Source organism: Lycium ferocissimum, chromosome 2 (genome assembly GCF_029784015.1).
Source record: "Lycium ferocissimum isolate CSIRO_LF1 chromosome 2, AGI_CSIRO_Lferr_CH_V1, whole genome shotgun sequence".
NCBI classification, from domain to species: domain Eukaryota; kingdom Viridiplantae; phylum Streptophyta; class Magnoliopsida; order Solanales; family Solanaceae; genus Lycium; species Lycium ferocissimum.
In genome coordinates, this window is record NC_081343.1 from 32,316,605 (window position 1) to 32,388,693 (window position 72,089).

The 72,089-nt window shown below is 37.9% G+C and overlaps 1 pseudogene; it reads right to left on the minus strand.

Moving 5' to 3' along the window:
• Positions 1-40,663: 40,663 nt before the first annotated feature.
• Positions 40,664-49,813, minus strand: LOC132047519 (uncharacterized; annotated as a pseudogene).
• Positions 49,814-72,089: the final 22,276 nt, after the last annotated feature.

Sequence of the window (72,089 nt, forward strand, 5' to 3'; positions counted from 1 at the left end):
ACAACTGAACCATCCGAAAGTGTTAGGCATTGAAACTAAAGGCAAGCATATGATATCTGCACTTGTAAATCATGAACTTCTTTGTGAGCGCGGGTGCATTCTATTCTCATCCATCCTTGTCCCGGTTCTTATCGTAAAATTGTGTGTGGGACATTCTCTAATCTAAGTGAGGGCATAATGGTGAATACTCACACGCATAAATGCTTCTGATAATGTGATTTCACTGATTGAAGCGTCATGGTCAATTCTAATAAGTTATTATGAAAGAACCTTTGGGAATGAGGAAAGAGGGGGTTGATTTGCAAAATGCACATGCCGGTAGTGATGAGCAAGCACCATTGTAGTCACTTTTACTTTACTTTTAGCATAGTTGTAGTTTTATTTTGTGGTTGTTTTGTCTGACTTGCTTGAGGACAAGCAAAGATCCTAAGTTGAGGGTGTTGATGTGCCGCGGATTTGTGGCACATTTGATGCCTTTTTACTATGAATTTTGGTTGTTTTCAAGTAAGTCTGGTTCTTGTTAATATGTTTTTGTTGTGTTTTAGGAAATCAATGGCCCAAAAGCAAAAACAAAGGACAAAGGAAAAATTGGCTAGAAATGAAGAATCGAAGTCCCGTCGATCAACCGACGGACCGTCCTTCGAAGCGTCGATAAGCTCGATTTTCCAGCGATGGCCTTAGTTGAAGACGACAAAGGACGGAGCCATCGATGAAGGATCGAACTGATCGACGCTTCGTCGTTTGTGTCGTCAATCAAGCTCTGTCAACAAGAAGAGAGAAAGACGGAATACTCGACGGAGCGTCGAACTGGTCAACGGCACCGTTGAATGGATCACATCGCTGAAGATATAAAGGACCGAGGAATTGACGGATCGTCGAACGATCGATGGTCCGTCGATCTTGCTATCAGGGGCAATTTTGTCAGTCACTGCTGTGCATTTTTGGAGCCTATTTAAAGAACATTTTAGGTTATTTTTGGCAGCCAGTTTTTTATTGTGCACGTGAACAAGGTTCCATTGGTGGGTGAGCATTGATTACTCCACCTTTGTAGCTTAGTGAAGACAATAAGATTCCATTTTCCATCATTTTTATCACACTTTGTAAGCTTTATGTCTCATTTATTGCTTACTACTTTTGAGACCATTATGTGTTTAATCAAAGTTGTGAACCCAAATGATGGGTGTTATGTAATGGGTTTCTAACATTGTATATATATAATGGGTTGTGATGTGTTTTATTATTTATCACATTCATTGTTAGTTAGTGGTTGCAAACACTTGCTTATGCACAAATCCTAGTTTATTTGGAAAGATGAACTAGGGTGTGATTTGAAATAATATAACAAGGACTCGGGGCGCTAACCCTCGTTTAATGAACTCACTTAGGGATAAGATGAGTTCTACTTGGCATATTTAATCGATCTTACTTGCAACTTTTCTACATTTGGGAAAATCATGAAAAGAAATACTTTCTAACTATTGGAAAATATTAGGAAGTGCATTAGAGATTAAGTGCATACAAAATCCCGTCCCATTAGAAATATATCATATTAATACCCATAGCATAACATCCAATCACCGCGGGGACACAACTTTGGTTCTTCCAATCCAAACAAATTTGAAATACTTCAAAATAGTGAACACAAACCAAATCTCTCCTCTATACTATTCGGAATAAAATTAAAGCATCTAGAGATTAGTTACATAAATAATTAGTACCTTTTTGTCTCTATATTCCCTGTGGGATTCGACCCCAACCTTGTTTGGATTACTATATTTGACAACGTCCGCTTTACACCATTAATAGGTGTAATTTGAGGTATCAAAAGGCCTGGCGGCCTCCTACAGTGGTGGCAAGGGTGGTATAGCTGGAGTAGGAGCAGATGCCCCATCAGTGGAAAGGGGAAGTCAAATTCGATGTAGTAGAGATGAACTGCCCAAATGACGGGGCTGCTACGTCAATCTTCCTTTTCTTCTGCACATTATCGGGCCCTCTCTTCTTCAATGGATGAATTGGTCCAGTGGGCTCCTTTTATTTGTCACCCGGCCTCATGGGCATCCTATCACTGGAGCACAAATAAGTGATCAACGATGGGAAGAATAGACTCTTAGTCTTTTCAAGCACCACCTCCAGTATTTCTTGCATAATAAGCCTCCCCACGTCCGTCGGAAACCCTTCCATCACAGCACAAATTAGTTTAGCCCTCTCAAGGGGCACCTCTGAATCATTTTTAAAAGGCAGCACCCTGGATGTCACAATATCTAGCCAAGTTTTGGCCTCAGCAGTGAACTCTGTGGAGTCAATCTTTCTTTGCATAATAGTCAACCACTTTGGTTGCTCCCCACCGTGAAAGTGGTTCACAAACCATTGTTGCTTCATTTGTTCGTACCTCTGCACCATCTCACTGTTATCACCATCCTGTAGATCGTAGTAGGCATTCATTTGAGAAGCATTGCACAGGACATCCACGCCTCTAACTTTGACAGTCACCCAATTTGTAATGTCCTCCTCTGTAGCATTTGCATAGAATTCCCTCATAAGGGTATAATTTTCCTTGATCGGTTCATCCGCAAAGCGTATCCATCCGCTTGTTACCAGCCTTTCATAGAACTCGGGCATCATTTCTTCCAAATTTTTTATTAAGATGCCCCTTTCTTCGACGAAGCTCTTTCCCAACAGTCTATCATAGAGCTTAGAACATTTTGCTGACTGAAAGGTTGTGGTATCGTAGTATTCAATCTGGGGCACTTGGGCAACATTGTATGTTGTAGCCATTTTTCAGGCTTAAGTACCTACAAAATGAACACACATGTCGAACATAAGTATGGATACCTGAAACAATGTATAATGAGGCAATTAGGCCAAAGAACTGGGTCACAAAAGTTTCGGGCAACTCTGTGCGAGCATTCTGTTTTTCCACTACCTATTTTCCTTCAGCGCGTTCGCGTAACACAGGGGCGCAATCGTGCTGATTTTATTTTTTCTTTCTACGCGTTCGTGCTAGGGACCTACGCGATCGCGCTAAACAAAGATTTCAGCATTCTCAGGGGAATATTGTCGAACGGTTAGGGGCTGTGAAATTTTTCACCCATTTTCATGGTGGTTTAGCAGTTATTTCTTGCCCCAATTTGTCACAATCAACTCCAAACACTCTCATCTCACTTACACAACAACTAACAACAATGATTTCACCCAAGATTCAACAATTTCACCCAATTCTAGTGTTTAAACAAGAGAAACTAAACATAGTTTCTTCCACAAATTTTCACACCACAAGAAGATAAAAACAACTCTATGAACAAGAGAGTGAGAGAATCACATATCTTGTAGTTGCAAGTTGACGAATCTCTAAAGAATTGAAGTTGAGTTTGAGAGAAAAGTGAGAGAAATGGGGGTTATTTTTTTATTTTAGTCGTTTTGTTACCCCTTTTGCTTCTGTTTTTAAACGTTTGGTTACCTGGGGCCTCCGCGCTGGCGCATTCGCGTGGTCATCTAGCGCGTTCACGCTGACCAATTTTTTTTTTTTATTTTGTTCAGTGCGTTCGCGCAGAGGTGTTTGAGACCTCTTTTTTCCAGATCGCAGTTTTCAGGAGTATGGTCTGAAAATTGTTGCCCTGCTTAAATAGACTCCTAAAATTTCTGAAACTCTATAGGATAGTCAAAAACAATAAAATATACTATTCTAAAAATTCATAAATGATGAGTTGCCTCCCACCAAGCGCTTTATTGAACGTCGCGGCACGACGGTTACCAACTTTACCTCTTTTCTCGCCATTTGGAGCTTATGAATTGGGCACCCAACTTGGATTCAAGTTTTTGACCACGAGCGGCAGGGGGTGGTAAGTAGATGAACAAGCCAAGCATAATATTTTTCATCTTACACTTCTTGGCTTTCAAGCGAGAAATATCGTTCTGCCTTCTTGAGTTTTCAAATTGCAGGATTTATAGCGTTTGAACTTCTTGAATTTCGACATCCTCTTTTTCCTCGGATTGGAGTCAACAACAACCATATTTTTCAGAACAAAGGTTGACTCCGATTTATTTTTTTCTTTGGTCTCCCCCATAAACTCATCTTCATGATTGACCCCCAACAGAGGGATTACTTTTTCAACTTGAGCATTGGAGAGTTCATATTGATTTTGATCTGGATCAAATGCCCATGGTAGATTTTCTTCTTCTGTCATCAAACCAAGTCGGAGACTAGTTTCCAAGTATTCTTCCAAGGTTTTTTTATTTTCGTTACCCTCACCTAGCAGGCACTCCGTCATGAGTTTGAACTCACCAATTTGGCAATGCTCACAATAAAAATCACTACTAAACAAGTTTTGATAGAAAGATGCCCTTTTTTTTCTAAAAATAAAATAAAACATAGAAAACAACTATACAAATATTCACAGGTTCAGTTCGAAGCAAGTTAGCTTATTTCCTAAATTAGACAAAATACGCTAATTGTTCCTCGGCAACGACGCCAATATTTGATACGCTCAAATTACATCTTATAATGGCATAACGCGGACGTTGACAAATATAGTAACCCAACAAGGTTGGGTTCGAATCCCACAAAGAACAATATGTAGGTGTTTAAGCAGATTAGGAATTATCACCAACAATAGCTAGGCTGAATGCATCAATGGTGGTTTTTATATATGGTTTTGATAAAATGTAAAAATATTAAATCTAATCTAGAAAGCAAGTAAATTGATCATGGCCACAAGAATTGAATAAAGGAAGCTACTTCTCAAGTAACAATTCAATATATTTCACGAATTACAGATAATGGTAATATTATGTTCATTAGCCCCGGGTAATGACTCTAAATTAACTTCTCTCGAAGATTAACTAGACTACCTAATTGAATATCCCTAAAGCAATTAGAAGCATTAAGAACACCCAACTATGGCCATAAGTGATATTGCCTATTCCTAGGTCAATTTCCATTAGATGGGGGTTAACGCCCCAAATTCATGTTAATTATTGTATCCCAACCCCGTTCTTCCTCTTCCAAGTTTCAAACAAAGTAAATGGGAAAGTCCTAGTGTTAGCTACTCCCTTGAGAAACATTGAAGAACAAGAATAATTAAAATAACAATAACTTACTTGATCAAAAATAATGTCGATCAATAAATTAGCACAACAAGAGTTTTAATCTCAATTGTCACCAAGAAATTCCCATAAACAAGGTTTGAATAAAAGAAAGAAAATATACGTAGGAACCCTAGCCTCCAAACTTGTGTTTTATGCCAAAGATAATTTTACTATGCTCCCAGTTGGCTTTTTAAATGAACTGGAATAGAAAAAATCGTCAAAATCCAAGTTCTGCTTGGAATGGGCCTGAAGGCCTTCACCACGAACGCGCCACGTGGCAATGAGAATGCGTGGATGATGTCAGCACCACTGCTCTTCTTCAGCGCGATCGCGTGACACACTCGCACAAACGCGTAGAGTCACTAACGCGCGTGGGCGCAAACGCGTAACATACCTGTGCGAACGCTCAGGCTAAATTTCCAATAAAATTCCTAAATCTCTAGTTTTTCCAGTGATCAACTCTTTTTCGCTTGTTTTCCACACTCAGGCTCTAGGGACCTCGTATTACTAGAAACATAATAAAAACACGTAAAAATAACACAAAATTTCTTGAAACACAAGTAAAAACCGCCATTGAAAGCATTAAATGTGACGTAAATATGCGGCACATCATCCCCTCCCTAAGAAATAATATCCTTTATTCGTGCTAAAAAGCTAGCAGAGAAGGGTTGTCTAGCTTATTTGGCACATATTCGTGACACCGGTGCAGATACCCCATCTCTTGATTCACTTCTAGTGGTACGCGAGTTTGCGAATATGTTCCTCGCGGACTTGTCTGGTACGCTACCGGATCGCGACATTAATTTCAGGATTGATTTAGACCCAGGGACTCGTCCTATCTCTATCCCACCTTATAGAATGGCGCTAGCAGAACTCAGGGAATTGAAAGAGCAATTGCAAGATCTTCTGAGTAAAGGGTTTATTCGCCCGAGTGCCTCTCCGTGGGGTGCTCCTGCGCTGTTTGTTAAGAAAAAGGATGGGTCTAATGCGCATGCGTATTGTTTACCGTCAACTGAATAAGGTAACTGTCCGAAACAAGTATCCCATTCCCCGTATTGATGACTTGTTCGATCAGTTACATAGAGCTTCTGTGTTCTCTAAAATTGATTTAAGGTCAGGGTACCATCAGTTAAAGATTCGGGTAGAGGATGTTCCTAAAACCGCTATTCGGACTAGGTATGGGCACTATGAGTTCTTGGTTATGTCTTTTGGGCTTACAAATGCCCCAGCTGCGTTCATAGATTTGATGAATAGTGTGTTTATGCCCTATTTAGACTCATTTGTGATAGTGTTCATTGATGATATCCTGGTGTACTCTAGGAGTAAGGAAGAGCATGAGAAACATTTGAGAATTTCTCTTGGTGTATTGCTAGAGAAGGAGTTATATGCTAAATTCTCCAAGTGTGAATTCTGGTTGTCTTCTGTGTCTTTCTTGGGCCATGTTATTTCAAAAGAAGGTATTATGGTGGATCCTCAGAAAATTCAGGTAGTTAGGGAATGGGCTAGGCCCACATCAGTGACCGAGATCCGTAGTTTCGTGGGTCTGGCCAGCTACTATCATCGGTTTGTGAAAGGGTTTGCCTCTATTGCTTCTCATTTGACCCGCTGGACTCAGAAAGAGGTACCGTTTCAGTGGTCTGATGAGTGTGAGGAGAGCTTTCAAAAGCTCAAAACTTTGTTGACTACTGAATCAATTCTAGCATTGCCCATGGAGGACAAGGATTTTGTTGTTTATTGTGATGCTTCACGTTTTGGTTTAGGTGCTGTTTTGATGCAGGAAAAGAAGGTGATTGCTTATAATTCTCGACAATTTAAGGTGCATGAGAAGAACTATCCTACTCATGATCTAGAGTTGGCAGCAGTGGTATTTGCGTTGAAAATATAGAGGCACTACTTGTATGGTGTCCATTGTGAGGTGTACACAGACCATCACAGTTTGCAGCATGTGTTCACTCAAAAGGATCTGAACTCTAAATAGCAGAGATGGATAGAAATGCTGAAAGACTATGACATCACCATTTTGTATCACCCTGGTAAGGCAAATGTAGTGGCTGACTCATTGAGCAGTAAGGCGGCTAGTATGGGGAGTTTGGCTCATTTGATTTCTTTGGAGCGTCCGTTGGCTAGAGAGGTTCAGACTCTGGCTAACAGCTTTATGAGGCTAGATATTTCTAACACAGGCAAGGTGTTGGCTTGTGTTGAGGCTCTGTCATCAATTTTAGAGCAGATTAAGGCTAAGAAGTTTGAGGATGCTAAATTTGTGTAAAATACATGATAAAGTGTTGCTTGGTGAGGCCAAAGAGGCCGTGATTAATTAGAAGGGCGTGCTGCGAATCAAAGGACGAGTATGTGTGTCACGTGTGGGAGACTTGATCAAGACCATTTTGATAGAGGCTCATAGTTCAAGATATTCTATCCATCCTGGTGCCACTAAGATGTATCGTGATTTGAGGAAACATTACTGGTGGACTAGGATGAAACGTGACATAGTAGAGTTCGTTGCTCAGTGTCTGAATTGCCAAAAAGTGAAGTATGAGCATCAAAATCCTGGGGGTACACTGCAGAGGATGCTCATTCCTGAATGGAAGTGGGAAAGAATAGCCATGGATTTCGTGGTGGGTCTTTCGAAAACGCTAGGGAAGTTTGACTCTATCTGGGTTATTGTTGACAGGTTGACTAAGTCTACCCACTTTATTCTGGTGAAGATAACTTATGATGCGGAGAAATTGGCTAATGTCTACATTCGTGAGGTGCTTAGACTTCACGGGGTTCCCATCTCCATCGTGTCCGACAGAGGCACCACGTTCACATCCAGGTTTTAGGAGTGTTTGCATGAGGAGTTGGGTACGAAGTTGGATCTTAGCATAGCTTTTCACCCTCAGACTAACGGGCAGTCTGAGCGGACTATCCAGGTTTTTGAAGATATGCTTCGTTCGTGCATGATAGATTTTGGTGGGCATTGGGATCAATTCTTGCCTTTGGCCGAGTTTGCCTACAATAATAGCTATCACTCGAGTATTGATATGGCCCCATTTGAGGTGTCGTATGGAAGGAGGTGTAGGTCTCCTATTGGATGGTTTGATGCATTCGAGGTGAGGCCGTAGGGTACCGATCTTCTGAGAGAGTCCCTAGAGAAGGTGAAGGTGATTCAAGCCAAGCTTCTGGCGGCGCAGAGTAGGCAGAAGGAGTATACGGACCACAAAGTCCGAGATTTGGAGTTTGAGGAAGGAGAGCAAGTATTGTTGAAGGTCTCACCCATGAAGGGTGTGATGAGGTTTGGGAAGAAGGGCAAGCTTAGCCCGAGGCACATTAGTCTATTTGAGATCCTCAAACGTGTGGGAGAAGTGACTTACAAGTTGGCTTTACCTCCGGGTCTATCAGGCATTCATCCAGTGTTTCATGTGTCGATGTTGAAGAGGTACCACGGCGATCGTTCCTATATAATCCGTTGGGATTCGATTTTGCTAGATGAGAATTTACCATATGAAGAAGAGCCCGTTGCTATCTTAGACAGGGATGTTCGCAAGTTGAGGTCCAAGGAAATAGCCTCCGTGAAATTTCAGTGGAAGAATCATCCAGTGGAGGAAGCTACTTGGGAAACAGAATATGATATGAGTAGCAAATACCCTCAACTTTTCGCCGAGACAGGTAACTCCTCCCTAGATTTCTCATCTTTGTCCATTCGGGGAGGAACGGTGTTTTAATTGGTATCTGGTGTAATGATCCTTCCGGTCGTTATGGGAAATGTAGGATTACCCCACTAAATATAACCTTACCAAGGGTAGAACGAGCCAATAGAAACTAAATCGTGTGAGCTTATGAGCTGAGATTTGACTTGTTTGTGGGTGTTACTTGATTGTCTTGAGTCCATTGGGGGTGACGTAGAAAATTAGAATTTCGTTGGAAATTCCGAGGCCACGGGTGGATTCCTAGGGCGTCTTTATATATATGTACACGTTTGTTTTGTGTTTTTGAGGCCTCGGATGAAGTGTTGGGTGACAGGGGGAAAAACTGGACAAAAAGTTGAGCTCACTACCCAAAATGGACCGCTGTGGCGGTGGGAGTACTACTGCGGCGGTACCGCTGGAGCGCTGGGTGGACCGCTGCCAGCGGCCTTCCATTTGTAGTGTGGCCGCTGTGGCGGATGATTGACCGCTATGGCGGTACAGCGATAGCGGTGAGTCGACCGCCATAGCGGTGAGTCGACCGCCATAGCGATGAACGAATTTCCTTTGGGTCTGTGACAGCTATAGCGGGACCGCTGCAGCGGCATGATGACCGTTGTAGCGGTCGACGAAAAATAGTAACCTGAATTTTATATTCTTAGTTTCATATTCTCTATTCAAAAAACACCAACACACTTCCAACAAGCACCTAGGGTGAAATTCCAAGCTAGGGCAAGAAACTCTTGAGAGGTAAGTTCCATCAATTCCATTCTATCATTCCATTCTCCTTCACGATTGTTATCCCCTTCATGGGTCTTTAATGGTGAAATTGAAATAGAAACCCTAAAATATTAATAAACCTTCAAAACTTGATGGACTATGGTTATTATCACTTAGTTATCATCTAAAGGCTCAGGTTAGTTTCTCTTAACCATAAATTGAACACTTAGGGCCATAAACTAAGTGAATTGTGGCCTAGGGTTCTATAAAAACAGTATCTTGACCATAAAATCTGCTTGTAGTGGGAATGTTGGTAGAATATGGTTATGAATTGATGATTAGTGATTACTAAGGCCTTGATAGGTTGCTTAGCACCTAGAAAATCATCCACCCCTTGGAATGGGGTAAATGGAAAGGTTTTCTTGCATTGGTATTGTGATTTGAATAATTATGACTCATTGAGTCTTTTATTTCTAGACTTTTAGTGTTCAGAGGCTTTAAGGAAGGGAAAAGCTGTAGCGGAGTGACTTGCATTGTCCCAGCTCTATATTGATGTCACGACCTAGCTAGAGGGCCATGACGGGTACCCGGTACTAGCCTACCGAGCACCACTGGTCTAACATTCCGTAAGCATTCCTAGGTGGACCACACATACTTAGTACGGTCATAAACAGCTAAGCCTATAAGCATAAGCCAACAAGGCTATCAAATTATTATACAACAAGAAGAACTGATAAGGTTATAGAATCTCTAAGTACATACATCTGTCTACGAGCCTCTATATAGAATACATGAATCCATAAGGACGGGGCAGGACTCCGCCATGCCCAAACATAGATATACAAAAGAGTAGTACCAATAGCTACGGCTCCGAAACAACTGGAGCGCTTCTGAGATTCCGTTGACAGAGCTACTAAGGATCTGATTCGTTCCCCTGCTTTTACTGCGGGCATGAACACAGTGTCCACAAGAAGGGACGTCAATACGAATAGAGTACTCAGTATGTAAGGCATGAATAGTAACATGATGGAAATATGGAAAGTAACGTGAAGTAAAGGAACCATTTACATCTCATAATATCTCTTAAGACATTCGTCATCCTTACTTACCCTTTTTTTCTGGAAGAAACATTTCATATATCCGCATGTCTACCTACGCAATACCATACAATACAATACAACACCGTACCCGACCATATAGACTCGGTATTATCCATACCCGGCCCTTTTTAGGACTCGGTGTATCTGTACCCGGCCCTTATGGGAGTCGATAGCATCCATACTCGGCCCTTATGGGACTCGGTAGCATCCGTACCCCCTTTATGGGACTCGGTAGCATCTGTACCCGGCCCTTATGGGACTCGGTAGCATGCGTACCCGGCCTTTTCGGGACTCGGCCATATCCGTACCCAGTCCTTTCGGGACTCAATCATATCCGTACCTAGCCCTTTTGGGACTCGATCATATTCGCACCCGGCCCTTTAGGGACTTGGTGTCACCTATGACCATATATATACATATATAAGAGTACATAAATAAAAGCACATCATCATCATCATTATCATTATCACGATATCTTTCCTTAGAGGATCAACTATCTTAGGATGAGATCAATAGTGTTATAAGAATATCAAGAACGACGAACTTGGATATCATTAGAAATGGAATTACCGTACCAACAACAATGAATATGATTGAGAAATCATGAAATAACTTAACATTCTCATATTATCGTTGAAATCATAACTTGAGATGTTTAAACATAAAATCATCATCATCGCAATCATCATAGAAACATTCTCATCTTTAACATCATAAGAAGCTTTTAAGAATCATGAACTTTCAGCTTTTGGAAACAAGGTGATTATGGAAACATTTATGGGATCATAACATAAGAATCATGTCTTTCAAAGAAAGGGACGAGTCTTAACATACCTGAAAATTCACATATCGGCTTTCCCACCTATATCCGGTCTCACAATCAACATATAAGACCATTCACATTATGGTTAGGCCCATTGTTATATACTTATCCTAAGCCTTCAAATTTAATCTCCCTTAAAATGCGAAATTTGGGCAAGATCCTCTGTTTATATGCCTAGCTCGAAATTATAATTCAGCAACCAACAACGACAACAATGACTATAACATTATTATCAACACCAAAATATTCCATAAAACACCCCACACGGTGTTTTCCAATTTCCATAACTAACCAACTCGCTATACAATTATTTAACGACTTTACCTCCGTAATTAAATCGAAATGAACATTAATGATAAGAGATTCATACCTTAATCCCAATATTATTGCTATATCTTCACTTTCCTTCTTGAACTTGAGCCAAAGCATGCCGCTATATGATTTTATAATCGCAACTATACGCTGTTTGGATCGGAATTCAGAAATTATACCTGATTTGTGCTCAAAATTTGGTCTTGGGAATTGGGGAGAATTCTCCAGATTTTTGGAGAGAGTTTGAGGTGTTTGATGAGGAAAATAAGGGTTAGGCCCCTTTTTATAACGGTCCAGGGTCTGCCTGGACCGATTTCAAATTTGCTCAGCGCGATCACACAACCTTGGGGTGCGTTCAGGCAGAGCAAATTCCTCTGCTCTGACAGTCTATCTTAAAATACTCATAACGTTTGATCCTGACATTGTATGAGGGCCCACGACCTATGGTTGGACAGCTATTTCAATTATCTACAACTTTTATTTTTGGTGTTTGTCCAAATTCCAAACTTATAATGGCGTTTTGACCTCTCTAAATCAGATCATCCGAAAAAGTATCCTTAAATCATCCTTTTGGAGGGCTTGTGCCCATATTTGGCTTAAGGGTCCTTCTTAAGACTTGCTCAATTTCCCATGTACTACTCATATAATTTTTCATATGTCCTTTATAAAATCCTGGCATGTGGGCCCCACCTTAACTTACGGTTACGAGGGCTATTCATCAAGTAACGTATTAACTTATTTACGACATAGGGTCTCCAAATGTCATATATACGTTATTATTATACTCATATAATATAATCTTAATCCTTAATCATTGTATAACTTTACTCTTCCTTGAGCTCATACTAAGCCGTCTACAGTCTTGGTAACGCGAAATTTTTTGGGGTGTAACCACCTTCCCCCCTTAGAAACATTCGTCCTCGAATGTTGTAGTTTGTAAACCCATGAAATCATCTTTGATTCCCCAGAACGGTTTTCCTCCCCTTAGAGCTTGGTTACCATGTGCTTAGACTATAAATTGGGTCAGTCTCTTCTCGTTCTTCCTTAACTCGTTCATTGAACTCATTTGTGAATTCCATCGCCTTTTGTCCTCATGTACATAATCAGAAATCAACTAGTATCTCATTCTTATTTTGTCCTTATTACAGTAAATTTTGCCTTACTAGGTCTCGGCTACTTGCCATTCTACGAATGCTCTCTCGTTCTTGTTCTTTATTTCCCTATTAGTGGGCAACTCCCTTGCTCGAATACGGCGTCTTTCGTTTACTCCTTTGATGCTGTCTCGGACTACCTCTTTTCATACTCATTGATTTTAGATACGCACTGTATTGACCCTTGTAGTTCATTAGTCAGACCCTCTGATTCTTTACATCCTCGTCACAATCTCTCTTATCCTGACACCCCAAATGTTGTGCAACATTACTTTATCGCTACTCAATTCCTACTCTTAACGATTATGTTCCTCAAACCATCCTTCCCAATTCCTCTCCGAGATCAGTTATACCAATATCCTTACTATAATCTTTTAAATGCATATATACATAATGTTTCCTCACCAGTTACACATATGGTAAACTCATAATCCGAGTTCAAACTAATTTGATAGCTCACAATATTTTTGGGCTCCTACCAAAACTTTTTCTTTAGTTTATTTTCTTCAAGTCTTGCGATGTGACTTGTGATGATAGGGCTACGACAATTTCACACTTTACCACATCTTCCTTCCAACATAATTACACTTATATTTGATTCCCTTATACCGGTGATCACTTAATTAGTTGTTATCCCCCGTTGGCTTGCCAGTGTTGCCTTTGGACGATTTTAATTGGGCACAATCTCGCGTTGATGGTTCATATTATGCCATAGCATAGGTTCTCATATTCAGTATGATTCTCATAACTGGCGGTACTGCTCACTCTCCATTCCTAGGAACATCATTCTTCCTCTCTTTGGGGATTCCCAGACTGCCAATCGCTGTCTCTTTGCTACAGTTTTCACTCATTTTCGTACCAAAATTTTCCTTTTGTTGTAACCTAAGGTGTTTTTTGGGTTCGTTATCCTTTCCATTATTCTCTATGAGCTTAGCTTGGAGACTTCCTTTAGGATTTGCTGCTGCATACTTAGGTATGGCCCAAATTTCCTCTATACAAGGGATTCAAACCACGGTCTAGCAATGTCGTAGCTTATGTCAGCATGAAGCATTCTCTTGAGCTGTTTTTCATACTTTCTTCCGATACCTTCTTGATATACCAGTACGCCTCGATCCTTGGTCTCGAACTAATACATTTCTTCTTCTGGAGCTTTAGAACGTCATAATTCCTTTCAAGTCTAACATGCTCTTGCCCCCTTTTTAAGGAGGTCCTTATATGCCAATAGCCTTCGAGTATCCATCATCTTCGATAATTATCTTCCACCCTTCACGATCTTCTTAAGGCCGGAGTTCCTTTATCGTATGGTTTGACTTATCTATCTTCTTACTAGTTACGGTCTTGTATTCAATCAGAATACTTATAAAGGTCAGATCCAATTCCGATGCCTTCTTTACTGTCTTTCCATATGTCTGTCTTTTATGACTAATAATTTCCTGGACCGACGAGCTAATGGGGACATCGGGATTCACTACGTCCTTTACTAAGTGTTCGATTATACCTTACTCTTTTACCCCTCGTCTTTCTTCCCGACTTTATTTATAACATCTCTAGAATTTTTCTTGCTCTGAGTTTCCTGTTCCAATTTACATATGTACTATACCATTAAAAATCAATATTCCATACCCTTCCATTTCCACTACTAGTCCTTTCATTTGCTTAGCTCACTTATCCGTAATTCTCCTTAACTACTTATTTGCATCACGACTGCGCGTCATAATTCTTCCGGTGTTCTGCTACTTCTTATTCTTATCATGAAATTCTTACAATTTACATGCTCTTCCTTCTTCGTTTATCGAGCCTTCATCTTCCTTTCTGACGCTACGGCCGGTTTGTCCTCCATATATGTTCCCTGTGTATCATTCTATTTCCTTTATGATCGAATCTCTACATTCTTTACAGAAGTTCTTATTCCATGTTACTGATCTCCTAATCAGCTTTGTCAACTCATCATCCTCTTTCTCATCCTTGATGATTGATCAGTTCCCCTCGACCAAACCGTTAGAGTATCCTTCTTGCTTTCATCGTTAAGGATTTTGAATTACTCTACCCCTAATGCTCTGCTCCACTCACCATGTTTTTGTGTTAACTCTGGAGTTCATAGAATATCCTTCCCAAATTTTAAACCCGTTCTATTTCTAAATCATCTGTTAGGAGGGCTTTTCCTTGTTCAAGGTGATTGTGTCAGCACAACGTGCATTTAGCTCTTTGATTGCCTCTCAAGAGCTGGGAATCCTTTAACATTGTTGCCAAACCTACTTATTCTTTCTCATTTCCCTTTCCTATTCATGGCTACTTCCCTTCAGTCCCATTGATCAACATCTGTTCTTCTAATCCTGCATATTCATCTTCTGTCTGTGCTACCATACTCTATTCCTTTCACGTGCCTACTTGCAAATTTTATCCAAATAGTCATTTGCCTCGACTGTTGTCCTAAGCTCTCTTGGAAGCTCTACTTGCCCTCGTTACTTACTCATTCCCGACTTTTCCTTGGTGTTATTACATTAGGATGATCCATCTCTAACCCTTTAAAGAAAATCACATTAGCTTGTCCTGTAGCACTTACCACTTGAACTTCAGTACCTTGTTCAGTCAGTATCTTTAACGTATCACAATATCGACTACCGGGCACACATACTGATTGACCACACATAAAATGTCGTATATACCTCTCCTAACACCTTACTTACAAAATATCCCCAATACTAGTTTAAACTTGTCCTAATTCTGTAGCTGTGATACGTCCTTTCTCTCTTTGCCAAGCCGGTCCGTCTTATCTCTCACAATCATCTGGAGTTTCCAACCGTGAGTTTCACATGCTTCTAGTTTCCCTCAAGCTATTCAATTCCCTCGTCCTTCTCTTGTGTCCGAACTTTTAGGACTCTTAGTACACTTCCCAGGGGGTCACCCATCCTAGCACTACTCTCGCCCAAGCACGCTTAACTTCGAACTCCTGATGGGATCCGATGCATTAGTACTGGTACGATCTCATCCACCATGCTGCGTGACCCTTATCATATGATCTAAAACCAATTGAAATCCTAATGGGTCCTACTAAAATTATGTGATGCCTCTTCTTTCAGGTTAAAAGAACCCGCACTCTTTTGGCTAAATTAATGCTATTTTAACCTTTAGAACTCCCAATAATAACCACCAATCCGCATACATAACTACCTTTCATTCTTAATTTCAAAATTCATGACGAAAACATCTTAATCGTAGCTACTCATAAATACTTTGGTTATGGGTCCCCTTTAGAATTCCGCTCATTGAAATTAAGCAATAACCTGCGGTAGTTGCACACACATAGGAAAATTCAATAAAAATTCATATACCTGTAGTCGACCTGCTCCGAGCTTGGTCTGGAGGGCTATAGGGTGAAGTGTCCTCCGATAGATCCTCCTCTGTAGAAGTCAAAAATTCTTAGGGAATCGTCGCGGGGTCCTGATAACATAGCTCTATCGCACGATCTAAGAAAGAAGGAAAGGTCAATGATTCCTAAATGCCCCACAGCCTCCTGTTTATAAGTGTGGCGCGCTTCACACCCATAAACAGGACTTTACGGGACACGGCTCGTAGACAAACCCTAGGACGAACTACTCTAATACCACTTTTGTCACGAACCAGCTAGAGGGCCATGACGGGTACCTGGTACTAGCCTACCGAGCACCACTTCTAACATTCTGTAAGCATTCCTAGGTGGACCACACATACTTAGTACGGTTATTAACAGCTAAGCCCATAAGCATAAGCCAACAAGGCTATCAAATTATTATACAACAAGAAGAACTGATAAGGTTATAGAATCTCTAAGCACATACATCTGTCTACGAGCCTCTATATAGAATACATGAATCCATAAGGATGGGGCAGGAATCTGTCATGCCCAAACATAGATATACAATAGAATAGTACCCATAGCTGCGGCTCCAAAACAACTGGAGCGCTTCTGAGATTTCGCTGACAGAGCTCCTAAGGATCTGATCCGTTCCCCTGCTTTTCCTACGGGCATGAGCGCAGCGTCCACAAGAAGGGACGTCAGTACGAATAGGGTACTGCGTATGTAAGGCATGAATAGTAACATGATGGAAATATGGAAAGTAACGTGAAGTAAAGGAACCATTTACATCTCATAATATCTCTTAAGAAATTTGTCATCCTTACTTACCTTTTTTTTCCAGAAGAAACATTTCATACATCCGCATGTCTACCTACGCAATACCATACAATACAATACAACACCGTACCCGGCCATATATGCTCGGTATTATCCGTACCCGGCCCTTTTTAGGACTCGGTGTATCCGTACCCAGCCCTTATGGGACTCGGTACCATCCGTACCCGGACCTTATGGGACTTAGTAGCATCCGTACCCGGCCCTTATGGGACTCGATCATATCCATACCCGGCCTTTTTCGGACTCGATCATATCCGTACCTGGCCCTTTCGGGACTCGGTGTCACCCATGACCATATATATACATATATAAGAGTACATAAATAAAAGCATATCATCATCATCATTATCATTATCACTACATATTTCCTTAGAGAATCAACTATCTTAGGATGAGATCAATAGTGTTATAAGAATATCAAGAACGATGAACTTGGATAGCATTAGAAATGGAATTATCGCCATCGCTATATCTCACATCGAAAGAACGAGTATTATGAGATGAGACCAACAACAATGAATAAGATTGAGAAATCATGAAATAACTCAACATTCCCATATCATCGTTGAAATCATAACTTGAGACGTTTAAACATAAAATCATCATCATCGTAATCATCATAGTAACATTCTCATCTTTAACATCATAAGAAGCTTTTAAGAATCATGAACTTCAAGCTTTTGAAAACAAGGTGGTTATGGAAACATTTATGGGATTATAACATAAGTCATGCCTTTGAAAGAAAGGGACGAGCTTTAACATACCTGAAAATTCACGTATCGGCTTTCCCACCTATATCCGGTCTCACAATCTACATATAAGACCATTCACATTATGGTTAGGCCCATTGTTATATACTTATCCTAAGCCTTCAAATTTAATCTCCTTAAAATCTGCCGAAATTCGGGCGGCATCTCCCCTGTTTATATGCCTAGCCCGAAATTATAATTCAGCAACCAACAACAACAAAAATGAAAATAACATCATTATCAATAACAAAATATTCCATAAAACACCCCCACACGGTGTTTTCCAATTTCCATAACTGACCAGCTCGCTATACAATTATTTAACGACTTTACCTCCGTAATTAAATAAAAATTAACATTAATGATAAGAGATTCATACCTTAATCCTAATATTATTGCTATATCTTCACTTCTTTCTTGAACTTGAGCCAAAACACGCCACTATACGATTTTATAATCGCAACTATACGCTGTGTGGACCGAAATTCGGAAATTATACCTGATTTGGGCTCAAAATTTGGTCTTGGGAATTGGGGAGAATTCTCCAGATTTTTGGAGAGAGTTTGGGGTGTTTGATGAGGAAAATAAGGGGCAGGACCCTTTTTACAATGGTCCAAGGTCTGCCTGGACCGACTTAAAATTTGCTCAACGCGATCGCGCCACCTTGGGACGCGTTCGCGCAGAGCAAATTTCTCTGCTCTGACAGTTTGTCTCAAAATGCCCATAACGTTTGATCCTGATATCGTATGAGGCCCTATGACCTGTGGTTTGAAAGCTATTTCAATTATCTACAACTTTTATTTTTGGTGTTTGTCCAAATTCCAAATTTATAATGGCGCTTTGGCCTCTTTTAAGTCAGATCATCCGAAAAAGTATCCTTAAATCATCCTTTTAGAGGGCTTCTGCCCATATTTGGCATAAGGGTCCTTCTTAAGACATGCTCAACTTCCCATGTACTACTCATATAACTTTTCATATGTCCTTTATAAAATCCCGGCATGGGGGCCCCACCTTAACTTACGGTTACGAGGGCTAGTCATCAAGTAACGTATTAACTGATTTACACCATACGGTCTCCAAATGTCATATATATGTTATTATTATACTCATATAATATAATCTTCATCCTTAATCCTTGTATAACCTTACTCTTCCTTGAGCTCATACTAAGCCGTCTACGGTCTTGGTAACACGAAATTTTTCGGGGTGTAAAAATTGAGGTAGATTACGGTCTACTTGAGTTAGACTTTGATTCGTTGATTGTATGTTTGTGAATTCTTTAGGAGAAATCATGTCTAGTGTTCATGCATGATGTTGTGTGGATGAATTACTATGTGATTGTGATTGAGTGATTATGTAAGCTTCGTGCCACTATTCCTGTATGTTGATTCTGCAGTGAATGTATTGTGATGAGAAGCTAATATGATCTTCTCGACGGTATTGTGACATGGATAGATGTCTTGTGTGTTGGTTCGCCCACTAGGATTTAGTTGGGTGCCATTTATAGCGGGATGGGTTGCCCCAGGTAGTCAAGTCACTGTGCAGTTCATGTAGAGAGGTCAAAAATGACACTCTTCTGCCCAGTGTCAAGTTACGTTCGAGACTGGGACAGCATTTGCGAATCAGAATGATTTCGGAAGCAATGAGTTGTGATGGGTTAGGGCGGATTTAAGTTTCCCATATATACCCCAAAGACTTAAGCTAAATATAGAGACACGTGATGTTCGTCATTCAAGCATAGGGAAAAGAGGCTAGTAACCTCTTAATTATAAATGTGGCCGGCAACACACTCATAAGTAAGACTTTACATGGACATAGTTTCCACATTGCTTTGAGGATATTGTCATCTCGATCTTGTCACGACCCAAACTGATGAGTCGTGATGAGTGTCTGACCTACGCGACCAAACACCCCTATACCCATATCTGAACTTTATTGAACAACAAGGGCCCATAAGTGACTTAAAGGCGATCTCATACTGCCTCAAAAATGGGGGTGACATCATAAACTCTGTGCAATCTGTATATACATATACATGCTGAAGGAACAGTGCAAGCCGGCTAGGCTGCTACATATATTGTACACAAAATAATAGAAGCCGACAAGGTACATCATCTAACTAATACATACAACTGTCTACAGACCTTTGCTGGAATAAAAGCTATAGAAAGTACGGGACAAGGCCCCGTCATACCCAAATGCATATACGTCTCAAAAGAGAATAACCAAAGGCGCGACTCCGGATCGAAATGGAGCGTGCGGCCATGGCTGATATAGAGGTCCATTGGGTGGACCCACTGTGGGGTCTCGAACCTGCGGGCATGAATACGCGGCCCCCCCCTCCCCCCAAGTAATCGGGGGTCGGTACGGATAATGTGCGGTATGTAAGACATAAGAGTAACATAAGTATAAGAATCATAAACGGAAAGTCAAACTGACTATCTGCATGTATTTGTATGAACTAGTATCTGAATGTATGTGCATGAGTCTGTATCTCTGACAATGCCTCTGTGGGCTCATAATATGCATGCTCTCAATGATAATCATGCTCATGTATATAATATATGTTATAGTGCTGAGGAACGTTCAGCCCGATCCATATCCCATATAATAATGCCGAGGAACGTATGGCCCGATCCATATATCATCATCATCACTGAGCACCAGCTGATCAGGTGGTAATGCGTATATAACGCCTATCCCTCTTCCCATACCCCATACACATCTAATATTTACGTATATATACATACCTTCTAGTGTGTGTGTGTGTGTGTAATATATATATATATTATATAATGAATATATATAAACGTGCATGAATAAACTATATACTTAGAACTGGACCCATGAACACAAGGAACAATCATCAAGGGGGGTACAGGGACATCAAAAACTAAAGTACCTCTAATGATTCTAAGAGTAGAGTAATATAGGAGCTCGATTACTTGCTTGTTGGCTCATATCATAGGATCATGCCAAAAGAAAGAAAGGGGTAGCCTTAACATACCTTAGAATATATCCAATCGTCCAACTTCTACTCCTTGAACTTGTTAGTCTACAATCAAGATAACGTAGGCCTTAATTAGACTATTTACCTCGTTTACAAACCATTTTTTAAAAATATAAGTAGAGCTTAACGAATTATGGACAACATTTCCCTTGTAAGCTTACAACCCTTCAACTTCCCTTTCCATCCAACATCAACCACAATATCCATAACAACACTTACATATCAAAATATACTGAAATCCATTCCCAATCATCTTTTAAAATAGCCCCAAATCACTATCTTACCCTTCATCAACTTACCACTTCCATAAGTATCCTCTCTTCGCTTAAAACCACTAAAACTCTTGATAATTAACTTAACTACAAGGGTAGAAATCATTTACGTACCTTGAGGGGTGTAAGATTCAAAGGATCAACTTCAACTCCAACTTCCTAAGCTTCAAATCTTTGAAGAAACCCTAGAAACAACCTTCTTCTTCACAAGCTCGGGTTTACGGGGCTCGAACCTTACCAAATCTCCACTATAATGATAGAAAATGTTGGGAGTAGATATACTAGGGTTTTCTCTGATTAGAAGAGAGAAAATGAGAAATAAAGTCATGGGATCATATATTTATACTTGGAACTAAAAAGTTCCAGCAGTGCCGTTTAACGAGCTAGTCGATGATCCATCGATGTGTCGACGATCCGTCGACTTGCTCCGTCGACCTGTGCTTTTAGATTTAAGGCTGCGAAAACATAACGATGTCTCACAATGACGGTCCGTCGACATGTCGACGGCTCGTCGACGATGACTGGTGTCTGCAGGTTTTCCTGAATCAGTTCAGGTTGCGCCGATTCAGTCCGTTCAACTTCTAATCCTATAAATTACCAGGAATACCTGTTGGTACCTTTGTACACGGGGTAAGACACTTGTTGTCTCCAAAACTCGGGCATGGGTCTCTATTCTAAAGGCATAACCAACTAGAAAACTATAAGTTCTCCCACGATAAAAACGAGAGGTGTAACATTCTCCCCCTCCCCCCCCCCCCCCTCTAGGAACATTCGTCCTCGAATGTTCAAACAAATCATAAGCTATAGAAATTTTGGCAGACCCTGTAATTATACCAACCCAACCTGCACACAGCGACCCAGAATAATGCCATACAGGGCCACGTACTACAACATACAATACCATGGCCTCACACGACCAATCACAATAACTGAAAATGGAATAATACCTGGGGGAGATAATGCCTTGGACTGAACCTCCTGTACTTCTGGAAACAAATGTGGGTACTTGATCTTCATTGCCTCTTCCGCTGCCCAAGTCACTTTCTCAACATTCTTATTCCTCCATAGAACTTTAACGAAAGCTACACTCTTGGTTCGCAAACGACGAACATGTCTGTCCAATATAGCCATTGGGACCTTTTCATATGATAACAGCTCGGTCATCTGGATATCATCTACTGGTATGACTCTTGAAGAATCTTCGATGCATTTACGAAGCATATACACATGAAATGTTGGATGAATAGACTCCAATTCAGAAGGTAATGCTAGCTCATAAGCCACCTTACCCACGGTACAAATGATCTTATATGGCTCAATATATCGAGGGCTCAACTTACCCTTCTTGCCAAACCTTATCACTCCCTTCATAGGTGAGACCTTCAGGGAAACCCAATTGCCCACCTTAAACTCTAACTTGCATCACCGATTATCTGCATAGGACTTCTGTCGACTACTGCTGTAGCCTTTCTCGAATCATTTTCACTTTGCCGACTCGCTTCTTGAATTAATTAAGGGCCTATAACTGATTCTTCCCGACATCAAACCATCCTATAAGCTATCTACATCTCCGCCCATATAAGGCCTCATAAGGAGCCATCTAAATACTGGAATGGTAACTGTTGTTATATGCAAATTCAATAAGAGACAAATGATCATCCCAGCTACCTCGAAAGTCAATCGTACAAGCTCTCGGATACCATTTGCCGAGTGTACGTATAATGTACGCTCTTCCCGTCCATACGGGCGCGGATGAAACGCAGTACTAAACTCACCTGAGTCCCCAATCCATTCTGAAAAGACTTCCAGAAATTGGCTGTGAACTGTGTTCCCCTATTTGAAATAATGGTCGTGGGAATACCATGAAGTCGTACAATCTCTTTAAGATAATGTCTCGCATAATATTCAGCTGAATATGTGGTTTTGACAGGCAGAAAATGGGCTGACTTTGGGAGCCTATCAACTAGAACCCATATGGAATCATACTTTCGCTGGGTACGGGGCAAGCCTGTAATGAAATCCATATTAATTATCTCCCATTTTCATGTCGGAATCTCCATAGCCTACAATAGACCTCCGAGCTTCTGGTGTTCTATCTTGACTTGCTGACAATTTGGACACTGGCGAAAAATTCAGCTATATCTCTTTTTATTCCATCCCACCAATAGACTTCCTTGAGATCGTGATACATCTTTGTCGAGCCTAGATGAATAGAATAGCCAGAATAATGTGCTTTCCCGATAACCTGCTGACGAAGTCCCAAAACATTAGGAACACATAATCTACCTCGATACCTGAGTACTCTATCACTTGTAATTACAAATGGTGTCTTTTCTTTCTGAGGCATTGTATCTTGGTAGTGAACAAGAACAGGGTCTTCGTACTAACGTTCCTTTATTTCTGCTACCAAAGATGACATCGCTGTGTCTTGAACAGTAACTCCTGCATCACCTAAATCTAATAATCGAACTCCGAGGCTAGAATTGACGAACTTCACGGACCATTTCTCTTTTCTCTAGCTGTACATGTGATAGGCTACCCATGGATTTACGACTAAGGGCATCGGCTACTATATTAGCTTTCCCAGGATAGTACAGAATATCAACATCATAATCTTTCAGCAACTCCAGCCATCGCCTCTGGCATAAATTCAAGTCCTTCTGCTTAAAGATGTATTGGAGGCTCTGATGATCAGTATAGATATCAACATGGACACCATATAAGTAGTTCCTTCACATTTTCAAAGCATGAATCACCACCGTTAATTCAAGATGATGGGTTGGATAATTCTTCTTGTGCTTCTTCAGCTGTCTAAAAGCATAAGCAACAACCTTACCGTCTTTGCATCAACACATAGCCCAAACATACCTAAGTATCACAATATATCACATAGCCATCTGCTCCTTCCGGAAGAGTTAAAATGGGTGTTGAGTCAACTTGTCCTTCATATGCGAAAACTACGCTCACGTGCATGTGTCCATTGAAACTTAGTTGATTTGTATGTCAGTTTAGTCAATGGGGCTGAAAGAGAAGAAAATCCTTCCACAAACCTCCTATAATATCCTGCTAGACCCAAGAAGCTATGTATCTCCGTTGGGGTCGTGGGTATCACGACCCGACAAGGGGGCCATGACGGGTACCCGGAGCTGACTACCGAGCACCACTCATAACGTAGTCATCATACTTATCCTGGACATATATAATTTCCAAGGCAATACATAAATATATATATAAGCCTTCACGGCTACAAAAATGATATACGAAATATACTCTGATGTACCCATGAGACAACTACTACCCACACATACGTATCTACGAGTCACTACTAGAATACTGAGACATAAGGACGAGACAGGACCCTGTCGTGCCCAAATAGATATACATAAAAGAATACATCAATAATTGGCACCTCGAAATAGTGGAGTGCTCCCGTGTAGTCGCCGATAGACTCACTGTGAATCTCGGGCCACCTCTCTGTCTACGTGGGCATGAACACGTCGTCCAAAAGAAAGGACGTCGGTGCGAACATTATGCGAGTATATAAGGCATGAACAATAATAACATATCAAGAGATAGGGGAACATCGAGTAAGGAAACAACCGTAACTGAATGTCACTTAAGACGAATAGTGCATGCTATCTTACATCATAAACAACATCGTATCAAGTATGTATATATATAAAAGCCGCCGTACCATATAGGTACAGTGTGATCATCATTAGCCCGCGTCCAGGGTAACCATCTCATGCCGCCCACTAGTGGTGTCTGTCCATGCCATCTAGACATGGTGTACATGCCGCCCGCCGGTGTTTGCCCGGCCATATAGGCACGGTGTAATCTCATTATTATATACTTATAATAATGCATGCATAAGAACTCAAGGACAAGCTATAACTCTATCGGGGCGACGTAAGGTCGAGAATCCCCGATTTCATTATGGAATAGTCATGATCATCATACCTCACCTTGAAGGAACTAACATTTTAAGGTGAGTCTAGCAACAATGAATAACAACAAGGAATCATTAACTTCATAAGAATATCATATCATAAGCTTGGAATCTCTAGACTTAGACCCATCATCATCATTTTCATATTCACAATGCATCTCTTATCTTCATTTCATGAGAAGCTCTTATTAATCATAGACTCATAATTTGCGGAATATAAGAGAGTTATGGAAAGATAAGGAAGTCATATTGTAAGGATCATGCCTTAGAAAAAGGAGGGACTAGCCTTACATACCTTTTCGCCTTTCTAACTTGCCAACTAAACGCTTCCTTCCAAGTTCGTAATTCTACATTCAAGGGAATCCGTGCTAAGATTAGATAATCGATAACATACTTAAGCTTAAGCTAAAAAGACTAAAGGCTAATAGAAATTGGGTAGCACTTCCTTTGTTTCTACAACCTTCTCCATATAATATAACAACTCTCAAACATCAACAACACACCCACAATATCATAATCAATAAACTTTGTTAAGTTGGCCATTATTCAATTCTTACAATTCCCTCTCAAAGTCATCCATAACCATAGTTATCACCCAACGTCGTATTCATCCACATATAATGCTTCACCAACATTCTTAATATTATTTATAACAATATTATACTCATAATATCTCAAGAATTATGGTTCTTGTCAAACTATTATTCAAGAACACCATTATTTTCACATTTGAGCTCCCATTTTCTACTTTCTTCCATAATCCAAGTCTTTCAACCCTTCAATATTCTAAATAACATGAAATGATCATAAAAATCACCTTTGATTGTGTAGGAATGGGTTTTGGATAGAAATGCTTCACTTGGAGAAAACCCTAGCTTCAACTTCAAAGAGATTCTTGACTTCTAGCAACCCTAGAGAGCTTTCTTGCGCTTGATTTCCTTGGATTAATGATGTTGATCTTTGATTTGCCTTGGATTTATGTTAGTGAAATATGTGGAACCTTCTAGAGGTCTTAAGAGAAGTGGAGAAGTTGGAAGAATGAAAAATTAGAAGTGGGAACATGTATTTATACTTGGAAAATATTCAGCCCGACGGGACTTATACGGACCCTTATATGGTCCATATAATATTATACGGTCCGTATAAGTGGTCGTATTTCACCATCAGGGAAATCCCTATTTCTGTAAGGTTACACGGACCCCTTATACGGACCGTATAAAGTTATACGGACCGTATAAGTGGTCGTATAACTCCATTTTTCTGAAGTTAATCTCGTCGTTTCGTTTGATCTCCAATTCTTATGGAACCTTCTTAACACTTGTTTAACATTTTATTAACAATCTAAGAAGCGTTATAACTTTTCCTTAAGACATTATTAAGTCAACATTAGCTCGGTACTTTGCAAACCCTTTTCAAAACACGACTTATACTTTACATTTTTCAACGAACTTTCTTCTCTTGTCTCAAATGTCTTTGAAATCTTAATTAGAACCGTTAAGTACTACTTCTCACTTGTAGAAACATCATATACTTCTTACCCTGCGTTAGTCTATATACCATACGACGACATGAAATTTTTCGAGGTGTAACAATGGGCCTTGGCCAATTCTTCACAACCTCAATTTTTTAGGCAACTACCCTGATGCCTTCAGCTGAAATAATGTGACCCAGAAAAGCCACAGAGTTCAACCAGAACTCACACTTAGAAAACTTCGCATAGAGCTCTCTCTTTCGAAGAACTCTAAGAATGGCTCCTAGATGTTCTGCATGCTCAGCCTCTGACGGTGAATAAACCAGAATATCGTCTATGAACACAATGATGAAAAAATCTAGGAAGGGTCTGAATACACAATTCATCAAGTCCATGAATACTTCTGGAGCATTAGTTAGCCCAAATGACATAACACAGAACTCGTAGTGCCCATATCTAGTCGTGAATGTCGTCTGCGGAATATCTTTTTCTTTCACTCTAACCTGATGAATCCTGACCTCAAGTCTATTTTCAAAAAGTATTTGGCACCTTGTAGTTGGTCAAACAAGTCATCAATCCTCGGGAGTGGATACTTATTCTTTACGATCACTTTATTCAGTTGCCTATAATCAATACACATTCGTAAGGAGTCATCTTTCTTTCTTACAAATAATACTGGTGCTCCCCATGGCGATGTACTAGTCCTAATAAAGCCCTTCTCAAGCAAATCTTTCAATTGCTCCTTCAATTCCTTCAACTCTACCCGTGCCATCCTATAAGGAGAAATAAATACAATCTCTCGGCCGAGTATCCGCATATATATATATATATATAAAATCACACACTCTCACACACACACACACACACTCTCGGAGGAATGCCTGGGAGCTTATCTGGAAGCACTTCCGGAAACTGATTAACCACAGGGATAGACTGAAGGGTCGGTGACTCTGCTGGCACATTCTGGACCCGAACTAATTGGTAGATATACCCCTTTCTGATCATTTTCCTTGCCTTAAGGTAGGAAATAAACCTACCCTTCCGCGAAGCAGCATTACCCTTCCACTCTAGGACTGGCTCGCCGGGAAACTGAAATCAAACTACCTTTGTTTTTCAATCAATGTTTGCATAACAAGAAGCCATCCAATCCATGCCTATAATAACGTTGAAATAAACCATGTCTAACTCAATCAAATCTGCTAGGGTATGGCGATTGCAAACTATCACTACACAGCCTCGGTATACTCTAGCCCAAACTTGCTAGCAACAAATGGCGTAACATATGATAAGGTGGAACTTGGATCAATCAGTGCATATAAATCATGGGAGGAAACTGATAATATACCTGTAACAACATCAGGAGACGTCTTACAATCCTGTCTACTAGCTAATGCATAAACACGATGTTGAGGCCCACTCGAGCTAGATGCTTCACTCCTCCCTCTACCACGTCCTGCTGGCGTCTAAGAAACCTACCCTAAAGGGTGTACTGAGGAAGAAGAACCAGTTATGGACCCCGTAGGCTGAACGATGCCTGTACCAACCCTCATAGGACACTCCCTCATCTTGTGGCCTGACTGACCACAAACATAGCAACCATCCAATCCCAATCGACACCGCCCGACCGTAGCCTACCGCACCGAGCACACCGTGGCAAGGGTGGCCTTCACTTGGCCGACTCGGCGATGCGAGAGCTCGATGCTGCGGGAGCTCTAGCCCACTCCGAAATAAAAAGACCGATCAAACCTAAGGCCCGAAAATCACAGAGGTGCACTCCCTGCTAAATGAAATGGATACCGAGAATGCTGCTGCCTCCGTCTTCCTCTAAACTCACCAGCCATACCTAAAGATCTAGCCCTCTTACCATGTCTTCAGTTACCCTCACACTCTATTCCCCGCTGACGCTTACGATCTTTTAAATTTTGGGCATATGCCTGTATACAGGAATTATCCATGCCCGGCTGTAGTGTCCGTACACTCATCTATCAAATGTAGTCCTAGACCAGTCATGAAACAATGAACTCTATCCTTCATCTCAGCTACCATGGTTGGGGCATATCGAGCCAGAGAATTGAAGTGTACATAATACTCCTGAACACTCATGCTGCCCTGCTCAATACGCAAGAACCTATCTGCTCGGGCCCGCCGGACCTCTGGTGGTAAGTAATGGCGAAAAAAAGCATCTGAAAACTCTCGCCACACGGCTGGAGAGGCATTCTCTCTCCTAAACAGCTCCCATGCCTGATACCACTGTACCGCAATATCATAAAGTCTATATGAAGCCAACTCCATTGACTCGACCTCATCAGCGTGCATAACCCTCAGCGTCCTTTGCATACTATCAATGAAGTCCTGAGGATCCATATTTTTCTTTAACACGAAAAACTCTGAAGGGTCTAACCCAAGAAAATTTTTAACCCTCGCACTACTCGCTCAGTCTTCCTGAACAACACCAACCCCCTGCCACTGAGCCTGAGTGGCTACCAGTATAGTCAATAACTATATAGCATCCTGCACATCCTGGCCCGGTGCATCTTGATGAGGAGCTGGGGCAGGTGCTGGAGGCGGGGTATGTGAAGTTTGAGATGGTCCCTTACTCTGAACCTTATCCCGAGTCCTAGTAGCCCGCTGGGTACGGCTAATGGCCTCACCAGACACTCCCCTACCTTTCTGGGCAGCTGCAACTTTCTTGCGAGGCAACACTGAAATCAAAACAAATTATTAGAGAACGAACACTTAACACATGGCTCTATCGCACGATCTAGAAGAGAAAGAATGACACTTTCCTAAATGTCCTATAGCCCCCTATTTATAAGTGTGGTGCACAACACACCCATAAACAAGACTCTACTAGACACGGTCTGTAGATAACCCTAGGACGGAACTGCTCTGATACCACTTCTAGCACCACCCAAACCGATGAGTCATGACGAGTGTCTGACCTCTAGCGACCAAACACCCCTATACACATATTTGAACCTTACTGAACATTAAGGGCCCATAAGTGACTTAAACTGATCTCACATTCATAAACGGCGTGACATCATAAACTACGCGTGCAACCGTATATATATATATACATGCGAAGGAACAAGGCAAGTCGGCTAGGTCACACATATACCGTACACAAAAGAATAGAAGCCGACAAGGCTATATCATCCGACTAATGCATACAACCCGTTCACAAACCTCTACTAGAAAAAAAGCTGTAGAAAGGACGGGACAGGGCCCTATCATACCCATATGCATATACGTCTCAAAAAGGGGCATACCAAAACCGACCACCAAGATCAAATGGAGCGTCGACCACCGCCGGATATAGAGGTCTACGAGCCGGACCACCTACTCGTCTACCCGAACCTCGCGGGCATGAACACCACCCCCCCCCCCCCCCCCCCCCCGAGCAATAGGGGAGTTAGCACAGATAATGTACTGAGTATGTAAGACATAAGAGTAACATAAGTATAAGAATCACAAATGGAATCTGAAACTCAAAGTCAAACTGACTATCTGCATGTATTTGTATGAACTAGTATTTGAATGTATGTGCATGAGTCTGTATCTCTGACAATACCTCTGTGGGCTCATAATATGCATGCTCTCAATGATAATTATGCTCATGTATATAATATATGTTACAGTGCTGAGGATCATTTAGCCTAATCCATATCCCACACAATAATGCCGACGAACGTACGGCCCGAACCATATATCATCATCAAATACTGAGCACCAGCTGATCAGGTGGTAATGCGTATATAACGCCTATCCCTCTTCCCATACCCCATACACATCTAATATTCGCGTATATAACATCTTCTGGTCACGGGTCAATATGCATATATATGTGAATGAATGTAATGCACGAATAAACTGTATACTTAGAACTGGACCCATGAACAGAAGGAACAATCATCAACGGGGGTACAGGAACATCAAAAACTAAAGTACCTCTAATGCTTCTAAAAGTAGAGTAATATGGAATCTCGATTACTCGCTTGTTGGCTCATATCATAGAATCATGCCAAAAGAAAAAAAGGGGTAGCCTTAACATACCTTAGAATATATCCAATCATCCAACTTCTACTCCTCGAACTTGTAAGTCGACAATCAAGATAACGTAGGCCTTAATTAGACTATTTACCTCGTTTACTAACTTTTTTTTTTTTTAATTATAAATTGAACTTAACAAATTATGGACAACATTTCCCTTGTAAGCTTACAACCCTTCAACTTCCCATTCCATCCAACATCAACCACAGTATCCACAACAACAAAGACAACACTTAGATATCAAAATATACTCAAATCCATTCCCAATCATCTTTTAAAATAGCCCCAAATCACTATCTAACCCTTCATCAACTTACCACTTCCATTAGTATCCTATCTTCGCTTAAAACCACTAAAACTCTTGATAATTAACTTAAATACAAGGGTAGAAATCATTTACATACCTTGAAGGGTCTAAGATTCCAAGGATCAACTTCAACTCCAACTTCCTAAGCTTCACAACTTTGAAGAATCCCTAGAAACAACCTTCTTCTTCACAAGCTCGGGTTTACAGGGTTTGTACCTTACCAAATCTCCACAATAATGATAGAAAATGTTAGGAGTAGATATACTAGGGTTTTCTCTGATTTGAAGAGAGAAAATGAGAAATAAATTCGTGGGATCATATATTTATACTTGGAAACAAAAAAATTCAGCGGTGCGGTTCGACGAGCGGGTCAACAACCCGTCAATGTGTCGACGGTCCATCGACTTGCTCCGTCGACCTGCGCCTGTAGATTCAAGGTTGCGAAAACTTAATGACGCCGCATAACGACTGTCTTTGGATATGTTGATGGCCCGTTGACGATGACTAGTGTCGTATTTTCCTGAATCAGTTCAGGTTGCATCAATTCGGTCCGTTCAACTTCTAATCCTGTAAATTACCAGGAATATCTGCTGGAACCTTTGTACACGGGGTAAGCCACTTGCTATCTCCAAAACTCGGGCACGGGTCTCTATTCCAAAGGCATACCCAACTAGGAAATCATAAGTTCTCCTACGATGAAAATGAGAGGTGTAACGGATCTCATATAGAAAGAGGATTGAAATCATCGTAGTGTTGAATTAAGTTTGCACTAGACACTTGTGTTCTTAACCATGTGATCCGGAAAAGGGACGATTTTTGAAAGGTAAGTACCCTATCCGTCTTCTGGTATTGATGGGTCCGACATAAGTTTTGACTTTGTTGGGGAGTTCTGTATCCCTCTTTAGCTTGTCGGCTTAGTTCTTGACGTTGATTTGAGACTCATCGCCTTGTAGCTTTCTTGTCCTTGCTGACTTGATGCTCGTTGCCCTGTAGCTTTCTTGTCCTTATTGACTTGAGGCTCATTTCCCTGAAGCTTTCTTTCTTGTCCTTGCTGACTTGAGGCTCGTCGTCGTGCAGCTTTTTTGTCCTTGCGCTCGCAGAAAATTTCCTTAACGGGATAATGATTGACTCGTGTTGATACCATTGAAAGTGTCATGATAGACTGGTGGTGACGAGAATATAAACCTTAGAAGAAGTATTGAGAGAGTCGAGGGCTAAATCGCCGATTTAGGGATATGACATAAGGCCTGTCCCCATTTTTTTTTTCCGTACAAGGAGTTGCTTCTTTGACTGGGTCATTTTGGATTTTGAACAAAGTTGTTGAACATTTTGACCAAGTTGCCTCAGTTTCCAGTCCTTAGGGTACTTGATTCAAAATGTTCGTGAATGAAAATTCAAGGAGTTTGACTGATTCAAAGACAAACCCCAGATCCGTTCTGAGGGTCCGTAGTTTGAAACAGTGGAAGACCGTACCCTTATGTAGGATTGCCTACGTATCTTGCTGGAACAAGAATCAGGTCTGCGTAGTTCACAACTGAAACTAATTCTCCACGGGAGGGTGGGTGGAGACTGGTAGCGTCTGAATAAATGACGAATGGAGATTTTTGAATGTTTTGACATTTGTAGCGTAGCGCATGGGTGGGCTAAAAGGGATCGTGATTTTAGTTTTTGTAAAAGAAACACTTTCAGTGGTCCATACGAGTCAATCAGAAAATCTCAAAAGGGAAACTGTATTAGTCCATCGGTTATAATGAACAAAGCACTCATTTTGCCTGAGGCAGAATAGCCCCGAATTCAGTCTAAATGGAAGATTTTTGAAGACAACCTAAGGAGCTAACTGAACGGAGAGGATTTTGACCATCTGACCGGTAATGAAACCATTAGCCTGGCGATTGACTGGCCATATGTCGCTAAGCATACATGTATCATCAAAGTATATGCATATACAGTGATACCAGATTAAGATAGCGCCAAACAAACCCAGGAAATGGGCCTGGCAGGCGCAATCACACAAATGCCTTGACAATTCCGACCCAGGTCCGGACTTAGCTCTTATTTTAGCTTAAGGCTGAAATGGGCCTTCTTATATTTATTCTGATGGGCTGGAACACTTAGGTTTGTACCGTAAGCCATTTTGACTATGGTGATTTATATCTTATTTTGACTTGATATATACTCATATATTGCTTGACATGCTTCTATATACACATGACACACCACTTGATATACACCTTGACACGTATATCAGGTGTATATATCTTGTATACATCTAACAGGATCACTTCTTATTAAGACCCATGTATTTGCAACATGTACACACTTCTTTTTACCTGAAGTTTTCTTTTCACTAATGCCCTTTTTTAGCCATCTAAATTCTAATTCCTTTTCTTATTGACTAAGCGGTACTGGGTTGGGTTGAAACAACTCTGAACTTTCCAAGCTGAATCTTTTAAACCCCCCTCCCCCCCCCCCCCACTCCCCCCTTCTTGTCTATTGGTGACACCGTACCGGACCTGGTTGCGAGCAACTCTTAATCCCTCCAAGGGCCACCTTAATCTTATGATTCATTTAGGATTATCAGTCATCAACTTAAGTTGACTATACTGAATCGGGTTGCAAGCAACTCCAAGTCTTTCCAAGCTTCCCTTAAGTCTTTGACTCTATTAACCACCTGATTAATTTCTTTTTAGATAATGCGGCTCTCAAACTAATTCTAAGGCAAATCCTAACTCAAACTTAGCAAGGCAGTCAATCAGCATTTATCAAACCCACAGAAGAAGGAATATTCAGTTCCGTATAATCCAAACAGGTCTCAAATGCAATATAAGCACTCATAACTAATACAAGTAATCAATACGCAAGGTAGTCATCTTAATGAGCCTTAGATAAGTCTGAGATACCCAAGGCTCGTCGAGGCATGAATGCTCTAGTTCGGTAGGGATTGGTTTGCTCTATCCTAGTTATCACTAGAGTGGGCTTTTACAAAAGACCTGGAACCCGAGAGGACTACTGGGTTGAACCGTTAGGGTACGTTGGACGACCACGAACCAACCCCGCCTCACAATAATTCCAAACGAATATTTGGTTTTATAGGGACAGATTAACCGCGTGCTCCACGAGCCGCCTTTGAAACAAAGTGTAAAATAAATATCAGGAGTGGAGGAGTTATGATATGCATGTAATGACAGTTTGTATATACGGAAAAGCAAACACATAAGTAGTTTATACAAATAATCACATTATATTGAAACCCTTATGGTTAGAACCTAAAGAGTCCCCAGCAGAGTCGCCATCTGTAACAGTTCGCATTTCGCGGGCGGGATTAGAGCTCGGAAAGCTACTTCGAACTTGTTGGTGCTCTTTCCGACTGTTTTGAAAAACAGTCGCCACCTAATTTTTAGGAAATTAGGAAAATCGGTGGTGAATGGTTTACTCAAATACAGTGAAAAATCCTTCGTAATTTAGAGGTCTAGGTAAGGATTCTGGTGATCCCCTTGGGAAGGTGTTAGGCACCCTAATATTAAGGATCTGTAGTATACAGTTGACCTTCAAGCTTCAATGTGTGATTTTGTATGAACTGCTTATGTTTTGTTTACTTTCCCGGATAAAAATATTGTCATGGCAGAGTTAAACAAATTCCCTTTAGTTAAGGGTACTTTGAGTTCAGATTTAAAATATCCGGATAAAAATAGTTTGTCCTTTTACTTATGAGGATAGTAGTGTCGGGTATGCCCCGTCTGAAACTAATGCCATGTGTTTGTTTATAAGAAGACGCATACATATATGTATAGTCTTTTATTAATTCGTACATTATCCACATTTTATCTCTTTGGTCAATCATGTCCTCAGAACTATTTTCCCAGACTCGGGCTTTAAAGGAAACCTCATTCATCTAGATTCATTAAGTTGGGTCTAGCCCAAATATTTCTTTTTACTTTCTTTTCTTAAGTTTCTCAAATTATGAAATGTACTTTTAAAGATATATTCAAAGATAATCAACTTTTTGTACAAGCAACTTTAATCAAATGGAATACAACTTTTTTATCATTCGGGTAAAATTTGAAATATCGTCTACCGGAATCCTAGGTTCCAACTTATAAGGGCTTCAATATCTATACAAATATTTACAACAAAAAATCATGTTCGTACCCAGTGAATGTAAACATATAAAAATAAGCATGTTTTATACAAAAATAAAGAAGGGAAGAAAGTTTAGCTTTGTCAGCGTTGGGCCCAAATCCCGTACTCTTCCAGACTTCAACCGAAGCTCTAAGCATCCAATCCTTTTACTTCGTCCTTAAGCTTTGCTTTTCGTGCTTGTTTTATTGGTACCTCGCACAATGAAAAGGAAAGTAATTAGTCAAAATGATACGCCACCCCGTAGAGTGACGATTAGGAACATAAATAATAATGTCCCTCGGACTCGTATCAAACTTTGAGAGCTTTGATTATGGAGGCTCAGACTCACGGTTCTAAATATGGCAAAGGAGCCTGGATCATGTCGCGGCTACAAACTAGTGGTCATTCTAGTTTCCTTGCCAGGCGCATGTCAGTTCCTACCTCATGATATCAATGTGAGATCATCCTTGCCCAAACCGAGGGATAACCTTTCCGGAATAGGCATGGCCTCAAGTTAAATACCTTTTCATCGGACCAAGTGTAGTATCATATCCAAATCAGTAGAACATTTAAAGTGTAGCATCTGCTTACTTTTAAAATAAGTCAAGTGTAGCATCAGTTTAATTAAATAGGCAGAAATCCCATAAGTAAAAGCAGCTGCGTAGGACAGTTTGCGAGAAACAAAAATTGTTCAGTCCCAAAACATAGCAACAGTAAGTAAAAAGTTTAGCAACAATAGACTAGAAGCTGGCCAAAGGTGCAGCAATTAGTAGCCTTAATGATGAAACCATACTTGGACTTTATCATGGAAATATTAGTTGCTTACCAGCCTTATTAAATGCAGCAACAATTAGGCAGAACTTAACCATTTTAACTTAAAGAACTGAGGCAATGTGGTGTGGCCATTTCTAAATGAGTGTGTGAGAAGGCATCAGTCAACCACAATATACAAGAAAGGACATAACAGATAGAAATTTTCTTAGGTGAAGGCTGTTGAGATTGACTTATCAAATGCAGCAACAAGCAGATAGTAGCATTCAACATATAGCAGCAAGTCTACAGGATTTAAAGGAACAATAATTTTGGGTTAAGAGAGTTTAGCAAAACTTAGCTCAAAATACAGCAAGCAAGCATCAGTGGTTCACCTCAAAATGTGCAATGGCTTCCTCTTATAGGCAGTATCACAATGGCATTAAGCTTAGAGATCAAAGACAGCAGTCCTCAACGGGGAATTTGATATTTTAGACCCCCAATTCATACAAAGAAAGGAAAGGGGTGAAGGATGAGTATCCAATAGTAAATAGTTTCAACAAAGTAGTAGCAAGAGACATTCCTAAAGCACAGTATTAACAAAACATCATGAATAATATGCACTCAGATCAGATCAGTGGCATAAATACCCAAAACAGTGGACCAAGCTTAAAAGGTCTAGGCAGGAGAGAAGGTTACCACCATCCATATTCTGATGCCACACAAGATCAAAAGGTTTCTAGAACCTTAGGCATGACAGGTTATCGAAGGAGGCTAAACCAATCCCAAATGCAAGCCTTGGGACTTTTAGCCAGCACATCAAAAAAAAAAAGCGGTTCAAGATGGGGAACTTCAGTAAAATACATTTCTGGTCATGCATGAGGCTTAACAAAATTCAGGATCCTTTTATAAACAGGCAGTGGCCAATCTTTAGGAGATTTCAAACATAGTGTATTAATTCTTTCAAAACCATGTAGCTGCTAAGAAACTAATGAATCACTCTTAGATCATTACTGCTTTCTCCATAAAGGACAACAAAAGGGAGGTTAGGATAGTCATAAGAAAGGCCCTTACCAATTCATTTTACAAAATATGGGAGCAGATTTTCTTTCCAAAAGTATGTCACAAATAGATAAGGTGACCAGTTGGTGTATGTATTGATACATCTTACCAACACATAATTCTCAGGAAGAGAGATTAACACCTAGGATGCAGGCAACTGGCCTTAAAGAAGCATGCTAAACTATTATTGCCTTCTTGAGCTGATTAATGAGGAAGAGAACTGAGAAGGGATTTTCTTATTAATTTCAAAAGAAGATAAAAACACTAAATAGGCTAGGGCAAGTATAATACTCCATCTGCACATACCATCTCATAGAGGTCTTATTGGTAAAAAAGGAGAAAAGAACAGCAGGCACCTCAAAGATGAGGGTAGAGTATCATAGCCTAATGTTTGTAATCCCTTCCCCATTTTCACAAAGACTTAATTAACTTAAACAAACATCAGCATGTATGGCAGTATTGAACTGGACTTCAACATATAATTTGGGATTCCCAATGGTAATAAATGGAACTTTAGCCAAACAGGGAGGGCATTGATAGTTAGTTTGCAACCGAAACAACTTAGTGAAATTCATTTTTTTCAAGGATCTAAGAGGATCAACGACCAGCCAAGTGACTTATGCTGAACTGCAGCTTCTTGGAAACTAAGAGAGAGCACTCAGTTCTATGAAATAACAACCAGATTTATTTAACTTCTTAGGCAGAGAACTTCAACTAGGTAGAACCAACATTAGCTATTGAAAACCACTGAATCGTTTGCTAAAAAAAAATCCATAACATTTCTCCAGGACAATAGCTTCTCAAAACAAAAGAGATCAGAATTAAACATAAGGTTTTATTTCACTGAATGAACCACACACACACACACACACACACACTCACTCACACACACACACACACACATATATATATATATATATGCCTGTTGGGACTGCAGAACATTCAAGTACATCTTAGTAGGGATATTTCAAACTATTGAAGCACAAAACAACACCTAATTATCTTGACTCAACTCAATCAGATTCTAGTTTTCAAGCCAACATAATGATGCTAAAATATACAAGTTGCATTTCTGGTCATGGGCACAAGCATACATCACAAACATCCTATTCATTTTGACTTAAACTAATCATGCATACAAGCACACCCCAGACAGTGATCTGCTCTTTTTAACTTAAACTTATCGTGTAGTTTGTCTCTGTTTTCCCCTTTTTTAACATGTAAACAATTAGGCAGAGAGAAAAAAATTAATAGAGTTCATTTACATGCTCAAGGTAGAGATAAGGAATCATGAAATTGTGCAAGAAAAGGAACTACTTGACTGGTTTAGAAGCTAAGGCATAACTCTTACTTATTTTTATACTTGTAGGACTTTAATCTCAGATTCAAAATGATCCTATAAGTGTCACAGAATGCTAGCAACTATTAAGGGATAGGGGGAAAAGGTATTGAACTGAGTTCTGAACAAGAAATAAAGCCAAGAAGAGATGAACATCATGAAGTATTCAACTCTGTCCAATGTACTCATAATAAGCACATTTTCTAGCTTGAAGCCAATGTAACTCAGCCAATCTCAGTCAGGAAAAATAGAAGAAAAATTGTATATCACAACTACACACTCCAAGGAAAGAAACAAAGGCAGCAACAGGAGTATAGATAGCTTCCAAAAGAACTTATTTTTAACTTAAAGGCACTAGACAATCATTATTTAAGCAGAACTTTTAAGAGAGAAATAAAGACAACTTTGATCTCAAGTTATGAACGATCACCTATCTAAACCTCCTTGAACTTAAGCAGAAAATGAAACTAAGAAACTAAACTAGACAATAATCTTTATTTAACTCAAGTTTTGCTGATTCACCTTAAGCTAATACTACACAGTTAACACCATCTGAGCACACACTTATGCTTAAAACAAAAGGTTCATAATTATGTATATATATGTCTTTTTTTAAAATAAAAAAAAATTAAGGGAAGCCATGCTAAGTTCAACAAACAGTAGTGTCAAGGTCCCTCCTTTAAACTAAAATAGAGCTAGTCATCATAGGATTGTAACCAACCTACATTCATGTTAAATGGACAAGAACATACTAATCGATAACTAACTCCAATCATCTCACCACCATAATAATCATACCATAATCAGAACCAGAGGCTAAAATCTAAAACGAGGAAGGGGATTTGAGGATTACCTTTTTGTCAGGCAGCGATGAGGGTGACGAACTACCTTTCACCCGAATCGATTTTGACGAGTGGAAACGACTTTCAAAAATTAAACTATGAGCGAGAACTTCCTCGAAACTCAACGGGTTGGCCGGGTTTCTAAGTGTTCTCACTCTAGGGGTTGTGAAAAACCCACTATTGGTGTTAAAACCAATTTTTGGTCTCAGAACTTGTTTAAAATAAAAGAGAGAGGGTCCTATTTATAGGAGAACCAAAAGTCCCAATTTTTGGACTTCAAATGATGTGGGACTTTCAAAAAATAGCCTTGGAATCCAAATCCTAACTCAAATTCGTATAGAAACCCTTGAAATCTGAATCTTACAAGAGAAGTCAAGCAAAAATTAATTGAAAATCAAAAAAGGGAGACACATTATCGTTGAAAACTGGAAATCATCCAAAAGAAAACTAGATCAATAAATATTTTCCCCGAAATGTGTTAAACAATGTCTGGGGAAAGCAAGAGCTTCTGAAACTTATCCTTAAATGGCCAAATACAGCTGGAAATCGCTAGAGAATTGACGTGGACGATTTGGGACTTAGGGTTTTTGAATTCATTTTTTCTTTTTCTTTTTCTTGATTTTTGTGGGAATATCAAAGGAGTAAGGGGTGTGGGGGGTTAAGAACAAGAGTGGGCTAGGTCAAGGGATTTTGGGATGGAGAAGGGAATTAAGGTTGGGCTGGTTAAGTTGCTATCCATGAAAAGAATGGGACTGATTTGGGGTTTACAAAATATGGCCAAGATTGAGTTAAAATCATAGCCCTTTTTGTTTCAATTGCAACCAAAATTGATGTGAAAACCAATTAAACATTTCAGTTGTGATCAAATTTAAAGGTAATTGAAATTAAACCTAAATTGGTGTAAAACTTTACAACAACATACCCAGTGAAATCCCACAATGTGGGGTCTGGGGAGGGTAAAGTGTATGCAGACCTTACCCCTATCTCAGAAGATAGGGAGGCTGTTTCCGAAAGACCCTCGGCTCAAGAGAAAACATGACGAGAAAATGTTAGATAAGCATAAGCAGTTCAAAGCAAAATGAAAACGAAACTAAAGAAAGAGAATAAGTCATGATAGAGCAGTCTGAAAAAAAAGAAGCAGTAGCTATCACAGATAAATAAAATAATCGAAGTACAAGAAATAACATATAGTAGGAAGAATCAAAGGACAATAGACTATAGATCAAAATTGCGACTACTTACTAGCCTTCTACCCTAATCGGAGTCCTCCATACCCTCGTATCTAAGGTCATGTCCTCGGTAAGCTGAAACTGCGCCATGTCTTGTCTAAGCACCTCTACCCAATACTTCTTCGGCCTACCCCTACCTCTTCTGAAACTATCCATAGCTAACCTCTCACACCTCCGCACTGGGGCATCTGTGTCTCTCCTCCTCACATGCCCAAACCATCTTAGCCTCGCTTCCCGCATCTTGTCCTCCACTAATGCCACTCCCACCTTATCCCGGATATCTTCATTCCTAATTCTATCTCGCCTGCTGTGCCCACACATCTATCACAACATTCTCATTTCTGCAACTTTCATCTTTTGGACGTGAGAGCTCTTGACTGCCCAACACTCTACCCCGTGCAACAAAGTCGGTCTTTCAACCACTTTGTAGAACTTGCCTTTAAGTTTTGGTGGCACCTTCTTATCACACAAAGACTCCTGAAGCGAGCCTCCATTTCATCCACCCTGCACCAATACGATGTGAGACATCATCATCAATATCCCCATTTTCTTGTATAATAGACCCAAGATATTTGAAACTTCCTTTCTTTTGGATGGCCTGGGTACCAAGCCTCACTTCCACGCCAGGCTCATGTGTCACGTCACTGAACTTGCACTCCATATACTCTGTCTTGGTCCTACTCAACTTGAACCCTTTAGATTCCAGAGTTTGTCTCCAAACCTCCAGCTTAGCATTCACTTCGTTGCGTGTCTCATCAATCAAGACTATGTCATCCACGAATAACATACACCATGGAACCTCACCTTGAATTTGCCGCATCAAACAATCCATCACTAAGGCAAATAAAAATGTGCTAAGAACTAATCCCTGGTGCAACCCCATCTCCACTGGAAAGTGCTCCCAGTCTCCTCTCACAGTCATTAGCCTGGTCTTGGCTCCCTCATGCATGTCCTGGATCGCCCTAATGTACGCTACAGGCACACCTGTAGCCTCCAAGCATCTCCATAAAACCTCTCTTGGCACGTTGTCGTAAGTCTTTTCTAGGTCGATGAAAACCATGTGCAAGTCCTTCTTCCTCTCCCTATACTACTCCACTAGTCTCCTCACAAGATGGATGGCTTCTATATTCGAGTCGGCATGAATCCGAACTGGTTCTCTGAAATGGACACGCCTCTTCTCACCCTCATCTCCACCACTCTTTCCCACACTTTCATAGTGTGGCTTAACAGCTTGATCCCTCTATAGTTGTTGCAACTTTGAATATCACCCTTGTTCTTATACAAAGGAACCATCATACTCCACCTCCATTCCTCAGGCATCTTCGCCATCTTAAAAATAACATTAAACAATCCACTCAACCACTCTAAACCTACCCTGCCCGCACTCTTCCAAAACTCCACATGGATCTCGTCAGGCCTGGTAGCTCTTCCCCTGCGCATGCTACGAATAGCACCCTTAACCTCCTCCACCTTTATACTCCTACAATACCCAAATTGCGACGCCTCTCAGAGTACTCCAAATCTCCCAACACAATGTCTCTGTCACCTTTCTCGCTCAAGAGTTTATAGTAGTATGACTACTATCTCCGTCTAATGAGAGCTTCCTCCACCAATACTTTGCCATCCTAGTCCTTGACGCACTTTATTTGATCCAGGTCTCGTGCCTTTCTCTCCTTTGCCTTGGCTAGCCCGAACAACTTCTTATCCCTGACTTTATCCTCTAGTTTTGCATATAGGCGTTCAAAAGCTGCAGTTTTTGCCGCCGAAACAGGCAACTTCGCTTCCTTTCTCGCAATCTTATACCTTTCTCTATTCGTCCGCTTCTCCTCATCATCTTTGCTGCCTACCAATTGGTATAAAACTTTGAGATTAAATAATCATTTCAATTAATTAATTAAGCTTCTTGACTCTAACAAAGTAAAATATGACTTAAAGTTTGGCAATTAAAATACGTACTTAATTAAACACATTCTTTTGGCGTAAATTGATTTTCTAATTGATAAAATAGACGTAATTAATACTTGAAATTATATGTAAAATATACATAATATATATTAGGATATTTTTGCTAGGTAAATGACAAAAATATCACCCACAGCTGTCTTAGGAAGTATTTTTGATTTTCTGAATAATTCTTTTACTCTGTTTGCGATTCAAGAAGCTCAACTAGTTAATTTGAATTTTTGGAGGGCAAAAATTGGGTGTCAACAGATATGAAAGTGAGATATACAGAGATATATGTAATATACCCACTCCTTATACATTTCAATGTATACTAGCTTGTATGCACAGTATATCCGTTGTATATCACGCTAAGAATCTTGAAAAATGGACACTACAGTTTAATTGAGCTCTAATTTGCCTTTGACTGTCATGTTGGGTCTGTCCCTCTATTACTGCTCTGCTTCTTCAATTGGGCCTGTCTATTTTAAGTTTCTTTTTCCTTACTAATAAATTTGGGCCTGTCTCTTCTCTGTGTACGTTAACTGTTTACATACGTATATGAATCTAAGTATATTGATATGTATGTGTATATGCAGCTATTATGCGTATGTCTTTTAGTTTATACTAGACAAGTTATCAAGGCTAGGTGCTCTCTAACCGCATTTTTCTTTTCCCCCTCCTTTGTCTTGAATGGAAACACTGCGTGGGCCGTTTGGGCAATTCCATCGTGGAACACTGTTGGACCAGAAGCCCAACATTCCTATTCCTTCATCAAGTCCGATATTTAGAAGGCCCAACAATGGGTGAAAATGCTTAACTGGTGGGCTTAGGTAGGCCCACTAGCCTAACTTTTCTCTTTTCCATTTTTTATATTTGTATATTATGTATATTTTGTTGTATATGTAAGCAACTTGTAAAATTGTCACGACCCAATTGGACTAAGCCGTGTGGGCACTTACCTTTCCCACCTCGATAAGCGAACCCTCAACCCAACGATAATAAGGGCGTGAATAAATAAATCAATTAAGCGAAAGAGAATAAATAATGTAAGTCTTACAATAATAATATAGATAAAGTGTGAAAATAAGGAAATACACCCAGGGTCTGGTCTAAGTCATACAAGAGCATCTAGATCCGAAATATACAAGTCCAGAATTATAATAATACATCAAATATGTATATGTCTCAGAATGGGAAGCAAGAAATAAATAAAGAGGAGGCTTTAAGGCAACGGACACCTCGTGCTCACCCTATAGACTCAAAGCATTCCGGATAGCGACTATCAACCACGGGAGACAGAAGAAAATCCAACTTGGAACTCTGCACTCACAAAAGAATGCAAAGAAGTGCAAGTCAGTACAAAACCACAGTACTAGTAGGTATCATAGGCCGCCTAAGTATAGCTCACATAATTCAAACAATGAAGCATGATAGGCAGATAAAACAACAAGTATAAGTCAAACATAATCAGAACCAAGTACACGTCATCGCCTAGGTAGAAGCATCTAAACCCAAGTGTGCCCAGTCTCAATATATCCAATCTGAATCCAAATAACACAGTAAATCACCAGATCATCACAATATAAGCCATAATGCAATGTAATAATGTATGAATGCAAATGCAATGCAATGTCACGCAATGTTGTGTACACATGCACTCCGGACGGAAGTATCGACGTCTCGGTAGCACAACCAAAGGTGACTCGCGAAGTCTAAGTGCTACTCGTGCCAAATCATTTCCCAACAGACAGACGATACTCTGGATCTATGCCCACGGAGGATTTTCATCAACACCGCCCCAGGGGACCCACGGAGTCCATGCACTCACTCAATCCACGATTCCGGGACAAACATCAGATATCGAACTTTCATATCACTCTCATCCCAAACTGAGCTCAGCTCATCACAGTATTGTAGCGGGTCGATATTTTTTCCAATTCGTATTTGCACTTGCCTCAATTAAAAAGGAAAGTGTCCCGGGAAAGTACGATTGTCAGTCGTACCAGGAAAAAGGAAAAATATACCTTTACATGATGGTGCTCTAAATGGATATTGTTTAGAGTCGCCACCAAATTTTTAGGAAATTAGGAAAACTAATTCGAAAAGAGTTCATTTAAAAAGGCTAAATTTTAAAAGAAACCTAATATAACCAAAGTATGGGTAAGGGTTCTGGTGATCCCCCGGGGAAGGTGTTAGGCAGCCGGTATTAAGGATCCGTAAAATACGGTTGGCCTACGGGTTCTAATAGTATGCTTTGTAGATATAAGTCATTTTTTATTTTTATTTAAAAAAAAAAAAAAAAAAAAAAACTGCTTTTGTTTATATTTTCGCAAATCAAGGTGTGTCATTTATACAAAATACTTAACTTTCAGAAAATAGAAATAGTAGAGTTTTGCCCAAAATTGGGCGTTTTGGGTTTCGGACTAGAACACCTACGTTAAAACCCGAAGGTGTTAACCTAAGTAGAACACTACGTAAGTCTACCAAAGTTTTTTAAAAAAATTTTTTAATTTAAGTTTTATAAAATCATTTTTGCCATACTATTATTATCCATATTTCAACCATATTTTATATTTTTATTATTAAATTGGTCAAAACAGCCCATAAAGTCTTTAAATCAGTCCACATAGTCCATAGGTTCATATCAGTCCACAGGTTTCAAAAATATTCAAATTAGCCCCATAATTTATGAGATTGATCATTTTAGTCCAAATTATACTAAATCAGTCCATTTCAAGTCACAAATAATATTTGAAGTTTCCAAAATCGGTCTTGTTACAGTTTTGAAATCAAGTTTATGCGACTTTAAATGTGGGATAACCTTAAAGGTTCCAATTTATAAATAAATACACAAGTCCAATTTATAAATAAATACACAAGTATAGAATTTAAATGCATAAATAAAGAGATAGGGATATTGGGCCGACCAAGCCCAACAAGAATATGTCATGCATTTGGGGAAATCCTCGGGTCCGAAAAGTATGCTCCATTTTTTGCTCCAAATTTGGGTTGATTCGATCTAGATGTGTTAGTGGGTCCTGTGGGGACCCACCAACGGGTTTGGGGGTGGACAAGATACAAAGGGTATACAACAACATTAGTAAACATTCATGAATTAAACTAAGTACAACAGAAATTAAACTAATTATTACAAGGCCAAAAATTGAATTAGAGCTCATATTGGGCCTGGCCCAACAAGGATAACCAATAGAAATGGCCCAGTTATGAAAATGAACCTCAAATTAATCAAGATTGCAAAGCTGGTAAGGCAATACAGGTGACAGGCCCAACTCCATTTTTATTCCAAAATTTTCTAAGTGTCAAGGCTGCCATATACGAGATATACAACCAATATACTACTCGACTCCCTTCAAAATCTCTAAGTGTTGAGGATTCAATATACATGATATACCAACAGTATACTCCTCCCTAGCTTACCCCTTCTAATTTTCTAAGTGCTATACTATGATATACACAGTATACAGCTAATATACTCACTAATTTATGAAATTTTTAAGTACAAAGCCCCCAATATACTAAATATACCATGTTATACACTAGTGAATATAGAGAGCAAAAACAACAAAGGGCATACCCTCCATATTTGTTTAAACCACTCTACAAAAATCAAATAATCTCAGCATATGCAAGTGACACTCAAGGTCTTAGATCTTTACAGAAAATTCAAAATTTGAGACTGAACCAGTTCACTCAATAAAACAGCAGGTAAGTTGTCAATTTTTGACATCAAGCACTCAACACATATTAAGTATAGAGTCATAGCACATTGCAAGTTAACACAAGAAGGGAGAACAAGGCAATTCAAGGCATGGATATGGCTATGACACATAGAACAAATCAAAGTACTGGGCATGGTGTGGTCAAAATCATGGCAAGTTTTCTTATTATAGTTCTCAAAAGTTACAGATAAGCACATGTATAGATACAAGTCCAATAAGTTAATAAAGGGGTAAAGGGACAAAAGAATAACCTATAATGAGCAATCAAGACTAATAAGCCATCAGGCAGTCAAAAACTATTGACACCATGAGAGATTTGCAAGATTTCAGAGCCTTTAAAGAACATAGCAATAGTAGTGACTAGGTAGGAATGAGTTTGGCCAGAACTTAGCATTTTAAAGAGAGTGAAAGACAGGACAATGATGTTTAAGATGATAGAGAGGAGCATAAGAGATATAATCAATTACACAAGACAGACACCAAAATACTTCAAACACAGAGAAATATACTAAGTGGGAACCAAAACAGCAATCAGACCTCAAACTACCCATTTTAAACTTACTCTTTACCTTAATATCAAAGGACTACCCTTAACAAACTCTTTAACCTTATTATTCTACTTATTGTGTCAAAACAGTCTAAAATTTCAATAGAACAGTAGATAAACTCCAAGTTCTCAGCCACACTTCTTTTAAAATCCCTTTTTTATCCTAAATTCTATAGAAAATGCTTTAAACCAACCCTTAAGCCTTATTTTACTCATTTTTAAACATTACAGATTCATTATTTTACAAAGACAATGACCAAACACTACTACAATAACATAAACAACATTAGTTTAAACATATAGGGTACATCATAGGTTTAATCATGTCAAAAGAACAAGTAAAACACCATATAACTAGAAAACTACATTGAATAGCTCATAAGATAAATTAAAGATGAGTAGGAACAAGTTAATACCTTTTTTGGGGCAACCAAAAGATCAAATGAAGAGAGATTGGATCAACTTCTACACCAACACTTAAACTTCTGGAAAACAGCCCTTTTCTTTGAGTTTTTGTATAATATCAGTATCTCCAGAATAGTGTAAGTAGAGAATGTATTTGTAATGTTCTTATATAGTATAGTAGTGATATATTAGCAGTGTTTTTGTAGTATATAGGTGGTATCTATTGAATATTTGTGGATATGGTAGTATATAAGTAATAAAGGATTTATGTGATTTTCAACACTTAGAATTTTTCAGCAAAAAAAAAAAGGATCCCTAGAATGGCAATTTTCCTTCTATTTATAGGAGTAGAAATAGGTTTTAGGGACAAAAATGGAAAGGAAACAAATCCACAACAGAATTTCCCCCCTAATTTGAAACCCTAATTCAAAAATATTAAAATTTTCAGTAAAGACAAGAAAATTCTTCAACAAATTCATACTAATTGTACTACTACATATCAGATAATAGCACATATCACACAATATAACAAATTTATATCCTAAAATCCAAATAAAAATCCAACAAATCTGCAAAATACAAGGATAGTACACCTAGTCATCAATAGGACAAAAATCAGTGCATTCCAACGTCTAAATTGTACAAATAGGATAGAAACCCCTAAAATGGTACTCAAATTGTACAGAATTTTTGGGAAATTACCCTAGATCCTCTGTTTTTAGTACGTGGTGCACAAGTTGTCCAAGGAATCAAGGCCCCGCCCATGGCAACCACGTACTCAAAGATCCGAGCAATATCCCAACTAAACCACTAAATTCGAGTCCATACAATGCGATAGATACGAAGATAAACCTGGGAAGGGTGAGAAAACAAGATAGAGGGCAAAAGGCCTCAAAAATCCGGCGAGAATTAGCCCTGAATCACCATGAATTGGCTGCAATCGAAGGAAACCCAAAGTCGCCTCTAATATCGCCTGAGAAGAAAACAGAGAGTCGGGGTTGTGAAATGAAGAAATGGGGGGTGTAAGAGTTATTTTTTAATAACTCTTAACCCCCCCCCCCACCCCACCCCTTTTTATAACCCCCCCCCCCCCCCCAAAATGTTGTTGAAACATTCAAAATGACCCCCTGGTCTTTTTAAAACAATTTTCTAAACCCTTGTACTCACTTTTCAAATAAATGCTCAATTTTGCAAAAAGACGTATTCGTATAAAACCTCTCCGTAAAATTACTTTTATGAAAACAAAATTTGTAATATGCCATTTTAAAATACGAGCTTTAATATGAGCCCAATATTGACATAGTTGCGGGTAATACTTAAAAATGTGAAAAATGTGACCAAAATGAGCCGTAATTCGTACGTCGTTTTAATTAGCAATCTTCCGGGTTAGACGAAGCAAGATACGTATTTTCTTTTTGAATTATATTTATGAAGGTAAATAGCTCGTAATCTTCTTATAATCGTCAATTTTATAACTTAAATAATTAAATGTCAATTTTTGCAATTTTCTCCGGTCTTTTGAAATTTTAAAATTTTGAAAGCATATCCTTATTCTGTCTTAGCTCGAAAATTTTGAAAATTAAAATACGCGCATTACTAGTTGAAAATTAGGTGTCAACATAGTATCTCCATTAAGAACGGGTCCTTCTTAGATGCAATGCATCTCTTTTCAGTCCTAGGAAATACCACTTTGTTGACTAGCTCGAATAGAAGCTGTTATTGTGGCTTCATCTGTTTCTTGTATAGAGTTTCAGTGGTCACCCGATCTCCTATTCAGACTATGATACTCTTAAAGTCGTCTGAGGCCTTGATGTCCTTGTAATTTCCCAGTTTTTTAATTCCCTCAGTTGGGACATTCAGAATTTCGCCCAACTGAGCTTCATCCAATGTAAAGTCAACTTTCGAACCTTGCATACCAAGGTATGATCATTAATATACTGCAGATTCACAAAGAAATCTGCTACTTCCTTCTCATAGGCTAATGTAGGCCCTTCAAGAAGATGATCTCAACTTTGAGCTCTCAAGATATCCATTAAATCATTGAATCTTTGGTGCCCAATCGCCTCCGGATCAAATATTCTGCAAAGTAATACTTTTTGACTACTCAGATTCTCTTGTCTTAAATTTTCTTCATCCCTTCTAGATTTTCCCTTTTTATAGGAATCAGGTCCTTCAGTCAAGATTATTATTCTTTTCTTAGAGGAGCCTGCTTCCCCACTGGCAGAGCTCTTTTTTTTCTTAGGACAAGGTGTCACCTCCTTCACCTTACTTATTTTTTCAGCAACTTTCTCAGTTTCTACCTCGCCCACATTTTTTCTTTTATCAATCACAGATTTTCTTTTTCCTTTTGAATATTTTCTTTCTAGAGGAGCTTCTTCTTCTTCTTCTTCTTCTTCTTCTTCTTCTTCTTCTTCTTCTTCTTCTTCTTCTTCTTTATCGTACACTCCACAACTTTCTCTTCATCTCTCAAACGTCTTAAGTCGGTCGTCTTTTCCAACTTTCTTTTCTTTCCGATACTTTTCTTTTTGATACCTTGAAGAGTAGAGTTGAGTTGTGTTATGGCCCTTTGTCTGGTGGTAGGTGATCCTTTTCTTTTATTTCCTTTTGACTTAGCACTTCCAGTTTTACGCTTAAAGAAAGTCCCCAATGCTATATCCTCATCAGAGTTTATCTCTTCTCTTTCAAGATTTTCCCTTTCAGATGGTTTTGGGAAACCAGGTTCCTTTTCTGAAGAGCCTTCCCAAGGAATAGCAATGGTGGATAGAGGTACAAGATCCCAACAATCTTCTTCGGGACCAGGCCCTTTATTCATTACCTTTGTTCCGTCGGGATTTCCCTGTTCCCTTTCAGTTTCCACAATTTCCTTCTCAAACTCTTTTCCAACAGAAATTTGCTCAGATACTCCATCAGCAACATCATTCACAACCTTTCTAACAGTGTCATCAAGGTTCTCACCAACATTTTCCAAACCAACACTCACAGTATCACTTTCCATTGGCAATTCCTATCCAAAGTCATCACTGATTCCCACATTTTCAACATTTTCTTCTCTTAATTTCTCTATGTTTTCAACAACTACAGAACCCTCTATCTTTTTTCACACTCAAAGAACTACAACATCCAGTGTCTCTTCATTAACAGGAGCACTCAAATTCTCCTCACACCCAGCATTTAGAGGTTCTCTATTAAAACATTTCTCCACAACTTTCTCACTATCCAGAGTATCTGAGTTACCTGAGCTTGGAGATGTTTCCTTTGAAACCCTTGCTTCCTTTTTGAGTAGGTCCTTTTCCACTATTGAGTGGTCTTCAGTGATACCTTTGTTTGTCACCTCCATTCTGTCATCCTTCTCAACGATTTCCTCAGAGATATCAAGGTATTGTGAGGTTGTCATACTCCTTTGTGAGTCAGGCTTTTCTAAAGGTTTTGGGGTTATGGAGGAGGAGACATTTTTCTCATGAGTTAAGCACTGATTAGTAGTAGAGGGACTAGGAACATCTGTTATTGGGGAAAAAAAGATTGGTTTTTGGTCAGACGAGTTTTGAGATGTTGTGGGAGAAGGGCTTGACTTTGGGTCCGACAAAATAGACGGTTTGATAGAGGAGAGTGTAGGGTTAGCTTTATTGGAGGTAGAAGATGAAGATTTTAGGTTAGACATGGTTGATTCTGTGCTAGGAGAGGAGAGATGAAGCAGAACAGGAAGAGGGTTTGAAGGTTTGAATTAGTGAGAAGTGAGAGAGAGAGAGAGAGAGTGACTCTTTCGCTTAAAGAGAAGAAGAGAAAATAGGTTCTTATCGATTGAGAAAAAAAATCATTTCAAACGGGTCCGTTCTGAGAAGATGAAACAATTTGGCTCACTTTAGAAGAGGCGAGAACAACTAATGACATGGCACTCAGGCAAAATTAAAAAGTATGTAAGTGCTTGAAAAGACTACTAACCTGAGTCATAGGGACCTGGTCCCTTAACTTTTGACAACAACTTAGGAAAAAATTCTGATGAGGGCTATGTCTTCATTGTTAGGTTGTCCTGAGATTGCCATGTGATGGTATAAGAATGAGTTAGATATCTCCAAAAAATACTTCACGCATTGTACCTTTTCTCTTATCATAGCCAGTCACTGAGGAACCATTAGATGATCTTGAACAAAACCAACTCCAACTGATTTCTTTCGATATGCACCTAACTCAAAGCCTTGATAAAGAAGCGTGCAAACTGGTATATAGTGCAGACCCTTATGTAGAATGTCATTCTCTTCACATTGTCCTCAGAAAGTGATATTCCACATCATCAAGACTGTTGCCTCTCTTTTGCTCAAATTCTGTAGATCACATACCATTTCAAGGTTTGGAGACATCCCTGATTGCATATTCAACTCATGTCATTTACTTATTTGTATGTAAAGGGTCATCCATATTCCCTCAAAATATCTCATTCCATGAGTACTCTTCAAATTCATAAGGAATCCAGTTCAAATGACTTCAAAGATATCCAACAGGCTAATATTATCTCTCGAGGAAGAGTAGGGACCAGGTCCTTCCTTCTTTTAAGATACTGTTGTCCCCTCTTATCTATTATCAAAGGGAGCCCTTTTGAACTTGCTTGAAATTTACCATCCAAATCAGCACTTAGTACAGGGTTAATGGTTTCTGGCTATTTGCATGCAACAAAGATTCACTTGACACCTTAGTGATCTTAACATCCTCCATCCTGACCCCTTGAGCAAATCCTTGATTGCACTTGACTTGACTGATCAAATTACCTTTCGATAACTACTAATGGCAAACCCAGGAGAAAATTTTCCTCATTTGCCATTCCTTCTTCATAATTACTGTCCATGAGCTAGATACCCTTCTCTTTTCTCCTCCCATGTCAACTTTAAGAGGAACTTTTAATGCCCAAGGTGCATCAGAAGTAACATCTTCAGACTTAGGTGGAGCTTAGCTGCAAATGCTGAAATAAACAGGTTCTTTTACATCTTATGGACACTTTCCTATACTTTCTTCATTTGCTATCCTCAGCTTGAGTCATCATTTCAACTTTTCACTTTGTCCTCCTCTATCATGATGAAAATACCACCTTCCATCAGCAACATTTTGACATATTTTAGGAGTCATGTCTTTCTTTTCCTAGACACAATTTTGAGGTGTTCTAAGGGAAGAAAAACATGTGAGACTTATCTTATCTTTAGCACACAATCCGTTGTTATTTGTTATTGTTATCATAAGGACTAGGTTATTCATCATAAGTTGATTTACCAAAAGATAAATTGCACATCTCAATTCTAGTGATATACCTTCAGAGCCAGTATCCTTCACATTTACATCATTGAGAGAGATCAAATATCCATTTGTTGAAAATATGAGGTTTATCATATTGAACTCCCTGTGGCTGACACAACTCAAAGACACTTGTAGTTCAAAACTTTAACTTGGTACGCACATTCAATTCAATGGGAGAGTGTCTTACCAATTTTTGCTCACACAAAGAGTACATTATCTCTTCATGATAATACTTGACACTCTCTCACTTCATAAGGCTTTGAGTGAGAGAAGATTATCCATTTCTTCAATCATTTGCTCAGAGCAGTCACCATGTACCAACCACTGTTGACTGCCCCTCTCTCACTCCAGCCTTTAAACATGAGCACTTGTTGGACTTAGGAACCCAAACTAACTTGGGTCCCAAGTAATGATGGAATGGGTGAACTAGATATTTGTTCGCCCATGCTGGTAATACACTCTTCTTCTTACGAGGACCAGGTCCCTGTTTTCTCGGTCTGTTCTCAACTTTCTCTCTGATTCTATGTACAAACTGAGTTTTTGCTTTACTCAAGTCCTCATAATGAGCAAAGATGATCATAATGAGTGCACCGCCAGTTTTGAGTCACAGAGGAACATTCACTCTGCATATTGCAGGAATTCTTGACCTTTTCAAAGACCAAAACTCTGTTTTCTATCATCACCATTGCGTGTAGCAGTAGTTTTATCCAAGGGTAAGGTCCAAAGAAGTGAATTCTCAAGTTCAGTTTTGACTTATTTCAGCTCCTTTTGAATTAGTCTATTCTTTTCTACTTTATCAGTGAGACTCATCCTGGCCTTTTTAAGTTTGATTTCAATCTCAAGATGAGTCTTACTGCCCCATTTTTTTTATTTGCATTACCTCTAGATAATTCCTCAACTTGTTCCTTTAGATCCACTATAGTGACAACCATATCATCTCTTGCTTGTTCTATAACATCAACTTCCTCATAGAGAGTTTTTCTCATTTACAAAGCTATGATATGCATCAATCAATACATTTGCAAGAGATATTAGATTCTTTTGAGAGTAGTTTTTTAGATTTCTTTGAACATCAAGAAGATTTACCTCGTTTTCATCCTCATCTTCAGATTTTTCCACAAGAGCAAAGATGGAGTCATGTCGCGAAGCTTCATTGTCAGTATCCATCGAGGATGCCTCCCTAGCATCATTTTCATCTTCAAATTCATCTGAGGTATCTTCCCATGCCGCCAGAGCTTCTTCTACCATGATGTCAGCAATAGTTTTTGAATTGAGCTTGTCAATCGGGACATGGTTATTTTCCTTTCCTTCTTGAGCATTTCTGCTGCAGCATCCTATCTTCGACAGTTCTTCAGTAATGAGAGTTAATTCAGACTCCTCATTTACTGGGTTATTTTCGTCCTCATCCTTCATAACTTTCCTCTTCTTCCTTCTTCGCTTCTTGTTTTCTTCATCTTTCTTTTTTAGCTCATAGGTCTTGAGATCGTATATAAGCTCATCAAGAGTTAGATTTGCCAAATCTTCAGAATCAACGATGGAACACACTTTCTTTTCCCATGATATTGGCAGTGCCCACAGTAGTTTGCAGTCAAGAGACTCTTCCTCATATCCTTTACCCAGAGAACGAAGCTCATCAATGATTGAGGAGAATCTAGCATACATATCAAAAATTGACTCACGATCCTTCATTTTGAAGAACTCATATTCGGTAGTAAGCATCTCAATCCTGTACTGCTTTGCTCTACTCATTCTTTCATAAGTATTTTGGAGAGCCTTCCAGATGTCTTTTGCAGTTTTGCAGTGGGCAATAAAATTGTATTCTTCTCATCCCAGACTACTAATAAGAATGTTTTGGCTTTGATATCTTTTTGAACTACCTCCCTGTCAAAGATCATTTTCTTAGTCCTTTATCTTTGGATCTGTTGCAACACTAGTCACACAAATATCCATAAGAGAGTCAGAGCCATCATAGATGATGTCCCACAGCTCCGAGTCATGTCCCATGATGAAATCCGGCATTCTTTCCTTCCACCATTCATAATGTTGTCCATTGATTCTTGGTGGCCTATTGATATATTCTCCTTTCTTAAGACTTGGTGGATCAGACATAATGAGAGATCATTTCTAGGTGTTACCCTTTTAGAAAGCATCTGCTATTATACCAATTGATAGAACCGATGAATCCACCAAAATAGTCTAACGGACCTGGTCACTGAACTGTTTTCACAGAGAAAGACACAGAGCTAAGGCAATATATTTACGTGAAAAACTCCTTGATCAAGGGATTAAAAACCACGACCTACCTCAGTAGGATTTCCAACTTCACTAAATTGAGCAATGTTTCAGATTACAAGCTTTTGCAACCTAGGAATTAGACCAGTACTCTCCCCCCTTACAATAACTCTATTGCAAGCAACTTCTTGACTAACTCTAGTCAAGCAACAAACAGATTCAACTAACTCTCGCCGAACCTTAATTAATACCACTATGACTAACTCTAGTCAAGTGTTTACAACAAAAAGCTTGATAAAAACAAAATACCTACAAAACCCTTCTTGAAGAAGTCTAGGTTTATAATGTAGAGATCATAAAGATAAAGATTAGACAACTCTAGGACTCAAAACATCTTCCGTTGTTGAGATCTGGTCCTTGAAATTGTCTTAGCTTTGTTCTTGAAAGCACCAAGAAAACTGTGGTGGCTGCACTTGTAAAGATCTGGATATTAAGGTTTTCAAGTGATAGGTTAGATAATGCCACATGTTGTTTAAATAGGAACTCGAATAAGAGCATGTGAGGATCATGTGAGATGCATTTAACCTCAATAGAGACGTTACACTAGTCTTTAGCTTTTAGCATGCATACGTGTAAGTCTTCTTTGTGGTACCGCTTACGACCGAACAGTGCACACAGCTTTATAGTTATCATGTGATGTACAGTCTTCAGGGGACCTGATCAAGGACTTGGTCCTTGTCATGTTTGTCAAATCATCAAAACTGTGAAATGTCATAACTCATCAGATCCCATATTAAATGGTAAATTATGGCTTTTAGTCTTCAGAAAACTGCCAATTAATCACAATTCAAGTCCCTTCCCCTTCTAAGATAAAGTGTCCACGTTCAGTAAACCTTAATTTTCCTTTACATTCCATTTACTCTAATTTACTTTCACGTTTTTGCTCTTGTTGATTTTTCATTTTCCTCTATGTTTTTTAACTAAACGGGTAATGTAAAATTTTCACCTATAAATAGAGTGTATTTCATAGACATTTGATATCATCTGTCCTTCCCAAATTGTTTCAGTTTCATGCATGAACTCGACCAAATCATTTCGGGGTAAAGTTGGTTGGATACGAAAAGAGCAAGGTATTAGAATTTATTTAAAATTTTATAGTCTTATTTTTCTATTGTGAAAGTTAAAAAGCAAATACATTTATTCTCTTTTTATTATTTGTAAGCATCAAAATTAGCATTTTTATCTAACTCTATGTAATATAGAACAAGAATATGGATTGCTTTTCTTTCTGTTACTTCGAAAGTAGCTGCTAGCTTCAACCCCTCGAATTTTTGATATTTTCTTTCTCATCAAACGAATAGCATCTTCTTCTCTCATGTACGGTTCTGTAGAGCGGCAGAAAGGGTGACTTGTCTGTCAACTTTTCCACTATCACCCCAAAAAAATCAAGCTCAGCCTTATGTACAAGTTCAGAGTATGATTAACCACTGGATTAAATCACTGCTTATATGCCCAAGTTTTATTAATATTTATTGATTGTGTTACAAGATAATTGATCACGACATCATTTTAATTTGATATATTATACAACCATCCCCCTTTTCTTCTTTAATTCTGTTTTAATTAGTGTTGTAATATATTAATATTCGATTATTGAGCGTTCTTTAAAAAGTTCAGTAAATGTATCTTTTTTTATTTAATATTTTATTGCTCAAAATTAATTAAAATGCTACACTAAATCTTTTTAAAGTGAAACTTTTGGTTATATTTGACAGGTATAACATGTTGTTCAATTGCGAAATTACAACTGACAAGGATTATAATTTCACATCCGTAGCCATTATTCTAATATTTTTTATTGAACAAGAATTTTTCTTTTCTCTTAATTCTCAGATTTGATTCGGAATATTTGACTTTTCACTTTAAATCATGCAATTGAAGCACCAAGAAGTTGATAACGTTATATCAAAAGTCACCATAAATATTCTTTTACCAAAATCACATATCAAAATTCTACACTAAATCTTTTTAAAGTGAAACTTTTGGTAATATTTGACAGATATAACATATTGTTCAATTGCGAAATTACAATTGACAAGGATTAGAATTTCACATCCGTAGCCATTATTCTAATATTTTTTATTGAACAAGAATTTTTCTTTCCTCTTAATTCTCAGATTTGATTTGGAATGTTTGACTTTTCACTTTAAATCATGCAATTGAAGCACCAAGAAGTTGATAACGTTACATCAAAAGCCACCATAAATATTCTTTTACCAAAATCACATATCAAAGTACTCATAATTTCGAACCAAACAAAAGGTACATATATATGTGCAACTATAATTTGTTTGTATCAAAAAATTTCTCTCATGTCAATACTTATTAAGCATCTCTATGAAAAATAGTTACTACTACTTTGCAGATGTATACCAAGAAATGGGCAATGATTTACTAGCAATCATTAGGACGACATTATTGATCAGATTTTTGAACGACTTTTATAAAATGTTACTTTTTTTCGGCAACAACCTCTCGATATGTGCGTCTGTAAAGAGAAGGAGGCTACAATTTCATTGAAAAAAAAGGCAAAACTTTTAGATGTGAAAGCAATTGCAATCATAGCCAACGATGCTTATAATGGAATGTAAATGTTATGTTGTTGAAGATATATCAAAGACAAAGAAATTGTCAAATTGAATGTTTCATATATCATAAAAATTGTATGATTGAAATTGTTCTAACAAAACTTCATAGCATTAAAATCCTATCAGTAAAATAATATTTTAACGAAACAAATAAAAACAACACATATTAAATAAACAAAAAACATGCAATTTAATTGATTGTGTGCAGCTTTGATCGTAGTAAAAGAAATACTTGCTAAAAGAAGATACTAAAATAAAGGATATTCTCACATTCATAATTTGAAAAAAAAAAAAAACTTCCAATACTTTTGTGCTTTGGGATGACAGTAAATACCAGTCGAATAGGCTCACCATTTATCAATTTGTGTTTGTATTTTGTTCTTTCAAATTTCGTGCAACGCATCACAAACATATTTTAATACAGTATTATTTATAACTAGTGAATTTGTGCCTTCGCGCGGTAACAAAAAATCAATTTTTTTTTTTTTTACGAATTAAAAAATTAGTCTTCAAAAGTTTAGTTTCAAGTTTTAATCTATATTTTATTATTAACATTTAACTTTGTACGTTTCTCTAATTTTTCACCCCTTAGCGGTTGTTATTAGTCTTTTATAATTAAAAAAAAAAAATCTCTTTATCAGGGGTGTATCTAGCGTGGTAAGTTGGGGTCAATTGAACCCCTAACTTTCGATGCTGAAAATAAATTTATGTGTGAAAAAATATTATAGTTGTAATAAATACGTAATATATATTAACCCATAACTTTAAAAATATAATGGGTTCAATACTTAAAATCTTAAAGTTGAACCCCTAGAATTTAAATTCTGGATTCGCCTTTGCTCTTTATGTGCTTATGAGTAACAAATTTGATTTTATTTTTTGTGTGCATTTAGTATTTAATATATGTACATAAGTATTTATCCTTTTTCTTTTCATTAGTGAGTTAAATTTCAATACTTTCATAATTTTCCTGTGTTTAAATCTAAAAGGAATGGGACAACACGAAAAACCAAAAAACAAAAAGCATACACCGTCAACTTGAACCAAAATTTGAATTGCATACCATATTTTGAGGAATACATATTGTCATGTACTTGTAAAAAGCATATCTCCCACAACCATTTTACGTCATATGACCAGAGGTGGAGCCAGGATTAGAAGCTTGTGGGTTTAGGATTCTAATTCTTTAAAGTTATTAAGTTCTTCATTAATAATTTGTACATATTTGATAAAAATGTTAATACAAATATATGATTTGGACAAAAACTATTGGGTTCAGCCGAACCCACATCCGAAGGGCTGGCTCCGCCCCTGCATATGACATGGATTGTATTTATTCTCCTTAAGCGCATGAGAAGGGGAAAACACACAGAAAAATGCGATATTCGTTCATTAAATAGCTTTTCATACTTTTCATTTGCTTTATTATTATTTATTTACTTTTTCTTGTTTGTTTCTCCTCCTTCCCTTTCATCTTCACCCTACCCATCACTTCTCTACCTTTTGCCTCAATTTTTGTCTTGCACTTTCCCCTTCTCATCGTGCTCTTTTGTTTTTTCCCTTCTTTGCTTTCTTCTTTCTACCTGGCCTTTTATATTTAACAAAATAAAACAAATGCAAAGTGAATTTTATTTTTACTTCTACTATGACATATAGTGCTTTTTATATAGCTTTATACATATGTAATTTTTATTTTAAACTATTTAAAAGTTTTTTTTTTTCAAATCAAGTATGAAAATTAGGTGATTTGATTCTCGTATTCTGAATCATATCACATAGAGTGGAACGGTAGGGATATTATTTTGTGTGTCTTGCTTTTGAAACTGAAAGAACACAATACAAATATAAATTCAATTTTCATCGAGCTGTAAAAGAACAAAACAAACTCAAGCAGAGAACTTACTTGCCCTTATCATCTAAGCGTAGAACAGTGTAGGCTTATAACCAAAGGCTCTAGCGTAAAAAGCAACAGATTTGGCAATGTCTTTGACATATACACTTGTATAGGCATATCATATGCTGGCTCCAAGTTTGATGTTATTTCTTTTCTTCTTTCTTGTTGCAACTATTTACATCCTTTTGTATCAAACCAGTAAGTTATGCATGATTAGAACAATGTATATACAATTTGCTATCAAAACTTCCCCATGAAAATACAAAAAGACATCAGATATGGTATAATATAATGGTATAGAAGTAAAACGAATGGGTATATTATTTCCCTTGAGTAGTTTAATGTACATTGGCACACATTAATTATAGAGGAAGGAGAATATATGAATCAACCGTTACCTTTTTCTTTAGTAAAAACAGTACTTATTACTAATTAAAAGTATATGTTATTAAGATTAAGGGATGTGAGTTATGGAGATTATTTTTTAAATATAATAATTAAGAAAAATGAGAGAAAAAATCCAAAAAAAGGAGAAAAAAGATAAATGGGATTCTTGGTCATAGAGGGGTGCCACATCACCTTGTCTATGTCTACCTTTATAATATACTCCCCCTGTTTTAATTTGTTTGAACCTATTTCCTTTTTAGTCCGTGCCAAAATGAATGACCTCTTTCCTAATTTGAAAACAAATTCACTTTATGAATGATTTACAGTCACACAAATTTTCAAGACTTATTTTGAACCACAAGTTTCAAAAGTCTTCCCTCTTTCTTAAATATCGTGCCCAGTCAAATGGGTTCATATAAATTGAAACGGAGGGAGTATATAGATATTTTAAAACGTTTATACTAATTAGCATGAGATACACGTGCAGCGCACGTGTTCCAAAACTAGTATGCTTAATAGTCTCAGGGGTATTGTAAACACCTAATTTTTTACCAAACATAAATTTTTACATCATTTTTAGCGTTTAAATATTTCTTTTAGGTTTAATTAAATATTTTAATTTTTATTTCGTTTTTAGTAAGTCTTACTTTTAAAATTTGAAAACTACAAAAAAATAGAGCCACATTTTAGGATAAGTTTTGTCTTTATTTTTCAAAAGAAAAGAAAATTTATAAAAAAAATATATTTTTCTTCTAATTTAGATTTTAATAAATAAATTAGTGATTTTAATATTTGTCTTAGTTATATTTTATTTTTAGACTAGCTATTTGACATGTTATATTTTTTTTATTAGTTTTAAAACAGTTAGTTAATATTTGTATTGTCACATTTGAGTCTTATCCTTGAAACAAAGGAAAAAAGGATAAAATAAACAAAAAGAAAAAAAAAAGTTTTACTGACCTAAAACTCTCAACTCACCAGCGCACCATTACCCTATATACACAGGTCACACACACTTCCCCTACACCCCACGTTTTTTTTCCTCCCTTTCACCTATCCTAAAACAAACATAATTCTTTAACTCTCAGAATAAACTTATCTCCCCTCTATCCCACTCTTTCACGTTCCATTTTTCAAGCAACAAACACACACATGCACATCTATATATATACACACAAAATCAGCCTAATAAAGGGGATAGCAGCCGCAGCTAAACAAAAGGACGGACCTGACTTTCATACTTTGATTTCACGGTACCCTGTCACGTCAAAAAGGTGGGTAGCTGCTCTTCCTTTTCACCATTGTTCCACTTCAAAACAGCCATGTAAGGACCAAACACCATTTGGCTTCACCTTCAAGCTCGCATAACCACCACCACAAAAACTCCATTAAAACCAGTTCAAAAACACCATGAAACCATCATTTCCGGCGAGGTCGCAAGCTCGAGGTTCCGGTTCGAGGTCTTTTCCAGTTAATGAATTTCAGAAGTGTTAAATGACAAGTTCCTTGACATAAAGGTTCAATCTTTACCTTGCTAAGTTCTTGATTAATACATAAAGTTCCATGTTCAACGTTATGCATTTAATTGAAGTTTGGATGAAATTTTGCTCAAAATGGCTATGTTAATGGAGTATTATTTTTCCAGTTGCATGCTTATGAATCATGTTTAAATATTGTCCAGAATGTATTTACTTGTTTAACTAAAGCCATGGACGCAGAATACTCATCTACATATGTAGTTTACTTTGAATTTCTTACATCACATATGTTTTATAATTAATTGTAGCTCCCTGCAAAGTGTCACATGTTCGGTGAAAGACAAAAATACAAGAGCCTTCGTCAGTTTGTTAAACATTCATACTTTTGGTTTAAAAATTAAAAGTTTATGTGTTTGATGCTACTAATGGCTTCAACACCGTTTATTAGATAATAATGTGATGTCATGGTGCTATATTAGATTTGTTTTGGTATAAATTTGATTGAGTTTTTCCAAGTTTGGTTCCATTCTACTTTATTCCGATAAGATTGGTTCATTGTAAGTGTACTTTATATTAATGATGACAATTAAATGTGATTAAAACTGATTTGGCTTGTTAATCGTTTCGTGTTGGGCTTAGATAAACTTTTACCGCCCGATTAATTAGTTAAAGACGTCAGATGAGTGAGATGGGGCACAAATTATTTCAAAACCCGTTGCAAACGTATAAAAGAAAGGAGCGGAAAGAATATGTGTGAGCGAGTGAGGCATGGCGAAAAATATAAGTCACGCTTTTAAGCGGATTAATTGGGCAAATGTAGTTAAGAATTAAGGCAAGGATGATTTTATCTAAGATTAATTTAAGCCGATATTTAGTCAATAAAAGCGACCGTGCTAGAACCACGGGACTCGGGGAATGCCTAATACCTTCTCCCCGGTCAACAGAATTCCTTACCCGAACTTTTGTTTTCGCAGATCAAAAATAAAGAGTCATTTCCTTTTGATTAGGGATTCAATAAGATGACTTGGAACGCCAAAATTCAATTCCAAGTGGCGACTCTGTAACAAATAAAAATAATCCCTTTTCAAAACGTTACTTTAAGTGGAAAAACCCTTTTTAAATCTTTTTATATTGTGGTTAAAAAAAAAAAAGGGATGTGACAGGTATTACAAAAATAGCAACTGCTGTTTACGTCTATGCCTATAGAGTTAGATAGTGACATGTTGGAAGCCCCTCATGAATGCATAGCCATAAGAAGTAGTATTTGATTTTATTTGAGCGTACAACTTCCAAACCAAGTTACAGACTTTTTGTCTTGGAATGAGTTCTGGGCTTAAGTTCTTGATACATTGGTAACCTGAGCTAGTAGTGAATGGATAGGCTTAGAGCCCAAGTTGGAGTGTCTATTGAGAAATTTCCCTAAGATAAATGGACACCATTTATAAGATTCTTAAACGGACATCATTGGCAATTGTATCACTAATAGTTAAAGTTAGCTCTGCTTTTGTTAATGGTCCATGCAAGATTTGCCTTAGGGTATTGTGGTGAGGTATATCCAGGCATCCATCCAGAAGGACGTGGTAGTCTCTTAACCGAAACCCATGTTATTCCATTTCTGTAAACTTCCTAACCATTGGCAGTTTCTTCGAAGTTCTGCTTTGCTACTTCGTGTGAAGTTTCATTACTAGGGAACTTCCTATAACTCGTGTATTTATGGGTTAGTATTGTGGCCCATAAGGCCATTGGTTTTTTTGAGTAACCACCAGGCTATTTTTCCAAGTAGAGCATATATTTTCTTTCTTTGCATTTTTGAGCTCTAATGTCCCCTGCTTCTTTTCTGCTGTTAAGAATTCCATTTAATAAGATGGGATCTTCCTATTGGTATCAGTCGGCCCCATTATAAAATTCCTTTCAATCCTACCAATACAATTATAAGTAATATTGCTCGGAACGTTTATATAGATACTGCATAACTTGCGTAGATATGGTTGTCCAGGAAGTATTTTGCAAACGTTGTTCGCCCGGCTGTGTTAAGGAATTTTATTTTTCAACCTGTCAATTTCGATTATAAATTCTCAGTCACAAATTGGTAATCTCTCTTTGTTGGTTTCTTATTGAAAATTGGAAATCCCAAATATTTTTTGACGTTATTACTCCCTCGATAATGGATAAAAGTCGAGAAAGGGTGCCTTGGTAAAATGGGGTCCGCCAGTAATACAATTTATAATGGGAAATTTCTTAATATGCACAGTTTGGCCAAACTTATTTACCAATATGACCGATATACACAAAATTTATACATTGATTATGTATAAAAAAATATATGTATATTTTGTAAACTGGATCACTCAAAATCATTGGGCCGTAACTTCCCATTATCATGGGAAAAGGACACTACCTAGCCTTTAGGAATTTGTTTGCCTCATGTTTGGGCTTAATACCGCGATTTGGCCTTTTGGCCCAAACTATTCTCACGCACTAGCCCAGCAGCCTATTCACTACAGAAAAATAAAAACTCATCACTAAAGTTTCATTACAAAAGGATCATACTTTTTTCATGGCGACTTTAAGAACAAAAAGTCGTCACTAAAGGTTGAGAAAAAAAACTCATATTGAGCCTTCAAAAACTATCCCAAAACATGTATAATATGTGTATAATTAATAAATATACATTGATTGCACCATCAAGAAATATCCCAATATATGTATAATATGTGTATAATTTGTAAGTATACATTGACTATACATTTATTAAACTGAAATTATACAACAATGATACGTTTTCTAGAAACTAATATTACCTACGTTTTCTAGAAACTAATATTACCTAAATATCCCAGAACATGTATAATATGTGTATAATAGTTGTATAATATATGTATGATTAGTGAGTATAAGTTGATTATACATTTATTGTACAAAATTATACAACAATGATACATTTTCCATACATATACTGTAGGGATACATATTCTATACAACAATGATACAATATATATTTTATACATATACAGTAGTGATACATACGCAACAATGATACAGTTTATATATATATATATATATATATGCTAGAATTAGTTGTTAAATGGCTAGAAAATAGAATTATTTTGAAAAGGGTAAAAAATGACTTTTAAGATTCTTGGGCCACCGGGTGTTAGTTTCACCCGGATGGCCATTTGTATCCTTTTCCCTTAATCATACGATAACCGAGATGGAGTCGGCGGCTCTCCCAAGGTTCCCTCATCTGAGATCTCTGGGGAAGAGGATCAAGTTGGCCCCTGGCTCGACTGAAAGGAGAGGGATGAGAGTAGTCTTTTTCCAACAGGCTAGCTGCCTATTGCAGGAGTTCCTATCTGAATGATCGGCCTCAACTCAGGAGGAAGAACTAGTAATAGACACAAAACCATCCATTCTGGCTCTATATTTGTTCGAATAAGGTATGCCCAAAGGTATGCCAGTTGATTGAAAAATAAAGTCAACTTTCAAGATTCAAGATTAGGTAAGTGTTCAGTGATCTTTCATACTGTGAGCAATCCCGAAATTGGTTCTATACATAGACATTTCGGGCCAGATTGTTCCTTTATCCGCTAGTTGATCTCTTTTGTTAATACTTCTTCTCCTTTTGATTTAAAAAATATAGAGTTTTATTTTGGTTGGGATTTGATTTCAACAGATCCTTCCCCAAAATGGAGAAGTGAGACAACTACGAAAAATGTTATTCACGGACCCGAAATCTCAGGCAAAAATTGACGAAGAAGAACAAGAGAAGAGGGAGAAAAGGATAAAGTGTACACAACCGTGTGTATTTCAATAACCCCCCCCCCCCCCCCCCACCCCCCCCAAAAAAAAAAAACACATCTCTAGTGGTGATATTTCGAGGGTCTATTATTTCACTATAAAATATTTTGAGAGGGTAATAGAACTCTCGCAAAGTATAAATGTATAAATGCAAATTTGGAACAAGTTCAAGGATATTTTTATGCTTTTTCCCTAAAATTAAGTATCAAAAGCTTATGAAAATGCTTTCCTAAATTTTTTTAAAGCATTTTCTTCTAAAGCATAAGCACAATGGCAAAAAGGTAGTAGTAGTATTTCTTTTGAGTAAATTGTAATTTTCGTGCCTAACTATTTACTCTTTTGTGATTTACCTCTTATCCTGTTATTTTTAATGATTTGTACACTAATCTATTTATTTTCTTAAAAAAACCATAAGGTTTTCTTTTTATGTATTTATTTACAAGGGCAAAGTAGGAAGCACAATGTTATTTTATCGTTAGCTAGATTTAAGTAAGAAAGCAATTTTGCATTCTGCCAACAACTTAACTAAAAGCTAGAATATTTTCTCCTTAATATGCACTGAAAAATCTAAAATATAAAGACTAAAAAAATGAAACTTTTACTTCTGCACGAAAAAATTCAACACACATTAATGAACACTTAGAAAATTTCAAAATCTTGCTAACTAATTCAAATGAGATCAAGACATGAATTTATAACTTTATCAGAAGAGAAGAAAATACGCATTTGTAACGTGTTGAATGAGTAGCAGTACCACCATAAGTTGTATCGCTTGGTGTGGATTTTGGATGAGCTATAGGATAACATTAATTGTTCATACTATTTTTATAAAGTTAAATTTGGTGAGATGAATGAAAACATACAAATGCGTGGGTAGTGATTTTAATCTTACAAGATGGATGTTTTGGTAATCATTTTTTGTTTTTTTGTTTTCTGTTAATGTGGTTTGCATGCATACCGTAAACAAGGCTGGTAGATTGTGCTGGTTGAGAGGTAGAATTGAAGTCATCTACTTGTGGGAGGTCAGGGATTCAAATCTAAAAAAGAACATGTCGTTACATGCCGGAGGCCACCTAAGTCTATTATAGAGAATTCTGCCTTCATACGTGATAAAATAATCAGTTAAGTTTGAAGAGGAACCAAAAATAGAGATATTATCAACATAGATTGTGAGAACCAAAATACCAGTAGCAATGTTGGATATAAACATGCTATATATGATCAGAATAGGATCTCTAAAAGCTAATGTCAAGTAGGTACGTGGCGAGACGCTTGAACCAAGCCCGAGGAGTCTGCTTAAAACCATAGAGAGAGATCACTTTAGTTTCAAGATAATATCAATAATCAAACTTAACTCTCCTTAAAAATGGAAATGAGAGACTATTTATGTGGATTCTATTAGTATTACAAATACACTAAAGACCCCAAAATAGGCCTATAAGAGAGAAGTGTTGGTTCCTGATAAAATAAAACGTAAAAAAATAAAAGAGTCTCTGATAGGGTTTATAATGTATTATTCAGCTTTGTATTTGGATTAGTAGCTCTGTACTTGTGACTTCTAGGTTTTGGGGAGTGATTTCAGACTTAGACTTATTTTCTATCTATCTATTATTAAGATTTAATTACCTTTGGGTTGTTTGCCTTTATTTCTGCATTTACTTATGTTACCTTGATTTGTATGCATTTCGGCTTCGCCTAACAGTCGGGTTGGGAGCCCTCACACCACAAATGAGATTTTGGGTTGTGACAAAACCATGCGTGGTTACAGAGTGGATGATTATGATAATAAAATTGCATATTCTAAACATGTACCCCAGTCTCCATATGGGGAATCATCTTAGCCTCTTTTACCGTAACAGTGGAACCAATGTTAAAGGTCTATGACTTTTAACAAAAAGAAATAGAAGACTTAACATTTGTACCACAGTATATCTTGAAAATGATTTTAACTCGTGATAGGCCTTCAGCAATCAGTTATAGCAATTGTACAAGAAACTTTTTTTTAAGAAAATGTCAAAAGTTAAACAAATAAAGAAAATTCAAAGAACACCATAAAAACTTTCAATTTATAAAATCTCAGATGACCTTCCCGTAATGAGCATAAATATAATGTCTTGTAAAGTATAAATATGTCATTAATCCAAGAGCACTTAGTCCCGAAAGTGGCCAATAAAAGTAATCTAGATGTCCCCTGTTCAAGTTGTCTGAAATCCAACCATCTCTATAACCTCCTGTTGTTTTCTCAATAACAAAAAAGATAAGGAAGTTGTAACGATTCCCACGTTGAAATCACCATTAAGATTTAACTAAGAGAAACTAAAGAGAAGAACAAAGGAAAATGCAGATAAAAATTCAGATTTCATTCAACATGGTTCTTACAAAGCCTTGTTACAGAATATAAACGAAAGCTAAGGACTACAATAGAAATGTTATCATCTAAGGGACTAATATGTAAATAAAAAAAGTTCCCAATTAGCCCATACACAATAGATCAAAGCTACTTAGAAAGCTCCCCACACCAAAACTACTAAGATAAAGAGAAAGACCTGTGCTTCTGAATTCTCTTAGCACTTGGTCATAGAAGAATTCTTGCAGACCACCATTGTGAATACTTCAGTAATTCTAAATAATAGATATTGCGGAACTAATCACCAGATACTCATTGGAACTGTTGCATTTGGTGTTGACTTGAATTGATCTTTCTATCAAAATTTGGCCTCTCATATTGATTATTTAGGTTTCGTTCTGGTCTTGAACAAGACCTTTCCTGTTGACCATACGGTTAATATCTTTCTTTTCCAAATCTAAAACCGTGATCAGCATTCATTCTAGGCCTGTCGTGGTTACGACTCCGGCCAGTGGATCCAGTTGGTAACCCGAACTAGTTATCTTCCACTCGAATTTTTGATTCATACCTATTATGAACAGCCGCTCATGTTCTAGCGGGAAATTCCAATATGTTTTCTTTTAATTTTATTGAGGAGCTCAAACTTTTAGGGTTTAATCCCTTGGCAAATGCCTCTGCTGCCCATTCATCAGAGACAACTGGCCAAGCATTCATTCCTTTTGGAACCTTATCACAAACTCGCGTAGCAACTCAACATCGCCCTGAGAAATCTTAAAGATATCTGCTTTCCTTGCTGACACCTTCTTTGCTCCAGCATGTGCTTTGATAAAAGCATCAACAAGCATTTTGAATGAATGAATCGAAAGCTCCGGAAGCAATGACTACCAAGTTATTACCCCTTTAGACATTGTTTCGCCAAAATTCTTAAGTAAAATAGATTCAATCTCGTCCGGCTGCATATCATTCCCTTTAACTGCACATGTGTATGCGGTCACATGCTCCTGAGGATCTGTGGTCCCATTATATTTGGGTAGATTCAATATTTTGAACTCTTCGGGATTAATTTAGGCATTGCGGTTGGTGGGTACAGCAACTGCACATATCACTTTGAATCTGGTCCCTTCAGTACTGGTGGGGCTCCTGGAATCTAGTTTATCCGGGAATTGAATGCCTTAAATTCTTTTTGGTTCCGATCCAATCGATTGTTTAATTCTTTCTCATTCTTTCTAACCGATTGGAAAGGGTCTCCAAGTATTGCATAATGTCCGGCGTCGTTTTGTCACCTTGGGTTTCACTGCTGCTTTCTCCGTGCTCAGCATTCCTATTGGGTAAGTTTGTCCTAGCATTATTTCTTCCTGCTTGCAAATCAGCAATAGCCTTTTACTGCTTTTCGAGCGGGTCCAGGATCTTTGTGAACTCTGGATTTGTAGCCGCCACTTCTTCTTCGTGTTCATCATTAGAAGTTAAATCATTTGCTATAGTCTTAGATCCACAAGGGAAAATCTGGGCTTAATGATTCCTCACCCTGACTTCTCCTATTGCCGGATCTCTTTCTTGTTTATTAACGTTGTTCAATACTCCATCAGCTTGATTTCTAGTGTTTGTCAATGTCAAAAACTACCTGGTAACAGAGATTAAAAAGTGATAAGCAAATTAATTAGAGCAACAAAACAATATCACTATTATCCTTATCCCCACGGTGGGCGCCAAACTGTTTACCCCTAAAAAAGAGTACAGTTAAATTTGTTTGTGGTCTAAAGAATACGTGATTTGATTTGTTATAAACAGTGAATAAAAAGGCTAATAATGACTAGAGAAATCAAATGAGTAAATCAATAAGAAATTATAAAGAAATAATGAAATAATTAAGCCCGGGCCTTGTTGATCCTTGCAGAGAATCCTTTGATCGGTTTTCCTCCGATGGAACAATTATATGCTTCGGCCTTGCAGAATTAATGTTAACCTAGTACAAAAGAATGACCAAGTAAGCTTAATTGCAAAAGATTGAGTAGTATGGATGTATGTAAGTGATTGTTATTCGATGATATTTTTGAGAGGCCTTTAGGCTCCTTTTATAGTACAAATACCTCAGCATTTAAGCCATGATTAAATTCTAATAATGAGTAATAATAGACAATAAATGTTGCTTTAATTCTAAATCTTAACGTTTGCTTCGAATTTGGACCGATCTCACAACGTTAATCTCCCATTTATGACCCGAGACAACTTCCTCAGACGGTTTACCCTGGACTTATCCGATAATTCTTATTCTGATCAAACGAAATGACTAAGTGACGTTTCACATTCAACTGCCACATGTTCCATTCCCATTGTACCATGTATCGAGCTATATTTTGTTATGTATACAAGATGTGTGTCAGATATACTTGAAAAAATGTTTGATGTATAAAAGATTCACATAAAGTTGAGGTGTCTAAAAGTAATTTGGCTACAAGTTAATAGGTAAACAAAGTATTACTATTACTATTATTACTATTACTATTACTATTACTGTTACTATTACTATTACTATCATTATTATTATGATTATCATTATGATTATCATTATCATTATTATCATTATTATTATCATTATTATCATTATTATCATTATTATTATTATTATCATCATCATCATCATCATCATCATCATCATTATTATTAACCAGGCGGTGGTCCGGTTGTTAGCCCGCTTAGCCGAGGATGGCGTTTTAGGGCGTTTGTTGGACTTGTTCTGGTAGGAACAACCCCAACGCCAGGGTTAGTAACCTAGTAAAACAATTGTTACCTAGATGGCATCATGTGGCGGCGCGATCTTGCGTGACTTATGGTATCAGAGCCATGGTGTTCCAGTAGTAATAGGTGATGTAATTCAACGATTTCATATCATGAATTTTATAAATCGAAAAAGAACTGTTAAAAACAGTAAAAAAGAGGAATATGATACTCCTCAAGAACTTGATCTGCTTAATAAGTGGACAATTCCTAAAATAGAACCCAGATTAATATATCAGATGGGAACTTTTGAAAAATTAGGTCTCAAACAAGTAGTTAAAACTATTGAAGAAACAATAACTGTAGATAATGATATTGCTACTTTTAGACTATTATCTGACAGTGATCTTGCCCCTTATAGGGTAACCCATAGATTTATGCATATTGGATTAGGACAGGTTGCATTTAAACCTTTAACCTTAAGAGGTCTACCAGAAAGCTTTATACCAGCCTTAAGAGATGGAAGAAATCAAAACTGGAAAAAATCCCTCATAGGGACGGTCCAAACAAGTTTAGCTTATGGTCCAGTTTATTTCAATGCTTATCCTAACTTGCAGGTATCTTTGCAAGATGACAATTCTTTAGATGCTTTAATATTAAGTATCAAATTGCATGGTTATGATTATATGCCAGGTACAGAGGTAATATGCATCTGTTATAGAATATATTATAAACCATTATATACTATGAATCCTATGTGTAAAATCATGAATTTTAAAAATGAATCTATTTTAATAGAAACTAATTTTGGTAAATCCAAATTATGACTAGATGACCTATCAAGTGGGATGAAATAGATTTCCCTAAAGAGTGGGTCATTGAGGGAGCAACACCTCCTCAAAATGTTTTTACTGAAATTTCAGAAATTGAACAAATCCCAGATGGGACAATAAAATTGAGATTTCATGAACCTACACCTGCTTTAGAAGATAATGAACATAATAGTGTTCGATCTAGTCTACCTAGATCTATGTCTTCTTGTCGATCTTATATATCTCCTGTTGATTATATTGTGCAGTCGCCATCTAGAGCATCTACTTCTCAAATAAGAGATGCTGATTCTAATAGAATTAGTGATTTAAAAATTAACCAGGATAATATTGTAACTGGTATTGTAACGACCCATTTGGTCGTTTAGCACTTTTAGGCATAATATTCCTAAAAACACCCTTTTCGTGGTCAAATCTTGCTGTCTATAGTCTGCGATAACGGGTGATTCGGTTATTTAATTGACGAGTTTTAGTCCTCATTTGACATGCGAGGACGAATGTTCTAAAGGAGGGGAGAATGTCACACTCCATAATAATCCGTGCTACTTGTATTAAAACAAGAAAGAATGAGTTAAGAAGGTTCAAGGAAAGTTAATCGAGTTAGTAAGAATATCGTTATAAATATGGTTGTCTTAAGTATCTCGAGGTGACCTGGTAACCAAAAGGATTTGAAATCGCGTTATGAGTATGTATATGAGGTAATGTGAGTGACCTTTTAAAGTATTTGAGATTATTAGTAATGATATAGAAGATGGACAAAAGATAGGAATATACTTTTTCGATTGGAGTTTCGTCGAAGCTTTGTGAGTTCTACTTATGGTTATTGTGATTCTACGGACCCTTCGAGACATGTATATGAATTGTTATGGAGGTAAATGACTGTGTATATGTATGTATAAGAGGTTACATGAGGTTGGAAGAGGATTAGAAGTTAAACGAAATGAATCGGAACAATTTCAGTAAAATCTCGGACCCGATTTTAGCCTATATTGTAGGAGGCATATCTCCTAGTATATGAGGAGTTTTAAGGTGTTTCAAAAGCCTAAAATTAAGTTCATCAAGGCTAGTTTGCAACGCAACAAACAGCTCGTCAAAATGATATCGGGGTAAGGAGATATGGATGATTCAAGTCGGGCTGAGTATTAAGACTATCTCAAGATACAAAGTAGAGACTTTAACTTCCGATTTCGTTTGAAGTCACAATTTATCTACAAATTTTGTTTGGTATAGAAGCATTAATGGAAATTAGGAACTACTTAATCGTGGTGTTAAGTTAAAATTAGTGGCAACAATGAGCCAATATGAACATTAACATGACATGTCCAAAAGATGACTCAAAGTCATCTTAAATAAGACTACTATGGGAGACATACAAATATACATTTAAACATTAATTCATCCACTACACTTACATCATATTGTGGACAACCAAATTGAAAGAAAATAAGAGGTGAGGTTCGGCCAAGGTGGCTGAAATTGGGGGAGAAAAAGTTGAGGCATGCATTTGAATATTGAAGGCATCCATTATTTTATGAAGGCATACAAGTTGGATGAGTCATTGCACATTTAAATATTAACCATTCATCCTTGTATGATTGCAATAGACAAAGGGTGGTGCATGAATCATTCAACACACATACAATTGTCTTGTAAACAATTGAA